Source organism: Zingiber officinale, chromosome 8A, assembly GCF_018446385.1.
Source record: "Zingiber officinale cultivar Zhangliang chromosome 8A, Zo_v1.1, whole genome shotgun sequence".
NCBI classification, from domain to species: Eukaryota; Viridiplantae; Streptophyta; class Magnoliopsida; order Zingiberales; family Zingiberaceae; genus Zingiber; species Zingiber officinale.
The window spans coordinates 125,387,079-125,459,167 of record NC_056000.1 but is presented as its reverse complement, the minus strand read 5'-3'; the positions used below and the strand labels follow the sequence as shown (position 1 = coordinate 125,459,167).

The following is a 72,089-nucleotide window of genomic DNA, read 5'->3' as shown; positions in this document are numbered from 1 at the left end:
ATATCGAAATCCAAACATCAAGACTCAAGCTTGAGCCAACTCAAACTCAGTCAACTTGGTCAAGCTTGGCCCGGGGATAATGCACCAACAATGATTACTATCAAAAGATAGTCTTCATCAAAGTTTTCCAAAAATATTTTAAAATAATTTTTAAACCAATTTCCAACCATGTTCTTTGAGCTATATGCACATGACTTGTACATTAACTTTCCCAATGATTGGATAACACATAACTATATATTTTGATGAATTCAAAACTAAAAAAAAATATACTAAATCAACATTTTGAGTCTTGTTTATCATCCTAGTATCTCACTTGTATTTAATGTGTACTAATACACATACCAGCCACCTTATTATCTTTCTGAGATGTAGACTTTGTTTTTACGCTAAAGTAAGGGATCATGCATATCTATTTAGACATTTTGAAGATTATGATCATTTACCTAAGATGTTACTTGTTGATAAGTTCCCTTACCACACTTGTTGGTAAATGTCATTGTCCTTAATTACAAAGAATTTAAAATAATGCATGATGACTTATGACATACATCAAAATAAGTAATTTTTGAAAGAAAAATATAATATAGCTACATGATGTATGTATGACATGACATAGTATTTTTGTTGTATCTTTCATAATAAAATGAATGTAAAATATGATGTCATGACATATGATGGGCAAACAATCATGGTAATTTAACATAAATAAATATACATAGATTATCTATCTAAGTATCTCTAGATCTTGGCTAACTTAAAATTAATCCTAGATTGCCGTCATTTTCCTAAGAAAAAAAATCAAAATCTCAACTTGGCATTTCTCGACTCTTTTCTATTTATGCCAATGTAAATTAACTCTAATTCCTCAAGTTTTGACATATTTTTTACTCTTTAAAATAGTAGGCATTTAATCTTTCTCATTTTCAAGGAGTATTACTACCTTAAAAATGGCCTGCAAGTGTCAACTGCTTCAAAGTTGGGTTAATTACCTTTCCAATTAGAGTTGGCACTCTCTAAACTCATCTAGGGTGTAGAGAACACACTCTTAGGAACCCAAAATTGATTGATGCTCCTTGGATGTGCTAGGTATTCAATAGGGATAACTTTCTTAGTTACCTTCCTCATGACCTTCCTAGGCTTCTTAGAAGCCTTGGTCATGCTAGAGTCCTCTAGGTCAACTCTAGGGATAACCTCCTTTGTGACCCCCTTAGTGACTTTCTTAGGTTTCTTTGAAACCTTAGTCACATTGGTCTTTTTAAAAATACTTCTAGGGATAACTTCCCTTGTATCTTTGACTTGACCCCTAGACCTAAAATTAGTTCCATAATTATATGGAACCCTATGGTACGAGATCACTTTCTTCTTAGCCTTAGGTTTGTATCCCAAACCTCTAAGGCCATAGAATGACTCTTGCATTCCTAGACCTAGGTTTTTATTCTTGGACCCTTGTTTTTCATTTGTAATTTTCCTAAGAGCCCTCTCTAATTTGTCAAGTCTTGATCTTAAGACTTGATTTTCTTTCCATAATTCCTCAAACTTAGAGTTTTCATTAAAACCTTGATTTTTCTTTTTCTTAGGAATGTATCTAAAATCCTTAGAGTTATTGCCTAAGTTGTTATCTACCTTTCTAGCCTTAGGTGAGGTGGCCTTAGCATGAAATGCTACATGTTTTTCCTTAATCCTATCATGCTTCCTATTTTCATGATAAATATCATTGAAATGATAAAAGTTAGAACTAGCATATTTTTTATCATGATTTAGAGCAATAGGTTCAATAAATGATACCCTGGATTTGCTCTTGAGAGCTCCCCCTTGACTTTAGCTTCCTCCTTTGATCTTTGTTGATTTCCTTCCCTTAGAACATTGACTTCGATAATGTCCTTTTTGATTGCACGAAACATATACGATGTGTTCCTTGCCTTTGCATACCACGGGGTCAACCTTTTTGGGCTTCTCCTTGTCCTTCGGTGCCAGTTGACTCTTCTTCTTGGTCAACTTAGGGCACTTACTCTTATAATGCTCTTTCTCTCTACACTCAAAGCAAATAATGTGATCTTTATTCTTACAAACTAAAATCTCTATACCTTTGCTTGTAGAGGTGGCACTTTCTCCATTTGATCCGGATGAAGAGACTTCTTCTTGATCCAGCATTGATACTCCAGCTCTCCCTCAATCCTAGAGGTGGAGGGCTCTTCATCTTCATCCTCTTGCACATGAAACAAAGAGTATGCTCCCTCTTTTTCTTTTTTGTTGCACTTCATTAAGGATGAAGCTTCTTGAATTTCTTCTTCTTTCAATGTTGAGCATCTCTCAATTTTGGAGTTCTCTACTTTTTCTTCTTGATCCAAAGAGTTGCCCTCTTTGGATTTCTCTTGATTTGGTGTAGTGGAGGCCTCTTCATAAGGTCTTGCCAATTTGCTCCAAAGCTCCTTGGTATCCTTGTAATCTCCAATTTGCCTCAAGATGTTGCTAGGCAATAAATTGACCAATAGCTTGGTCACTTTGTCATTTGCCTCACATCTTTAGATTTGCTCCTTGCTCCATTTGTCTTTCTTAATGAGCTTGCCTTTGCCATTTGTTGGAGCTTCAAAACCTTCCATTAGAGCAAACCATTGCTTTATCTCCATCATGAAGAAGTTTTTGATTCTTCATTTCTAAGAATTGAAGCTTGTCATTGTGAATGGTGGAGGCACCCTTGTGTCAAATCCGAGTGCATCTTGGAATTCCATCTTGAAGTTGAGCCTTTGATGAAGTCTTTGACCTAATGAAATTTGGGCTTCAACTTCTTCTTCCTATAGCTCATTGCCCTTCCGGTGATGAGTCCAGTAAAGAGTGGCCTCGCTCTTATACCACTTGTTGGGTCACTTCGAGAGCTAAGGGGGGTGAATAACTCATTTGCTTGCTTCATAGATGTTGGTTTGCAACAGATAGAATTGAAGTCAAGCTCTCCAATGCTAACACGTAGATTCACTTGGTATCCACCTCAAGAAGAGGTGACTAATCTAATGATCCATACACCGAGCACACCCTCCACTAAGAAAATAACTCATTCTTGAAACAACCGGAGGTGGAGAAACCTCGTACAACACTCACACAATAAGATATAACTTGAAGCAAGAAGTAAATATAGAAATATAAAAGAAAACCTCTTCTTGCTTGATCTTGCATAGCTTGAAGATGCCTCTTGACTCTTGGAAGTGAAGCAACACTTGCCCCCAAGATGCTTTAAGAACCGGAGGAAAAAATTGTAAGCTCGGTGGAGAATATCGAGAGAAGTCTACGAAGAAGAAAGCTCGCCAACTATTTTATACTCTGCTTTCCTAGGGATCCCAATTGATTGGGTATAATCCCAATCGATTGTTACATTAGATCCAAGCAATCCCAGTCATCCAAAGCTCGCATCCTGTGCAACGGTCATATCCCAATCGATCGGTTGATCAATTGGGGTGGCTTGAATTGATCGACCAATCAATTTGGAGTGCCTCTATGCTCTCACTCGAAATATCCTAAATCGATTGACCGATCGATTCAGGCTTCCTCACAACCTCGTGAGAAATCCAACTCCAATCGATCGGCTGATCGATTGGGAACCTCTTTGTGCTCACGAGAATATCTCTCAATCAATCGGTCGATCAATTGGGTCCCTTTTTCTCGCAGCACTCTCCCAATCGATCGACTGATCGATTGGGCTCTAGTTCAATCGATTGATTGATCGATTGACCAGCCCTAACTTGACTAACTCAAGTCTAGGGTCCCAAACCCAACATTCGGTTAACCATAACCTGTTGGAACTCTCTCATGCATAGCATCTGGTCAACCTTAACCTGCTAGAACTTTGTCACCAAGTGTCCGGTTGTTAGCAATTTCGAGCCACAAAAATCGCATTTTACGTTACGGAAACCCCGAAGCTAGCCACGGATCTGTGCGAAGATAAATAAAAATATTGGACGGTCAACCTAGGGTCAACGGCTTCTTCAAGCGCCTCCTTTTGACCGCCATGTGTTGACAGCACCCTCTTCGTAACTCCTTCTTGAGTGGACCTTCCACCGCTTCATTTTGTACATTACAAATATGAAACTCAAGTTACATTCGAGTCTAAAATCTATTTACAATAGGAACATAATAAGGGAGGCACGACGCGCAGGTCGCATATCATATACAACACGCACAATACAAAAATGGCGCGCAGGTCATATTATGAATTACAACACAATTTTAACCAATCACATTGGGGTTTTTGGGCCATGGCCATCACAATATCATACATAATTCTAAATTATGTATTTTACATAAATATCTATAATTTTACTACTATTTTATCAATTTTATGAGTCACAACTTCTCAGCGGTCCCATTTAGCGATTTTCAGGCGCGATCGTGAGACAATGCCCCCTGCGGGGTTAGGGGTAGCGCCCCTTCTCGCGAAATAAATATCATGAGTGTCCCAAATTGAACTAATAGCGCCTTAAGCCGCTGTCCCAAAAAAAATAATTTTATTTGGGCGAAACCTTGCTGTTTCGGAAGATTTTTCTTGGTATTTGAAGCCTACAAGTGTCCAAACACTTGTTGCTTTGCCTCTACAAGAAAAATACTCACAAAATCTATAAAAGTAGAAAGATTACAGAAACTTACAGATCTGAAATCTTTTCATAATAACAAATACAAACATGTACAAGCTTCGCACGTGGCTCTGATACCACTGTTAGTAATTTCGAGCCGCAAAAACCGCTTTTTGCGTTGCGAAAACCCCGAAGCTAGCCACGGATCCGTGCGAAGATAAATAAAAATATTCATGTACATGTTTGTCTACACTAGATCTACCTTAGATTTACATGAAAAAGTATTACCCTTGTAGCAATGCCCTTCGCTTATCCCGCTCGTCCAAATGGTTGCCGGATCTCGTAGAGTATCAAGTGTACACTCCTCTACACGTATCCACACGGACAAAAGGTGGAGAGAACCACTTAGAGTGTGCTAGCACTCTTGAGAGGTCTCGGCAATGGAGGAGAAGGAGAGAAAGATGAAGAGAGGAGGAAGTAGAAGAAGTCTTGAATGCACATCCAATATGGTCGGCCACTTAATGGAGCATCTTATACCTCCATGTAATACCAAGAGTCATGGCTCTTGGTCTTCCTCATGAGGTGGCACATAATGATGTAGCCTTGATGATGTGGAACATCATCATTGGCCGGCCCATGCCAAGTCACAATGAGGTGGCATTTAGTCAAGTCAAACTTGACCCTTCATCTTCCCTCTCAAGTCAAGTCAAACTTGACCTCTTATCTCCCATGGTTGATCAAATCTAACCTTTGATTCAAATCAATTTAATTTAATGAATCTCTATTCATTGATTTAAATTGACTCAATGAATCATAGTCTAAACTAGACTCATTCGACACATGAATCAAATTAAGTCCAACTCAATTAGTCTAATTTGGATTACTCTTAATCCAATTTGGTTCATCACATGAACCTAATCCTCTTGGTCCATCATATGAACCTAATCTCCATCTAACTGTCCTTTGTGTGTGACCCTATAGGTTATTGTAATGTTGGCAATGCTCCTAAACTCATTTAGAAACATAAGTTATGAGCGGTATCTAGCAACACATTATTACTACCCAAGTTATAAGAATGTTGAGATCCAACATCACCATTGTAACTACTAATTGTGGCTCTCACAATATGTGGCAATGTCCTTCTATTCTTGACATCTAAATTGATCAATTGAGGCATAGACCGTGTCATCCTCTAATCAATTTATGTCTTGAACTCTAAGTAGATTCACTCTAATCAAATGAGCTCAATATCTCATATTGACCTATTTGGGCATGGTCATGCACTTAGTGGTCTCACTCTATCAAGAATCATAATGTCACTCCAATCATATAGGAGGGATAGATTCCATCTACATCACTCACATCCCTCCGTATAATTTGTTACATACCCAGTAGTCGCCTTTATAGTCCACCCATTTACGAGTGACGTTTGACGAAGCCAAAGTATACAACTCCTTATGTAGGAAACCATGGTGACTTCAGGTCCAAAGACTGATAGTCATACTAATAGTCACATGAGAAAGTATATGACACTCATATAACGATCCATGATACTTTCTCATGACGGGTCATTCAGTATACATTCTCCAATGCATACCCATGTGTCAACTTGATATCTAATATCCATGACTTATGAGATCAAGTCATCGAGTTGACCTACATGCTAGTCTCATCGCATTAACATTGTCCCTGAATGTTAATAATTGATTATGAATGATTAAGAGTAGTGTTCTCTATATCATCTCATTATCAATTCAACTAATCGATTGATATAAATAAGAACCTTCTACTCAAGGACGCTATTATACTCAGTTATTTGGCACCAATACAAGTAAGTATAATAACCATATACAAATGTCTTTATAAATATATATAGGAATATGATACATCGAGTTCATACAACAATCATCACATGATCGACTCTAGGGCTCTCACTAACACGGGTCACCCTGGATCCACCTGGATTTTCACACGCCTGGCTTCACTTACCAGGACTTCTTTACTTCCTAACTTCACTCACCAGGGATTTCACCTGGCTTCACTCACCAAGATTTCCTTATTGTCTAGTTTCACTCATTAGGGCTTTCACCTAGCTTCACTCACCAGACTTTCCATTTGCCTAGCTTCACTCACTAGATCTTTCACCTGACTTCACTCACCAAGATTTCCCATCTTCCTACCTTCACTCACTAGGTCTTTCACCTGGCTTCACTCACTAGGATTTCCCACCAAGTGTCCGATCAACACTGACCCACTTGGATGTTCATCTTCTGCCAACATTCCCGTTGGACTTCCCCTGCCTAACCTCCAATTAAGACTTCCCAGTCAAGTATCTGGTCAATTTTGACCTACTTGACTCTTCTTAACATTAGACTGGCCACCCTTGATCAATTTCCCTAAACAGACGATTACTCTTACAATCTCCATACATTGTCAAAATAATCTTCATATATTGTCAAATATCAAAACTCACTCATTACGACTCAAGCTTGAGCTAATTCAAGTTTAGTTAACCTGGTCAACCTTGACCTAGGAAAATTGCACCAATACTATTTATTTAAATGGTTAATCTCAGTATTGACTATTTTTCGTTTTGCTCGCTTGGGTGATGCTCTAGTCTCTAGAGTTGAGCTCACCCGAACCCAACTCCAACATTTTTCTCGAGCAGACTTTCTTCTGGCTTCTCATCCCTTGAACAGCGCACCACATGCGTCCTTCTCGCTCTAACAGTGTATTCTTCCTACTCTATATGTCTTCTGCTCAACTTCTTGTGATCCTAAGTTCCTGGATACTTAGACATAAGACATCAAAATTTACAGGACCTAACTTAACTTGATTAATCAACATCAAAACTAATCCAAAATACTTACACTTAGTTCATTTTAGATTTAATTTAATTTAATTATCTTATCAAATAAGCTTAACATCATGACGCTTGGTTCTACCTATTTGAAATTGTATGATACTTCTTTACCAACATAAGGCAGTATGTTTATGATTAATATCCCGTTGATGCTATTTTTTTTTTAATAATTCATAGTGTTAGACCTTCCCACGGGTAGGGACCTAACCGAAGCTGGCCCGCCTATAGGGTTAACCTGTTGACCTAGGTTACGAGCATGAATCATAACTAGATCAACAAGTTAGTTATCCATTGACCTAGTTATGGTCTTGAACTGTAACCAGCCATGTCTCTTGTCGGGCAGATGATGATTAAGGGGTCCATTAACCTATCAAACTGTCGGTTTGAGTTCGACAATTTTTTTTATTTTTTTTAAAATATTTTTATTGATTTTTTTTCTTAGATGTTAAAAAGAAGTTGTTTGTGCTAAAACATGAACCTAGGTCTCCCAAATAAGCACTGAATATTCTAACCAATTAATTACCACTATTATATTTGTATAAGTTAGTTAATTATTTAATAATTAATCAATAGTTTGTTTTTGTTATATTATTATTTACAATAATTAGCAGAAGAGTAAAAGTCATTTATTTATTTGTTAGTTAATTATTTAATAATTAATTAATATTTTTACTATGATTATTGTGTGACAAATGATTTTATGAATTTATAATTTTTTAAAAATAATATAATAATCTTAAACCTTGACAAACTGTGAATCAAATTATGAATTGACAATTTCAAATCGTAAATTATAATTATCTTAGATGATTAAGATTAAAGATCGATTAAATCGATAATTTCAAATCGTGGAATCGTCAAATAGACGATTTTAAATCGTGATCTGGTAGCATTTTTGCTTTATTAATTTACCCTTTCTAGTGATTCTTAAGTTTAGTGGTTTGACCATTTTTTATGTTTATTTTATTATTTTAAAATCTTAGAAACAATTGTTGTATGCTCTTCCAAAAATATTTTAATTAATTTTGCATTGTAATAAAATTCTTGTTCCGAAAATTGTTGTATGTTGTTCCAAAAACAATATTAATGTTTCTTTTATCATTTTATTTAGATCGAACATATTAAACATCAATAAGATGTAATGAAATTATATTATTATTTTATATTGATTTGTGTATTGTGTTTTGTGTGTGTAACATTATTGTTGGTGAAGTAATTTTTTTAATCATTTTGAGTCACATTTTTTTGTGTTAGTAATATATTTTAAAGAGCAATGATATGCATGAAAAAAATTTTAAAGAAATATTTTGGGATAGATATATAAATTTATGATCCATTATATTTATTTTTTTAAAGGTCTATCATTTTATATGTCTATCCCTAAATGTTTTCTTAAAATTTTTTGTCCCGTGTATATTATTTTTCATATTATATTGTTATAACAATTTAACTCTTATAAACACTAATAATAATAACTATCACATATGATCATTCTATTTCTCATCAACATTGGTTAATACTAGTCAATATTATATTATAATAGTTATAAATTATAATCAATATTTTATTTTTAATTAACACAGTCAATATTATACTATTAGAAGCTATGTAGTTGTGAAAATTATAAAACCATAATTGCTATAAGTATATAGTAGTTTATTGGATCATAACTAATGGAATAGCTATGTTCTTGTAGCTACAGCAACGATAATAAAAATAAGGGTATTTTTGGAAAGTAAAATATACAGCGGCAAGATGAGACGTTAATAAATGAAAAGGAGACATCTTTTAATGATTCTAATAAAAAGAGAAGTATTTCTATATCTTGGCCACTGTATTAATGACTAATAGTCATATGTAATTTAACTCCTTCGTATTAGTTTTGAAACAAATTGATAGAGGCTGTAGAGACAAGCGAATCATCTTTTACCATGTAATAAAAAGGGGAGCTCTTTGATTTTTACCTCATCACTATTTTTTCATGCCATTGAGGTAAGGAATGATGGTTCTTGTAAAAACCTAAGTCGCATGAATTCTAGATAATCAAAATAAGAATTCGAATAAGAAAACCAAGAATATATGAGCATGGATCTTTGTTTCATCAAGAGCATGACATAAGAAAGTAAATACTGTAATTACAAAGAACTTGAATGCAGCAGAATTGTCATTGTTCTTCGTGTAGAGCTCGTCGATCTAACAATCCTGCGGAAGAAGAAGAAGGAGAAGAAGGTTGGCTTTCCGAAGGAGTTAGGGTTGACAGCGTCGAATCCTCTTCGTCAATGGGGAATAAAGAGACGTCTCAAAGAATATGCCCTAATCCTCTGGGAACCAACCCATTATATAGTGCACATCTATTATCAGCGCATAGATAATTATAGATGTGGGACTATAAGTCCATATATATACTGAACATCTATTATAGGCATATAAATGATAATAGATGCAGGACTAAAGGTTCTACATATACATGGTTTACATCCAATAACCGAACCCAATAAGCATAAGTTAAATCACTTTAAAGAGTCCAGATCGAATTCACATATGCAACTTACAAATAAGTCCACCTAATAGGGATAATTATATCCAACAATCTCCCACTTAGGCTATATGTGAGTTGTATGTGGAATACAAGTAAAACTTTAGTTGATATCAAATTTTATGGGTATAAGATACCCTTGCAAACAATCTGGTCCATTAACTTCATTAGTATAAGACTAAAGATGTCATAGCTGTTGGTGCAATCGACGTAGGTTTTGATCGGTACGATCATAGTTTTGATGTGTGTGTCAAAGAGTTTAAGTTAGGTTCATCCTTGTATTTGATATGTGTATTTAAGTTGTATAGGTTTGCAGGATACACATGCGACTCAAGTTGATAGCTTCAGGTCCGATGAAAGATGAAGCATCCGAGGGACCGTGGACAAGGCAGCGAGAACAAGGGCCGAGGGAAGCGACTTCGAGGCATACGCAAAGGATGGCATTGGGGATGAGCCGCGGGCTTGAATGCATCCGAGGGACGAGAGCCAAAGGAAGTAGGATTGAAGGCAAGAGGTTAAAGCTGCAAAGGAAGCGTCAAATGAGTCATAAGGGTGAGGGTACGAGTGCATGAGAAATTGTACTCGGAGTAAAATTCTAATTTTAGGGTTTTACTGTAATAGTACTGTAGTGTTACTGTAACAGTACTGTAGCAGTCGACTGGTGCAGTCGACCGCGTAGTCGACTGGGTGCGAACAGAATGGTTCTGTTCGTTCGGTCGGTGTGGTTCAGTCGACTGCATGTTTTAGCAGTCGACTGGTAAATGACCGTTGGCATATTATTGGTGTTGCGAAGTAGCCGTTGGCTACCTCCAACGGTAACACCAGTCGATTGATGATTTTGCCAGTCGATTGGTACCGAGATAAGTTGATATGATGATCAACTCTCTCCTATTATTTATAGGAAGCTTTGGGGCTTGAAGGAGGCTACTCATGTTTGTTGAATAACTCCTTAGCAATTGTCCAAAGCTTCCAAGACATTCTCCTCCTCATAATATAAGTCTTCATCTTGTAAGAGGAAGAGAGCTTTGTGAGAGGTTGTACTCCACCGAGAAGGAGTAAGAGCTAGCCGGAGATTGCCGAGAATTGATCCGCCGAAGGATCAAGGGCTCGTCCACCTTAAGGACACGCCGTGGAGTAGAAGCAAGCAATCTCTGAACCACGTAAAGGATTTGTGTTAGCGTTTGTGCTTTCTTGCTTGTTCTTATTGTTTTTGTTTAGTATATTCCGCTACGCACTAACACCTTGTAGAGAAGAAAGTAAATTAGGGGTGACCTAGCTATCTAACCCTCCTTCTAGCCGGCCACCGATCCCTAACAAGTGGTATCATAGCCAGGTTGCCCTTCAATGGACTAATCGCCGAGAAGAGCACTTCATCAAAATGGTCGGCTCAAACATTTATCCACCCAAATTCGAAGGGGACTTCTCTTGGTGGAAGAAGAGAATGTAGGCATTTTTCGAAACCGATTTTAACATAATGCTAATCATGGAAAATGGTTTTGAAGTGCCTAGGGATCAAGACAATAAGATACTTGAGAAAACAAGGTGGAGCAAGAAGCAAAGGGAAGAACATTTAGTAAATTCTAAATCCATACATCATCTACACAATGTTCTTCCCCAACAAGAAATAACAAGGGTTGGAACCTACTCAAGCGCCAAGGAGTTATGGGAAAAACTAGTGGAGTTTCATGAAGGGACATCGGAAGTGAAATTGGCAAGAAGAGACCTCCTTCGAACTCAACTCAATAATATCAAGCTTAAGAAAGGAGAAAATGTATCAATTTTACATTCTAGAATTAAGAAAATTATTAATGGACTAATAAGTGTAGATGAGACACTTTCAAATCAAGACATGATGATGAAAGCCCTAAATGCTTTCCCAAGAACCACAACTTAGAGCTCCATTGTAGATTCATACTACATATCAAAGGACCTAGAGAAATCCTCTCTAGATGAACTTTTCTCAACAATGGAGCTTCACAAAACAAGAGTTGAAGGGTTAGATAGAGAAGCTCATAGATCAAGAGTAGCCCTTGTGGCAAACAAGGGAAAGGAAAAGAAGAAGAAATCTTCATCTCCACCATCCTCCGACTCCGAAGAATCAAGCGTCTCAATGGATAGCAATCAAGAGGTGTATATGGTAAGGAAAATGAGAAGGGCATTTAAAAAGTTTTCAACTAACAAATCTCATGCTAGGAAAAGCTCAAGAAGCAAAAGTAGAACAAGAAGGGTCATTTGCTATAACTGTCAAGGAGAAGGACACATAAGAGATGATTGTCCTCTCTTGAAGAAGAAGGAAGGGAAGAAGAAGGAGGAGAAGAAGACAAAAGAAAAAGGAAAGAAGGCTCAAAACCTAAAAGCAACATGGGATGATCCATCATCGGAGGAGGAAGAAGAGCACCATGTAGTCAATTTTGCTCTAATGGGAATTGATGATGTAGCCTCCACCTCATCCGAAAATGAAGAGGGAAAGAGCTCAAGTGAAGACGAAGAAGGGAGCTCAAGTGAAGGGGGAGGTCAAACATCGGATTCGGACGTCTCGGTAAGTGAGGTACATAATCTTCCTCCTCATGTCTTAATTAAAATTATTTCAAGCACAAATGATGATTTGTTTAAAGCAAAAAAGAAAGAACAAATCCTTGAAAAATGATATTTGCATGCTTAAGAAAAAATTAGAATACATGACTATTAAGGATAATGATATGCATGCTTCTTCTACAAATTCAAATTATTCATGTTTAGAAGAAAAAAATAAGCCTTTAAGGGAAAAGGTAGAATACCTTACCAATGCCCTTAGAAAATTTGAAATTGGCTCTAAAACCCTAAACATGATTATTGGGAGCCAAAGGGCAAGTTTTAAGAAAAATAGGTTAGGATACAAGGAACCCAACAATGAAAAGACCTACCATTGTTACTTGCTAGGGGCCAATCAAAAACCAAGACTATAGATAGAAAATGGATCCCCAAGAAATATTTGGTTAACCCAATTAGAAAGAATTTCTATTGGGTGTCAAAATCAATCTTCAAGGGTTAAAGGATTTTAGGTTAGTCAACCATTAAAATCATAGTTCAAATCCTTGAAAAATGGTTGACTTGAGACCTTAAGGGGGAGCACTTAACCATGATAAAAATTCATGATAAGGGGGCTAAGTAGAAGTTATCTTCATCTCACAATGATTTGCATTATTTTCTAACCTTAAATGTGAGATGATAGGATGATACAAATAATTCACTTATGCTTATGGCATCTTGATGAGTTATGAAATGAATCAAGTTTTAGTGATCATAGGTCAACTATGGGGAAAGCAAATGTTTAATTAATGGACATCTTACCAATAGATCATAATTGGATATTTTAAATGTTTTGAAAATATTTTTATGTTTTATTTACTGCGGTTTAGCTATTTTGAAACATATGATTGCAAAACAAGGTTTCAAATTGATACCACCTTGAGTGATTTTCAAAGTGTTTGAGTTTTTATCAAAACTTCAAAAATATGATGAATTTTCATGAAAACATTTTTTTTTTCTTGGTAAAGAACATTATAAGAAATGTGTGTTCAAAATTTCATGATTTTTTGAATTTTCTATGCATTTCTGAAGTTGGCTTTAATGGACATCTCTAAACTTTTTCCTGAGATTTTTTCATTGTGTATATCATTACTCTTTTGTCAATGAATCTTTAGAGTTGTGAAGATCAAGTAGGGGTGCAAACGAATCGAGCCAATTCGTGAATTTTTGAGTCGGCTTAAAAAATATTCGATTCATATTTGAAATTATTGAATTCAAGCCGAACTCGAACATGCTTAAATATTTTTTTTGAATCAAATTCGAACTTATACTATTAGGTTCTATTGTTCATGAGCTAATCGTGAGCCGAAATCAAATTAAATTCTAATTATTTTTATACAATCTGAACTTGAATATATATTCAAATTAAGTTCAAATAATTCAAACTGAATTCAATTTCAAATCATTTCAAATTATAGCTGGAATCAAAATACAAACAATTCGAATCGAACTTAAGTTCAAACTATTTATATTTTCAAATTTCGAATATTATATATTTTTCTTTTAACTCAAACTCAAATTTTAATATTTTTATATTATTCTACTCGATTTGAGTCGTTTCATGTGCACCCATGAGACCAAGTGACACTGGAACCACCTATGTGATCGTTTGGATTCATGCAATTCGACCGAATGGAATTTCTAAGTGAATGGATGTTTATTATTAAAATTCAACAATAATACATTATCATCTCATTTTAATAAACATTTAACGGTGGCAAAAAATAATTTGTTCACCCCAAGACCTATGTCACTCCGTTTCTAGACCAACATGGAAGAAATAAATCATGAGTAATTATTAATGTTTAAAAGATGAATAACGCATAAAAGACAGACACCCGACTATTAATCAAAATTTAATCTCCAAATCTTATGATGACAACATATCATACGTTAATCAACTGTCCATCCTTTAATAAACCCTTAATGTTTATATACAGGAAAATTATTGCTCCCTCTTCCCTTCCAAGTCCATCGCATTCAGTCTCTCATCACTGTCTAAGAACCTCAGTAGCCTCTCAAGTCTGCCCCTATACACTCATTCACTCATTTCAAATTTATAAGAATTTATCCTCTAAAAAGAACATAGCTAAATGATACTGGACTTCTTAGCCACCCACCACTAGTACTTCCTAATTTATCCTGATGATTAATAAAAAAATTTCGAACCGATCACTTTAGGATTAATCAATAAAATTAACTGAATTTATCATATATTTTTTTCTCTTTCTTACGTTGCTATCTTTCTCATCTCGCCCTTTCAAAAATAAAAAAAAAAATAATTAATCAAATAATATCAAAGTTGAAAAGATCAATCCAGCCCCCACAAAATAGTCTCTCTCTCTCATCTTTCCCATCTCACCCTTTTAAAATAAATAAATAAATAAAATAACTAGTCAAATAATATAAACTTGAAAAAATAAATTCAATTCTACAAAAAAATTTCACCAACCACTAGATAAATCAAAACACATTCACAACAGAAACCCAAAAATCCAAATCCCATTTTAAAAAAAAAAATCCCTATAAATAGATCATAACTAAAAATCAAACTATAAATATTTAAATGGCAACCCTGCCACCCTCACATTCTCTCTCATTGCTATCTTTCCCCGTCTCACACTTCATCTCATAGCACACATTAACTTATTCTTAGTATTCTTCCCAATATCACTCTTACCTTCCTTCAATATTTTCAAATATGATTTCTTAAGAATCTAAAAAGGTAAATTAAACCTATTATAACCCAAATAATCATAATAAATTCAAAAACTTTCCTACCAAAGATTGAGAGCTACGAATCAATATAACGATATTACCCCCGAATGTTAAAATACACACCCCCCGGTCAAGAATAAAAAAACATTGGTATAAATTATGAGATAAATACATATCAAGTTCATCACTTGAAAAATGATTTTTAAAAAATGCAGATATATGCATGATAGAAACTTTTCAAAAAAAAACTACACAGTTGCACGAATGATTAAAATCAATTCAATAATGTTAGATTTCTCATGATTATAAATTCAAGGTTAATGAACATATTACAGGGAATCACCAAGATAAGTTATACCACCAGATGGAAATGATTGAAAGGAGAGAAATATAGCAGCGTCCCTATACTCCAAAAAGAAACCCATTGCGAAAAAAGGAAGGGAAAAAAAAACTACAAATCAACCGTCACTGGTTCCAACTACGATGGACAGAGCATAAATCCACTTGATATTTGGCCTTGGAAAATGTCACGTTGTAGGTGAAGACTGAAGACTAACATAATTAGTCTTGCCTACCTTGCTATAGGTGGGGTTGACCCACAGCACTTCAGAAGAACGATCCAACTTTCAAGTGCTTCCGGAGCACATGCAAATCATGAAAACATAGAGTAGGAAAAAATACCTTTGGACTAAATTATAGACCAATCAACTATATCAAGCGTGCCTGCTAGCTATTTCACCAGAGGAATATGTGATGCAAACCTTTATCTTATGCAAGTTATGTAGCTGCTACTGGAGCAGTTTCTGGGAAGCATCCAGAAAACCAAATCCTTCTGTTAGGCATCATCAGATAAGAATGTCAAGGCAAACAAAATAAGTGATGAAATAAACAATTCTGTATTTAGCTGGGTTTTAGGTCTACAATACAAATTTACCATCCAGAACACTAATATAACAGGTATAGCATTAGTTCCTGAACGAACCAAACTCCGTTTAAGCAACACAGTCCTTAAATCATTAATGAGCCAAATTTGTGGTCAGGTGTACAACCAATTCATAAAAATGAAGAATGCAGCTTCACTCAGTTGAATCTCAGATAGAACGATCAGAATTTGCTAGAGCCTTAGAAAGAATGTTACTTCAACATTGTTGCAAAACTCTAATTATCTTAAGACAAAACAAAGGATTCATCATGACTAATAACTAAGATAAATCAATCGTAGATTTTAGATTAATGACACAGTAAATTTACACAGAAGGTGATTGGACTAATGAGCATGTAGCTGATAAAATTTCATTTATTGCATCAAGTTCACGAGGAACTACAAATTGTTTCTTAGTTTTGGAATAGACAAGTAGTATCATTTATGCAATAAATTTAGAAAAGAGCTAGTAGTTAGCTTACAGCTAGTGTGTTTAAAGATGATATAGAAGCAATCAAATAGGAGGATGAGAAGAAAAATTTCTTACCATAGGAACTCATTAAAAAGGAGCCTCAAGTGATTCATCCCAAATGTCCCCACTTCCATTTGAAACATCTTCACAATCTTCTTCCATGGACAACCTAATATATTCTCTATGTGCAAACCTATCCCACTCTGTCAAGGATGGATTTTCACGTTCCTGAATAATACAAAAAGAACGTGTTGAATTCAGCATATCAACACAGAAGAATTCTAAAAGAACTTGAAACTATTGCAAATGCACGGTAATGCACTAACCTGCCGAATTAGAAATGGATCACGAGTTTCAAATGCCATAAACTTATTCAGATTGAAAAGGATATTAAAAACATTTCCTGAAAGTTTGCTGCCTTTCAAGTCTTGAAGTGTAAAATAGCTCTCATTCTGTAAAGAAGAAATTATAGATTTTGAATGGTTCAGAAGTCATCCTAATACAAAACATAAGGAAAGCAGATTACCTCAGGTCCAATCATATCAATCATCTGACATAGAATGTCCTCAAAGAGTACAGGTTCTTGTGCCATACATTCCATACGGTGCAACTGTTCCTCATAGAAGAATTGCATCTCATTTGAGGTAATGATTCCATTACCATCAAAGTCTATACACTTGAACCTGCAAAACAAATTCTCACTAAATATTATAATGTTATAGAAACGAAACCTCAAGCTGCAAAGTAATTTACTATTCCCATGATTAAATCACAAATGAAAGAGAACTAATGCTAAAATACCGAATATGCTATATTGAATATTCTTCTATTTCATCACACATGAAGAAACAGTGGAGGCGGAGTAAAGTCAGAAACCCAAAGATTTCCTTTAATTCCAAATGCAAGTTAGTCCACGTAAATATTCTCTTGATATAAAACAAAAGTTCTTACTAAATATTGTAGTGATGTGGAAATTGAAGAGAAACCTCAAGCTACAAAAAAAATCTATTTCCTTGATTTAATCACAGATGAAAGGGTACTAAGTGCTAAAATGCCAATTATGCTATATTAAAAATTCTTTACTTCGTCGTACATGAAGAAACAACAGAGGCGGCACAAAGTCAGCTAAAGACCCAAAGATTTCCTTTGCTTCCAAATACAAGTTAATCCATGTATATATTCTCTTGATGACAAATAATTAGACATCATTAATGCTAACCATGGGTTTTAAGCATGGAAAAAAATTACCAATTTTTATTCACCAGAAAGCTATGTTAGTCTATATGCATCCCTCCATTAAACTTTTGAACTATTTGTAAGGTTATATTGCTAGTGATGTTCATATCTCTCATATATTATATAAACTCAGATTCACTTCATGAAGGTAGAGTTACACTGAACTATGTTAATTTCTTGTCCTCTTTGTTTGTTTGTACTATTCTATCAAAAAAAAAAAATGATAATTCCATAATGTGCACTTGCAGTATAGCATAATCTGCATTCTAGAGGCATTATTTTGGACCAATAAGTGTGTGGTTTAAGGGGACAAAGAGCTAGTAAGCGGTTCTATAGCATCCAGCCTATTACAGTGATAGAGGTATTTATGATCACAACAGTTGGAATTGTAACTCTCTTTTTTTTATCTGCAACAGTTTCATCAATTCTCAACATTGATTGCAACTATGAAAATACAGATCAAGTAGTTTATCTCTTCTAGTATCCTTTTTCTGCAGATGCCAGGATTTAATTCCTTTTTAAAAATATATTTGCCTTCTTTTCTCTAGAAGAAATATTGGACTCTGCTGATTCTCCCTCTTAATATCTTCTCATTTCATAGCAAAGTGATACTGGAACTCTAATTCATCTCACATTTGCAATTCCTTTTTTTCTCTTCATATTTGTAAAATTTTAATCCCTTCAATATATTCTGGTAAAAGAGCAGCTAAGGAAGAAGATTATATTCTTTAGAGTACCCTTATGAAACACAAATTAAGTTGTTGATTTCAGCATCACAGCTCTCCAAAAATACACCAGTTGACCAGCCTGCATGATCAATATCTAATTTCTTATCCATTTTTTATCACCCACTGCACTTTTTTTTCTATTTTGAATAACAAGTGAACATCTATTGGTATCTATGCTCCATCTTGGAAAATTTTCTCAACTAGGTGCTAACATCTTTGTATGTGAGTGTATATATTCTATTTTTTTGCATTATTTTAAGTATACACCCAGTATGTTGAAAGAGGACGTACTGTAAAGAAAAAGTCAGGGAGAAAGTTGTAGTTTTAGAGCACTCTTAAGAAACACAAATCCATGTCATCAATTTCTGCATCAATAGCTCTTAAAATTGCATCAGTTCTAAATCTTCTCAAGCATGCATGATCTACAATTTCTTTTTTATATGACTCACAGAACTTATTTTTCTATTGTGTAACAGGTTGGACATCTATTAATATCCTTGCTCCATCTTAGAGAATTTCTCTACTAGGTGCCAAGATCCGAGTATATGAGCATATTACTTTATGTGCATTTTTTAACAACATACCCAGCATATTACAAGAGGAACTACACCAACATACCAGTACTCGAGGCTAGGCTCAGATGACTTGTCTTCCTCTGCTAGTATAAAATACACAAAATCTTCATAGCACATTTTACCATCAACTTTGCTTTTGAATTTCCTGGGAACCTAGATGAGGAAACACAAAGTATTAAAAAGAAAAATGAATACAAGTTTGTGATATCTTGTATATCTTAATAAGAATAAACAAAAATGCAAACCTGTGAGAAGATCCGTTCAACAATTCTGTAAGTCAGTGCACGGTTTCCATATCTGATAAGGTTTTCTTTGTCAATCAAGAAATCATGATCTGTGTCAAGCTCCCAAAACTTGCAGTAGATCACATAAAAGTGCTCATACGAAAAGTACCTGCAGGAATAGGAATAGGAAATAGGAGTCACTGTTTCTGTTCATTGTAAAATTAATTCTTATTATTAAGTGTAAAGTAGAAAAGAAAGAAGGAAAAGATAAGTTCTTGCTATAGCAAATCATGAGTTTATTTAGGACTTCCATGGGGAAAAGAAGGTAAGAGAGAGAAAGGTTGTACAAATTTTTTTACTACTTTTTTCATTACCAATTCAAGCAGAAGAGGAAATAGAATATGAAGGATGGCCCCAAGTCGATCAGAAAATTTTCAACAGATTATGAATTGTTTAAGTAATTTTCTCAATCTCTTTCCTTCCTTCAAAAGAAACAAGATCAAGAAATCATTCTTCTCCCCCTACTTTCCACATTCATATTCATCCATTCACGATCCTACTCTACTTTCCATCCCTCCAAAAGTAAACATAGAATTAAAGTCATCATAGTTGGCAAGTACAAAAAAGGTTGAGAAGACAGGCCAGACCAAGGTTTTGGGAAAGACTTTTGGATTCATTTGACCAACTCCAAAAGATCAGACTCAACTATTTATGCTGCAGCATGAATTGTTTCATCTAGAAGTCCCAAAATTTTCATAATAAGGAAGCAAACTCCAGATGAATCCCAATAAACAAAATAAGAGAAATTTGTCTAGATTATCATGGTTTCTTATTGCTATTTACTTTTATGTTCCTTAATCCACCTAATCCTTAATATAGAAAATCATTAAATAATAATTCTTAGTAAGATTACTCAATAATGTGTTGATGCCCCTGTACCACAAACAAGTTCTTAGTTGACATTATAAGAAACAAAAAACAACAGCACAGACATTCTATCTGACCCTTTCTAAATCATGTGTTAGTTCCACATCTCACCCCAAGATTGTTTCACGATCCAACATGAAAAATATTCAGTACCAAAAAGAGAGAGAATTGGCATGCAATAATCAGGCAATCTAGATAATCCTATCCAACTTTGCACAAGCACACTGACACTAGCAGTAACCTCATGCATGGGTCAAATTCTATGACCCAATTGAACAGACATTTTTTCTTTAGTTTTTTTCACTGTAATTAAGACTATAGAAATGCAGCTTAGGAGCATTCCATCTGTTTTAAGATTTATTGTGGTACGTGTGATATCTGATGAGACTTAATATGATATAGAAGCAGGATGACTAAATGATAGATATGGTGATATGGCATGATGACTAGAGAAAGATGTTGAATGGCTATCAACAGTGGATCTTTTGGACATTTTCAAGGAGATAGGGAGCCACGACAAGACAGCCCACTATCGCCCTATCTATTTGGTATATGTATTGAGATCTTTGGCATGCAGCAGTGCACATCCCAGATGGGTTTTGACTATCATCCACAGTGTGCCCACCTCATATTAGACTTGCTACTTTTTAGCTGAGGAGATATTGCATCCGTTGGGACCTGACCACATGCTTGAAGGACTTTGGGGAGACTGTTGGACTTCATGTTAATCGGCTGAAGTCAAGCATCTATCTAGCGGCAGTTGATGACACGATGTGCCAAAGGCTTCTCTCCATCACTAGCTTTCTGTAGGGAACAATGCCTTTTCGATATATGGGGATTCCGCTAGCTGCAGCACATCTTCGGATGTCATATTACACCCCCTGCTAGACTCCTTGATCCATCGGATCAACGCCCTGGCCACGGAAGATGTTGTCTTACGTTGGCAAGGTGCAACTTACCACATTAGTACTTCAAGGCGTTGAATGCTTCTGGTTATCCATTTTGCCTTTACCTCAGACATCATTGATCGCATTTATAGTATATGCAGGTTTTTCATGTGGGCGTCCAAGCATCCTCCTATATTATGGGCAGATATATGCAACTGAAGGATGAAAGTGAATTGGGGTTTTGGGACTTGAGAACCTGGAATCTAACTCTCTTAGCAAAGGTATTATGACGCATACAAAAGAAGGAGAATGCACTCTAGATCAAGTAGGTACATCATACCTACTTTTCGGCATGGCAAACAGCTAATTCGGATCCCCCTCTTATCAAGAGACTTTTCGGATACGAGATCTCATATCAGTGGGGGTCACCGGAGGTTGCTCGTCGGTGACTAGCAAATTAGTTTGTACAGGATGATAGGGTGGTCCGGGCTTACGAAGCAGCCTAGTCCTAAGAAGGTGTGGGCTAAGACAGTGCGGAGAGCTTACTTACAGCTCAATCATGCAGTCACTTTCTGGATGCTGGCATAGAGTCGACTCCCCACTAGAAATTGACAAGATTATCAAGAAGACAGGTAATGCACTTTTTGTGATCAGGTGATGGAAACACAGAAGCACCTATTCTTCAGGTGCCTCCCTATCACAAAAATATGGCAGAGGATCAGAAATTGACTTCACATGCATCAGGAGATGTCCACCTACGGCGCAGGCGATGCGAGTCTTTGGGCAGTATTACCGTGGGTGTAGGACTTTGACAAAGGTATGCCATCTTGCCATGTCATCTATGATCCATTATGTATAGAGGGACCATAATTATAGTTTCTTTGGTGAGGGACATTTAGATGTTGAGAGGATATACAAGGGTGTGCAAATCCATGTATACAAGTCTTTATGTGTCTATTCAAATGAAATACTTCATCAGACGTGAATAGTTCCTAAAGCCTCATTTTGATACATGTTATACACTTTTTACTTATCCAGAGATGTTGAAGCTAAAGTGTCAAATGTGTCAATTTGTTGAAATTTGAAAACAAAGATGTAAGGGAGTCAAAGTTTGTCTATTCCCTAATATCTGTTGTTACAGATAAGTAATCACCCAACAAAATATAACAACTACAAATGTAGTATAAACAAATAAAAAATGTTAACATATAAACTCAATTTAACTCAAAACATATAAAACCATTTAAATTTTTAAATATTTCACTAAATATATTTCTAGCTACAAAATATAAAACCAAATAAAAATGCATACATCCTAACCCGACAGCTTTAACAATACTATATCTGAACAAGGACTTCCTTGAAGGCATGCTGGTTTAGCATAAAGTGAGAAAAGTTTTAGGCCTCACATCCACCAAGAAGGCAGAGATGCTCTGCATAATCATAATCATAATCAAATAAACACCACATTAGAGGTAACAGGTTAATAAAGTTATTGGTGTTCACACACACAAGCGCTAATAGTCAATCTTGTTAGACGTATTAGGTATAGAGTCATCAGTATTGTCAATTTAGTCTCGGATCAAAAGTTAGATTTAGGTACACACAGACACACATCCTTTTAGATGAAGGCGATAGATTATCAGAACAAGGATTGTCCTTGAAATAATGCTGGTTTAGCAGAGAGAAAAGTGTTAAGCCTCACATGCAACAAAAAAGACAGATACACTGATACACAGGCACACACAGATGAAAGGCCATAGATTATTGTCTTTCCTTCCAACTTAACAAACCTTTTATTCTCTCACTCCAGAAACAACAAAAATCATATCTTAAACTAAGTGACAAGCCCTAAGAAGAATAAACATAACAAATCACCCACTAGTAAAAGATAGCATAATGATTAGGGCAGAACAGAAATTAAACAATAGCAACATTTCAAGTAAAAAAATATACAAGAAGTCACCTCAAAACTTTATTAATATCTTCCTCTTCATCAGCATGCTGCATTGCAGCAATTAAATTTCCCCGTTTCAATTCTCTTAGGGTAAGTTGGCCATCGCCAGATCTATTCATATAGTAGAAAATTCTGTATATGACAGTTTCAGCTGGAAAAAAGATTCAAGATCAAAAATAGGGGGGAAAAAGTCAAATTTTAAAGAATAGCATGGCTTTCTAAAAGTTATAATCAAATATGTTGCTAAAAACACCCGTTAAGTTCTTGATATTGAAGATACAACAGAGACAAGCATAAATTTAAAACTACGAGCAACAACCTACAATCAACCATTACATGACAGTCATCAGAAATTAAATAGGATGAGTTTTGACCTTCAAACCAATCCCTTAATATAAATGACAAAATACAAAATATCCTTCAAAATTCAAAAAATTTCAATGTCTTTATGTATATGGGCATTAAGAATAAGCATCTTCTTCATTCTCCAATGGTTTAAATAAATTAAGGGTAAATTAGAAAATCATGAATTCAGAAATTAAATAGGATGAGTTTTGACCTTCAAACCAATCCCTTAATATAAATGATAAAATACAAAATATCCTTCAAAATTCAAAAAATTTCAAGGTTTTTATGTATATGGGCATTAAGAATAAGCATCTTCTTGATTCTCCAATGGTTTAAAAAACTTAAGGGTAAATTAGAAAATCATGGATTCTAATGAGCAACAATTTTATCTTCAAATTTGAATATCATAATTTCTTCACAAATTTAGACGTTAACAATTTTCCTCCAAGGTTAAGTATTTGCTAAATGAATTGACGAGGTACCAACTACCTAGGTGGAAGTCTCACATGTGATCTTACATACTGGTCAGCCTACTAAGCCACTAAGTAATATTGAAAAAATCAGGGAAAAAACTCATACTCTAGTGCATGTTTGAATTCAATGCATACTAATATGACCTTGGCACTTCGCTACAGTTAGAATTCAAAAAATTCATGCAAACCTGTAGGAATGTGAAACTGCAACCTCAACAATTTATCCTGTATTTAATAAATGTTGTTTTTTAAGATAAAAATGTTATTATTGTTGAAATTCCTGCATAAAATTGTTACAATTGACAACTGAGACTAGATCAAGTAACCATGGTTTCAAAAGGCAGATACCTAAGGATCAGCTTGCGGATTGTATGCATATAGCATTAGTGATCTCCATATTGTTAGCTTCAATATGCATGACGAGCAGACCTAGGGGGCAGCATATGCAGACATCCAACAAGTTGAAATTGTCATTCACCTGAACCAATATGGTCAAACCAAAAAATAGAAATCTTAATGACTATTTTCCCTAATCCCTTTTCAGATTATAAGGGTTTTTATGATTTTTTTTTCCTTTTGAGAGAGAGAGAGATGATACCCTACGGACCTTACACCGCACCCCCTTGAGCACCTAAATTTTTTTTTCTATTTGAAATTTTGTTTTTATACTTAATACTATAACCCAACCCCCTGAACCTTAAATGGCATACCCGCAAGCCAAAAAAAAATAAACAAAAATTTAAAAAAAAAAAAAAACTGAAATGAACAGTCACGGACGGCAGTCCACAGAACGCCGTCCGCAGCATAATTTCACTGTATATATATATATATATATATATATATTTGCACGTAAATTGCTCCCTTAGCATACTGCTAATAGTTTGTTAGCTGTTTGCTATTAGGGTGTGTATTATTCTGTGATGTCCCTGATTCTTCATTCTAATCGATACAAATAGATAAAATTACATGGAATGTTTTTCTGGAGTCCCATTAAGAATTGCATCAAATTGATATGGCCAAATGAGTTTTCTAAACCATTCTAACAGACTTTTAGAAGAGGACTTGTATTGCAAGGCACTATTGAGCTCCCCAAACAAGAAAGAAGTTACAGATGTAGGCAAATAGTCACCCTAACATAATTTAACAGCGTTGCTTTCAGAGTTAACTTTAAGAGTTTGTTCTTTCATTTCCATCCCTAATTTAATTCCAAATCAATATAAGGAGAACAAAATTCATTTTGAAGCTTCCAAATTAATGAAGAGGGCGTGGTGAATGTGTGTTTTAAGCTAAAGAACTTCTGTCACCAACAATATTGATAATATTTAAAATTCTCTAATAAAAAATAATCTATTAAAATTCAATAGAAATAAATTTTAATCAAGAATGTCATATACCATTCAGTTTCACCAATATGAGAGGTATCATTTAAACTTCTTATAAAGAGTATAGGTCATAAATCAAAAGGACGTCCTTTATTTCATTATTATTAAAAGGGTGCTTCATTTTGAAAAAATATCAAAAGGGTGCCCCATCATATTTTTCATCCCAAAAATCTCTTTATTCCAGTGTAGCTTTAGCCAAAAGTGCACCAAATGCTCAAGATTACTTAGTAATTATAGTCAAATAGTAATTAAAATTGCTCTAATTTGGTCAAAACTCGCCCAACTTGGTCAAAATCGGTCAAATATTATTGAAATAATTTTGATTCTAACAATTTTGATCAAATCTGCTACAACATGGACCAATTTCGATCAGAAATAATATAACATAGAGCAGCAATTCAAAATTGCTTGGAGTAGATACCAAAGTTGCTACAGCGACATTGGAATAAAGGCATTTCTGGGATGAAAAATATAATGGGGTGTCATTTTGATATTTTTTTTCAAAATGGGATGCCCTTTTGATGATAATGAAAATAAGACATGCCTTTTTTATTTTTGCCTAAGAGCATACCTTTATTCTTCGTTTAGAGTTTTTTATTTTAAGAAATTTACAAATTCATCGTTCATTTTTGTGAGAGTTTTGTTTAAACTTGTTTCAATTTGATGATTAGATTGCAAGTCCTTTTCTAAGAACCAAAATAAAACAACGAACACACACTTTGAGTTCTCTACTGATTTTTCACTATAAACGTGTTTTCCTATTAGCTACTTCTCAAGTCATATTGTCTGATTCAAATATTTTAATTTTACAATTTGATTTTTTTTAAAATGTTTTTAAATTAAATTTGACATCACTGTCCAATGTATAATGTACAGGTCCATGCCTTGTGTCTTCAATAAATCAAAATATTTTTTATTGTAACTAATTGTTAAATTGGTGTGGAGCCTATTCCATACTGTATTATATTTCATTAGTAAAAGGCAAAAGTTTATAGTTATTATATTTCCTTCAAATATGTGCCAGATGAATAAACATAATAATGCCCTCAAGTAGTAGGTTCTAGTTTACAGCATATCAATTGGTTGCATTAATAGTGAGAGACTGTAGATATATATAGGCATTACTCTTAACTATTCCTAATTAAGCATTAATATACAAGGGTAATATTAATGCATTGAGACTAGCATGTAAGTTAATTGATGACTTAATCTCACAAGTCATAGATATAAAATATCAAATTAACACATGAATATATATTAGAAAATATGTACTGAATTGATCCATCATGAGAATATTTCATACATCATTATATGAGTGTCATAAACATTCGTGACTATTTGTATGAATAGTCCTTCGACCTGAAGTCACTACAGTTCTCTACATAAGGAGTTGTGTACTCTGGTATCGACAAACGTCACCTGTAACAAGGTGGACTATAAAGTCGATCACTGGGTATGCAATAAATTATGTCAAGGGATGTGAATGATATAAATGGGATCTATCTCTTCCATATGACGGAAGTGATTTCTGTGAGCCCCTTCATTAAGTAGGACACAAGAATGCATGACCATGCTCAAATTAGTCAATATGAGATATTGAGCTTATTTGATTGAGTGTGTCTACTTAGGGATCAAGAAACACAAAGATTGATAAAAGGATGACACGGTCTATGCCTCGATCAATCTAAATATCAAGGATAGAAGGACTGAATCATATAAGATAACAGACACGTAAATGTTAGGTTGAATCTTGATATTTTCGTCACTTGGGTAGCAATGATGCATTGCTAGATGTCACTCATTGCTTATGTATCTAAAGTGGTTTAGATACATTGCCAATCTTACAAGAGTCTATTGGGTGACACAAAGAACATGTTGATTTAGAGATGGATTTATTTTAGTTTGACTAAAATGTGATAGATCATAAGATTATTGGATTGAGTTGAGTTAGACTCAACTAAATCCAATTATTGGATTGAGTTCAATGCGAGTTAGACTCATTGGGTAGGATGGAGTCTAATCTGAGTTAGCCTCATTGAGTGAGTCTCAATTGAATCCACTCATTAAAGAAGACAAAATGATGATTAATTTGGATTAATTATACATTGAAAGAGGAAGACTGTAGGGCAAAAACCCTTAGTATTCAATGGATAAATATAAAAGGATTTTTTGCAATGCATTTTGTGTAATGAGACCTTTAGTCTTCTTCTTCTTCTTCCTCCTCTTCTCTTGGCCGAAGCTTCCTTGCTTTGTTGCTAGCACAACAAAAGTTGTTTCTTCTCCAAGTCGTGAGTTCATGAGACGGAGAAAGTATCTGTGTAGATACTGTAGAAACACGAACACTTGATCGTGTTGAAATTTGCATCCAAAGACAAGTTGCTGCCGGAATTGCTTTGGGCGCGCAATAAAGGTAATCATTCTATCTGACAGAATAGGAAAACGTAATATACGGTATTCGCAAGGATAGAGAGATCCTTTTTTCACTGCGTTATGTGTTATTTTATGCATAAGATTCCTACAGGGACACCCTCTTATAGTACCGTGGACTATTACACTTGTCCATGTGAGACTATGGATGAAGAGCAATCTAACTTCAATACGTTGTCTCATGCCCATCATGGCTCAGTAGTATTAGATTTAGCTCTAATGACATGATGGATGTGATTCGTGGAGAGACATGCCAAAGCTAAAAAGTTTTACAATTCTCAACATGTTTCATGGCGTATATTAGATATATATTACGAGGATGTCTCCTTCCTCCTATTAAATACAATTACTTATGAGGGAGGTATCCTTTCAATATATGCACAACGTGGAGTACCCTGCTTATCCATGTAGAACTATAGACATAGGGCATCCAAGCTTCGACACTAATCATGAACTCTAAGCAATTTCTCAAACAAGTAATATTAGATTTTTGTTATTCAATAAGTGAGCATATAACAAAATCCATGGTATAATTGTAATCATGCTAGAACCAATTGGGTTTGGCAATGCATATAAAAGTGCATCCAAGATAATTTCTACTGTGTAAATCTATCTTGATATAGATGTTGCATGGCCGTCTTGTGCTTTACGAGAACCTTTATGTTGAGAAGATTGGTTCAGTAATTATAGGTAGATTATGTTTAGCTTCTAGTTCATTAGAAAAAACTCTAGTAAAACAGGATGAGGATGTGAACATCATATTATGTAAAAACTAAAGTATCATAGAGACTTTAAAATTCATTTGTTACCAAGCCATGTGACTGGTACATAACAGTCACTGGTACACAATCCATAGTATAATTTTTTTTCCTTGTTCTACCTGAATTTTTGTCTTCGCTCACTCCCTCACACTCTTCCTTTTTCTCCTCTCCCTCCCTCCACCTTCTCCCTGCTGGTACCATTCCATACCAACGCTCATGCATTAGTCCATATCAGTATAGTAAAAGTGCAACCACCTACAAATACTTGGCATAGACTGGTAATTTAGGAACCATGACACCAAAATCTAAGAAACTTCTGCTGAGAACTGGGAATACACTTTGAATATCACTTAAATGTAAATCAGTTGAATTTCACTCAGAAATATTTATTGCCAAATGATGGACACAAATGCAAGCATAGCACAATCAAGATGATCTATGACTAAGCTATATCTTGATACAAGGTGATAACTCTATACAACAGATACTTGTAAAGACAACTGCTTTAGCTTTCTGATCTCGTTAGTTGAAGTTAGAATATCAACATGAAAAGATGAGCAGAAATAAATCTTCAATGCACCAGTGGAACTATCACAAGGTGACCAAGCTTATGCAAACTTCTACAAGGAAAGCACAATTTGTGTATGGAAGTATATAGTTTGTAAACACAGGCACCATGATCATGAGTCAACCAACACATCCTAAAGCGTAAAAAAATGAGAATATAGTGCAGATATGATAATTACAAACCATATCTATCCTGAAATTCTGGAGTCCCCTGTAGGAACTCCAAACCTGGATGGGATGCCAAAAGCTCTCGCAGGACAGGTTTAAAATCATCCTACAATTCAGTCAGAATTCTACAATCAATTTTTGGATAAACAGACAACTACATTATTTAGTCAACCATTCTATAAAATAGTTTACATGTATTATGAAAACCAACAAGACAATAGAAGGACCTGAGTAAGGTAATTGTGGTCTGCTTGCTTCAGAATAGTAAAGATCTGAGTAGCCACATCTTTTGTCATCAAGTTGCTACTAATCCAGTATTCAATAAATGCATCCCTGGAAATTAAAAACCATCCAAGATAGTCAAAGGATATCATGAAGCACAATATTATAATAAGGATTATAAAAGAGCCCTAAAGAAGTAAGCATATTAAATAGCCCCCTCCAGGGTTGAAGAAAACTTATATCTATGGTGCCTAGAGCTAAATACTGTTACTTCTATTCCCCACAGAAAAAAGTATCACTGGTAAATCCTATTTGCTTTTCCTACATATCAGGTCCCATTTGCATCCTGCTAGATATGGATAATAATCCTAGATTTACAGTTAAAACACACCATATAAGTTAAAATAACACAAATTGTGAACTAGAAGACAAATAGTTTAATCCAAGAATTTAATATCATTGAAAATTTTCTGACAGCTGTTTACAGCAAATTTGCACAAGCAAGAACGACAGTTAGCCATCCGTAAGGTCAACTGTGATTCACCATCTGGACCACTAAGTCCATCAAGTAGGCTTCAGTAGTACATTACCTATCTGCTAATTTATGGGAGATCTGGTTATGAACATATAAGCCGATACAAACTGACACTGTGTTAGGTGCATTCACGAGGAAGAACCGTAGAATGAACAATGTATTATAAGATGAATGCACTATAGCAAATTAATTACCAGCCATCGGCACTAAGACATTTTAAAAATTTATAATGAACCTTGGAAAGAGGAAAAAGAGGGCTCAGACTGCAAAGCCAATAAACCCCACAGCTTCATAGAAAAGTGCAAAGAGCTCAATACAGACACACAATAGATGCATAAATAATACACACAATAAATTGTCACAATTAAATAGTAGAACAGCACAAATGCAGATAGTTTCTTGGTTTTGCATACCTTGTCACCATTCCAGTGCATTCAACATCAAATTTTCTGAAAAGGGAAGTGGAGAGAAATGATGGTAGCTTACATATTTCCTTTGTCACTGTTTTGAATTCTGAAAAGGAAAAGAATACTGTCTTAATGATTGCCTTGAAAAATAACAAACCACTATAAGTATGACCAAGTATTGGAAGCACTTTAACCTTGTAATTGTAGCCCATCCAAATTGCCAAAGAAAAGATGATCAATTCTAGATAAGCATTGTTCTTTCAATGCTTTTGGAGGTGGGCGACCATTTTGGAAGTAAAACTGTCATGGTATAAATCAGTTAGAAAAATTTTGACCATCTAGAGGAGACGGTCTAGTCTGCATAGCAAAAAAAAGATCAAAAGACAGTACCTGAGGTATAACTTCTCTGACAGGTTCACTGACTAATTTTAGTGGAGAACCAAAGGGTGAAGGTCCGACACTTGGGTTACGCTTCAAAAAACGGGGAGACCCAGATGTGCTCCTAGGTGAGAGAGGAGGCACACTGCCAGCAGGAAACATGGAAGGTGGGGAATTGCTTCCTATAGAATTTGAACTGCTTGAACTGCCTGGAACGTTAAGTGGAGAACTCCCTTTTGCATCTTCAATCAATGACTTTACCTGGAATCAGCAACACAGATGAGAAGTTCATGTGAAACAAGAGTTCCATAATTGTTAGGCACTTAAAATAAGATCATATGACTGTAGGCAAGGATACCATGTGGTTTGTATCGTGAATAATTTTGGTGAATTTCCAAATCAAGAATCATACCAAATTGTAACGCTCAATTGAAACTCATTAGGAAAAAGTTCAAAAAGATTCTACCTCATTTGGAATAACTTTTATGTCCTACAATATATAAAAGAATGGAATATTCTTTATAATAACTTAATATGATTGATGGAGCACATTAATCGTGATACTACAAAAAATGTAGGTCCTTATTTTACCTTAAATAAAAATAAATATTAATTCATTTAAAATTGGAATTTAATGGACAACATGATATTTCACCACCAGCTCCTTTGGGTGCAGATATGACGGTCATGGGAAAACTCATTGAAACAACGAGGCAATGGTCAGGCATAGTTACTCTAGATTATATATATATATATCCGACATGAGGATTAAGGATTATATGCAATATGAAATCAACCTGACAAGGACATCTAGGCTCTAAAAGTCTACTGCACAGCACAAATCCGTTTAGCTAATGTTCTGTTTTAGTCTATAGATCATACAATTTGAAGTTCGGGGCACTACAACTACTTATCAAGCTAAATATAATTAGTGTGTTTAATGAGTCTAGCAGTTTTTTAACTATTTATCAAAATAATAATCATTACTTAAACAAAAATATCAAATAAATTTTTCATAATGAAAATCTAATGCATACTAGACTCCTGGAAGAACTTGAACTTAGAGAATCTTTTGAAGGTTGCAAATAAAAATAATTATCAATTTCATGTTCGCCTTTAAGATCTGCAATTATCAGAAAGTAACCATTTTACATTGAGATATATGCTTAATCTAATAATATCACTGATACAAGTTAACTCATTGGAGCCTCTGGTAACAACAAAAATGAGAACATAATCACCACTAATTAATTTAAGTTATAAATACTTGATGCATGTCCAAATAAAGTGTTCCAGATTTATATAATGCATTTTAGTTCACTGCAAATACACAAACTCTTTATCCTACTAAGAGAGTTTCTATGTAGCCAGTACAAAAGCTAGCTATTTCACATTTTCCAAACATTCATCACATAAGTACCACTTATCTAAGAGATATTTCCTCAACAAAAACAATTTTACTTAAGATATAAAAACACAATCAAGCTGAAAGGAACTTTAGGGTGGATTAGAAAATATAATTGTCCACTTCATCTCTTAAAAGGGTTCACAGAAATTTTTTTCTTCTATTGTACTCAGTTTTTAATGTGTTATTGTTCCTAACTATTCATAAATGGAAACCCTATCCGCCCCATGATTATAAGATAGATCCATATCAACTGAAGCTGTAAGTGATGAACAAATCCTTTTGTCCATTCAAGAAATGTAATGCCAGGTGTGACTTCAAAGAGAAAAGGACCAGATAAAATTGTTAGTTTTAATACATTCTCATGCAAGAACAAGCCAAATTTAGCATAACACAACAAATTCCAGAAACTATGACATAGGGATTCCAAAAAAAAAAGTGCATATGTATCCCAACTCTCCATATCATTTATTGTCTAAAGCTAATTTTTAATTATGCTATCCTATTCTGCAACAACCAAGTTATAACTCAAGTGACTGAAAATTGAAATAATCACAAAAGCTGTCTGCTACAACCAGAATCAAGGTTCTATGTTAAATTATCCACTATCCAGAAACTCATCAATTGTATCACTAGAAATATGGCACTCTTACACAAGTATAATTCACTCATTGTTTTAGAAAACCAGCGAAATAAGTCATTCATGTGGCAGCACAGACAATGCAATGTTTTTCAGTTGAATTGATATGTATTATTTTATATGTATACGAATGAATCATGATTGCATTTGCTGTGTCAACCCATTCAACTGTTCAACTGCTTTGACCAGTTGAGCCATTGATCCGATAGCCACACTAATTCAATCTCTTGTCCGGGTTGAAATCACAGGACAATATGACATAAGGTAAGTCAATTTTATCATTGCATCCTTATAAAAGGATGCAATCCTAGACTCCTAGTGCACAAGACTTCAACCAAGCTCGTATCTAGAATGAGCAAGATGCAAATGTATAGTTGCATAAAAATAAACCTTAATTTTCTAAAGCACCATAATAAGCAACCTTACCATTCACCAACACCTACGATCACTAAACTATTGTATTTTATTTTTTGTTTGGCTCATTGAATTGGCATAGAGAAACATTACATACTTACCCTCAAAAGGATATATTATATTGGCATTCAAACAATAAAGTTGGACAAATCATCTTGGTGCTATGATATTAATTCAACCAATTGATTTGATCCGGCAGATTAAGAAACTAGCAATATATCAGTATCACTTGACTCTAGAGTTTGTTGACGGAATCTAGATAGCATTACCTTGTTTCTTAAATAGATAGAAATAAATGCTCGTTCCAGAATTGCAAGGCATTATGTGCATTAATTTAAGAATCAAAACTAGTCTTCAATGACGAGACAATTAGGTTAACTTGATTAATGGCATACCAAGTCATACCTATTACCAACAAAAGCATTATGAATAAATAGTTCATGACTTCTACAAGAAGTCACATCAGAAAGAAAAATGAGCTCTTTACATCAACAATCACAGGAACGATAAGAGAGAAGACGAACCAATTTTCCTGTTTCGGTTAATGAAAGCCACTGACAGAACAGTTCCTCGGCTATCTTAGGTTTTTCCTTCAGAGCCACTTGAGATACCTCCGGGAGCTGCAGCAGCTCCGGGTCAAGCGACGCCATATCCCTCACAATATCGATATCCATTCCAACCAATCAAACCCCGCGAGAAGAACAATATAAGAAATCCTAGATCTCCGAGTTTTCCCCGTCGAAGGAATCCAAAAAATACCAAAATATTTGATTAGCAAATCACATAAGACGAACCCTAAGTGTCCCGACACGATCCTCTCGCTCCTTTCCTTTCTTCATCCATATCCGAGTGCCCAGACCTGCAATCCCAAACAAGAAGCGGTCGAATTGATAACAAGATTCCAGATTCGAAACCGAATAAGACAGATCCTCTCAACTCGTGAGATCGTCTTTCTACGCGACTCGGAGGCTTGAGCGAACGAAATCGAGCTAGAACGCCACTCGCCTGGGAGGCCGATACGGATCGGAATCGAAAGATTGATTCGCGCTCGCGGAGCTCGTCGAACTCGACGACGAAGGGGAGCGCGACGGAGTGCTGCCTCGTTGGACCTCTGAGCGCGAGAGAGAGAGAGAGAGAGGAAAGAGAAAACGGAAGTGGTGTGGTGATCGGTATCGCATATCAATACACGTACATATATACTACCGTTTGATTGATCGAGGGAGCTGATCTCACCCGTCTGATTTGGAATGGGATCTGGGGATCGTATGATAGGTGGCGATCCATTCCATGCCGAAACAGATGAAAAAATAGGCTTTTTTAAAATATATATATATATATATATATATATATATATATATATATATATATATATATATATTTATTAACAAATATGTTTCCAACAAAATAGGGGAGTCAAATAGAAAGAGGAAAATACCGGTACATTTAGCAGAGGAAGGATGTCGCGAAGGGCGATTGTTGATGCTCAGATCGCTTGCATTTTCGGTTCGTTTTCAATCTAGGTAAAACGAGTTGTTCTTGTCGGAGTTTCGATTGCGCGAAATGAAGAAGTTTTGATCTCGTGGGAAATTTTCAGATTCCGCCGCACTGCGACCTCGATTCCGGTGACGAAGTATGTCGTCGTCGCGAGGGGTTGAAGCGGCGGCGGATGAGGAGGCGTTCGAACGCACGCTGTTGGTGGTGCGTGACGCGTCAGTGTACCAGATCCCGCCGAGAAGCAGTAGCGGCGGGTACAAATGCGGCGAGTGGCTGCAGTCCGACAAGATCTTGTCCGGCCGGCGAGCTCTCCGCCGCCTGATTCGTGCTCCCTGACCAGCGCGAGAGCTCCGTAGAGCCCTCCCTCGACTCCTCCCGCTACTTCATTCTTAATATCGAGGACGGCCGGGAAAAGCACGCCTTCATCGGTCTCGGACTCAACGAGCGCACCGAGGCCTTCGATTTCAACGTCGCCCTTTCCGACCACGAGAAGGAGGAGGAGAGTGAGGTCGAAGATAGCCAGATTAGCATACATCCGGCAGTCAACCATCGACTAAAGGTGCTTGTTAGATACTTGATTCAATACGCATAGTTTCGATTCATCCTTTCAACTTCAGTGAACTGTTTGTTTAGTTTCCTATGATCCAGATTATTTTCCTTGAATATTTGTCATAATTCTCCTTCCAATCCTAAAAAGAGTCCTTTGGGCTTAAAGACAAAGCACTTTGGCAGTTGATGTAGCATCTGCACTTGGAATGATTATCAAACTGCAAATTTTTTCCTAGTTTCCAATCATTACTGATCATACAAGAATACAATGATTAACTGTTTATGCTGAAAATTATGCTCTTAAGTTATTCAATTAACCATTCTTTTGCATCTACAGACTCTTCTTTAGCCAAGGGATATCTTTCTTATTTTATTGATTATTAAATTAAATTAAATATATTCTCATCTAGTTAATGTAATCTATTTTGGAATTATTAAATTTAGATGTGGACTATTAAATTAGCTTGATGTAGATAAGTCAATTGAAATATTAGGCACTGTGTGAATGCAGTAAAGCAGTACATATACATGTGGTGATCTGGATTGATCTGACTTCTATACATTAGAATGAAGCCTTCGTGGCAATTATAATCATAACCTGTTGGGTTGTTAAAATTTTTAGTTTCCTTTTTAAAATATCATATGACTATTTTCTCATGTTGTACTCTGATAATCTGCATATTTTATGTTACATGATGATATAGTAGCTTTGTCACACAACATTATTGAAATTGCATTATGATTACTTTCATAGAGTGATATTTCGTTTTCTTGTTGTTGCACTCATCATCAGCAATTGAGAGTGGCACACTCTTGTGAAAAGAGAGAATTGAGGATGGGAACAAACATGGTCAATCAAGAGGAAATTCTATTCTATTCAGTGTAAGTTTGTTCTTGGATAAGGTTTCTTTTTTTGTTCTTAGATCATGACGATATCCCCACACTGAATAATATGAGTCATTAGTTGGGACAAAATGCATTGATGAGATCCACGATCAGTAAATAGTGACTTCTATTTCTGATTTTTTATCTCATCTTTGTTGCACTTGTTTCTTCTGTTCTACATCATACTACTTATGCTTTTTCAGATCATAATGTTGGATTGAAGGATCGTAAGGAATCTGCAGGCCGACCTATCGATCCTTTGTCCGATCTTTCGGCCATTGAGGTGAATTTCGCTTAAAGGTTGTTTGTTTTTATAGCAAATGTTGATTGTTATCCTCCATTACGCTTGCAGAGAAATCCACCTTCTACAACCATGGAAGGATCTCTTAAGGATATCGCATCTGGGCGGGCAGCGTTTTGAGACGAAAGGGAACACAGAGTATAGTGCACTTTTGGATGACTCACTCAGTCGAGGACTCGAGGTGAGTGTATATATATATATATATATATAAATTTTGGGTGGAAAGGCGTTAAAAATGTATAAATATTTTTTAAATATAAATTTCATAATGCAGATATGATTTTGAACTACAAACTTTCATAACAAAGACAACATTTGAGACAATATTAAGGAAATAATTAATCTACTAAAACTTATTTGGATATATATATATTAGTTCCTGCTCCTCTTCTGCTCAAACTGGCGGGCCCACACTTGTTTGCCGTTGATGGCGAACTTGTACACCTTTGTATCGTTGAGCACCAGCCCGGCGTAGCCGTCTCGTGTGAACACCACCTTCCCATACAGCGGTCCGACCGGCGACCCCGCCGCCGGCCTCTGCACCGCCACTTTCTCTACGCAATCCCCCCACTTCCTGTTAGTTAATCAAACAATTAGTATCGATCAATCATCGACTGATTATTAATAAAGTTATTAATCGATCGAGTTACTCTCTGAAGTATGCTTCGATCTCCTCCTTTGTTAACGGAAATCCTTTTGAAAAAGTGAGGAACAGGGAGCGCTGGTCCTCCGATGTCGTGGCCGTGGCGCCGAGCTCGTATGTCCTCGCCAGCTCCTCCGGCAGCGGCGCGGAGTTCCGCCGACAGGCCGCCTCGTACCGGAGGAAGGACGAGTAGAGAGTGTCGTCGAAGAAGACCCTGCCGGCGCCGTCCAGGACTCCGGCTATGCGCTTGGCGGCGTCGTGGCGGTTGAAGTAGAAGAAACCGAGGTCGATGGGCTGGTCGGAGAGAGAGGCGATGACGGGGATGGCGAGGGCGAAGTCCCGCGGAGGGGCGTCGCAGCGGAGGCAGTCGAGCACGGACTCTGCCTCGGCCACGAGGCGGAAGAAGGCGAAGGAGTTGCTGGCGTGGACGTCGAGGTAGGAGAGGACGTCGAGGCCGATGGTGTCGAGCCATATGAACAGGGCGACGACGTTGCGGGCGACGCCGGGCTCGGTGCCATGGGCGATCAGCTTGTCGTAGATGTTCCGGTCGACCTTGTGGAACTGGAAGACGTTGAAGATAGAGTTAATGGGCGAAGAAGAAGAAGCCATTGTTGCCGATGATCTTGATGTGTGTCGATGTATCTCGATGGGATTGTAAGTGTCGAGAAGCCATTCCCGGGGTGGGTCTCCGTTTATAGGGTCTGCAACGACGTGCGCCTCTTGGGAGGCGACGTCCGACGAGAGAAGACGTCCGTAGATGGCCGGAGCGGCGCCACAAATGGACGCTGCCACGGTGCGAATGGGCGGCGCGCGGGCGGGAAGGATTGACGGCCCAGATTATTCGGAACCTTGTAACGAAATTATAAACTCAGTGTATTTAAATCATCTATTAATTAGTTAAAGTTGGGACTGTCTAGAAAATTGAGAAAGTATGATACCACAGAACTGAATTTATATCTGTGACAGATGGGAAGTAGGTTAAAATAATGACTACGACATTCTTTGCTCTTATAATCAAATTCAAATGTATAATATTTTTTAATTTTAAAAATTCTGAGTATTGTATTCTTTGTTGTAGTTGAATAAATATAAAGAAATCAAGTTTTATTTGATTTTTAAATAAATTAATTTCTTCTAGATGATCATCAAAATAAATATATAACATTGCTACGCTGGAAGCCACGGTGGCACAGTGTAACAGATTTATTTTTATTTATTTATTTTTTAGATTTTCAGTTATGTCAATTAAATTTTATCTTTATTGAATTATAATATTAAGTAAAACAAAAAAATAAAAATATTTTTTTTACTCACGGTGCACAGTATGAAGACATAAAGACGTGGTATATTAAATTTTTATATATATATATAAATTAATATCCTGCACATCTTGTACACACCTAAATAAAAAAATCCTCGGATGATCTATAAAAAAAAAAATATATATATATATATATATATATATATGAGCGGTAAAACACACACGTCTCTCATACAATGAGGCGTCCACACGTACTGCTCATACTATCAGAATAATATGTATATTATATATATATATATGGTTTTGATATTCTGTGCGGCAATCATCTATGCAACTGTCCGCGATACCAGTCGGGACGCCTAGTTCAATTAAGCACCTGAAAACCTTAGTCAGGACGCTTGGATTCAATCTAAACTCCCCGATTATATTTTTTTAAAAAAACAATCAATATTTCCTCAAATATAAATCCCAAATATATTATTATACCCTTTAAATGCTTAATTTTTTTAAAAAAAATTATTTTTATTTTAACTTGAACCGCTGGAGAAAAAAGTTTTTAAAAAAATGTCAATCCAAGTACCTGGTTCAGGTGTCTCGAGTATCTATTTTTCCCGTAATTTAAACAAGAAACAATTTCCTCCTTCTATCCTCTTCTCCCAAATATACTAGACAAATACGCTATCTTTGTTTTTGTATTTTTTGAAATTTAAATTTTCTATCTTTCGTCCCTCTCTCGAGGAATATTTTAGCGATCAAAATTTTACTAGAATATTCCTTGATCACGAAGGGGCATAAAGTATAGTAAAAGATGATAATTCATATCAGGCTCTTTAGGACTATCCCTATGCAATCTAGAATGAAGATAAATTACTAGAATTTTAATCATACAAAGCCTATCTAATGTGAGATGCATTGTCTTTCATTATTTTTTTTTTCCTTCGAGAAGTCATTTCGTGGTTGAAATAATATGGCAAGGTGATAAACACGAGTAAACTAGCATCTAAACTAAGGTCAAGAAACTAAACATTAGATCAAATTACAAATATTCGAGTAGGTCCAGAGGTTGCAATTGTCAAACCTTCCTATCTAGGTGAGATTATTATCATGAAATTTAGCTTTCAATCAACATTAATCTTTGATGTTTTATCAATAAATTACTTAACATTTCAATGATAATGATATGCACTTAATATTAAGATTTTAATAAAGGCCTAGACAATATTCTTTTTTTAGTACTTAGTTTACAAATAAATAAATTTTAGCATGATAAAAATCATATTATCAAATTTTATATTGATTGTTTTTTTAAAAAAAATATGTGTTTCCTTTTTGAAAATATCCATTTATTTTTTCGGTAAAGTGGAGAAAAATTCCCAATCTCATTCTTAATTTTGCATACTGTCCCTCTATCCAAAAGACTTTGTTTCCACTCCCTACATGCAAAGTTTTCTTTGTTTCAATTCCTCTCATGTAAATATCATGACCTAATTGCCCTCAGATTTTTTAGGTATAAAAAGTCCAAGAATGAATATAATTCTTCTTAAAGTCAGCATTTTATACTAGAATCGAGTATATTTTCTATGAAAATTATTTCTCATATTTTTTAGATATAAAAAATCTAAAAACGAGTATAATTTATGTTAAATTCAGTATTTTACATTAGAATTAAGTATATTTTCTATTAAATTGAACATGATTTTTTACCTGCTTAATATAATTTCTCCTAAATTCAATATCATTTAAACAAAATTTAGTATATTTTCATCCAATTGAGTACCATTTAAAGAAAATTGTGTATATTTTCTATCAAAATTAACTCTCATATTTTTTTAGGTACAAATAGTCTAAAAACGAGTATAATTCATATTAAATTCAACACTTTAAACTAGAATCGAGTATATTTTCTATTAAATTGAGCACAATTTTTTTCTTAATATGATTCCTCCTAAATTCAGCATTATTTATCATTTAAAGAAAATCTAGTATATTTTTCATCAAATTGAGTATCATCTAAAGAAAATATAATATATTTTCGATACAATTAAGATGAAAAAAGAATCGTACTCAATTTGATAAAAAATATACTAGATTCTAAATTTAATGTACTGAATTTAAGATGAATTATACTGATTTTTGAACATTTTATACCTAAAAATATCATGGGTGATCCTGTTCGAACCAAGAGTCAACGAACGCTAGGGATGCGGCGCTCCCTGCTGGATCCTCGAGTGCTCCGGTGAACCTGCAGCAAAACCGAGCCGGGAGGGGTGTCCCGGCGACGGCCCTCCGACGCTCAAGTCAGGTAAGCTACGATGAACAAAGCGGCTTCCAAAATCTCAGAATACGTACCTCCCCGGCGAAACCTGAGGTTCTTTATATAGAGCTATGAAGGGTCTGGGCACGCGTATCTAGATACATACGTGTCTTCTGTCCTTTCCTAGGTATGTGGCTGTCAGAAAGCTTACCTGTCCTTTTCTAGGTATGTGGCTGTCAGAAAAACTTACCTGACCCATATCGCTACAGTCAAAGCATGCCCTCGATGGGACAGCAGAATCCCCTGTCACAAGATTTGGAGCATGACACACACGTGAAACCTACCGGTTGTCAGAGGAGAAATCCTCGGGTCTTTTTCCTTGCTCCAAACTTGTCGTCCGAGCGGACAGCTCCCTCAACATCCGACCGGACATACGCAGTGGTTTACTTGCGCTTTGTGGAGACTAATAAACAGGGGCGCTTTATGACTGTGGCCGGTCAAAAGGTCAGCTCGGTCCGTGACCTTTTTAACTGAGCGTCGGAACCCCGATTTGACAGGGTGTCCTCCAACCATAAGTGCGAGCCGGCCAGACCCATCCGGGTATTCGATACCATCGGCCGGCCGGCAGTCCGGTCGGGCCGGCCGTCTACGGTCATCCGTCCGGTCGGACCACACTCTCCTCGGATGGGCGGCTGCTCCGGTGACTTTCACTTGGCGTTGACTTTGCAAGAAAAGGGGGGGCCGCTCTTACTACCGGATCACTTGCCTCCCCTTCAAGTCTAGTCGAAGGAGGCGAATAGTCCGACTGACTGGACTGTGAGTCTAGCCGAGCGGCTCCTCAATGCTAATACTCTCCGCTCGGTCAGCCGTAGAAATATCCTTGAATGAATCAACGATGGCCTTCACCGGATCTCCTCGCGTTCTGCGCCAATCTTCGCCATCAAGGCCGATCATACCTTCATTAAATGCTCCGAATGATTGACTGCCACGTGGAGCAAGGCCACCAGAGTACGGAGGCGGTTGCATGATATTGTGATGTGATCGAAGCAATTCGAAATAAACGGCTAGATGTGTGCTTTGATTCCCGTGACCTGGATCCGACGGTGGAGGCCGCCCGGCCCTCACCCTATAAATTCTTCGTTTCCTTTTCACCTTCACACGCCTCCATTACCTCTACTGCTGCTCTCTGCGCTTTGGAGCTCCGGTGATCTTGTTGCTGCCCTCTGACGCTCTCCGGCGCCTCTCCTCGATCCATCTTCCTTCAGTAAGGTTTTAGAGCTTCTCTCCTTCCTTTCCGGTATCGAATTCGCCTTTCTTCCCCTAGCTCCAGTCTTTGAAATTCCATTTCTTCGTCTCTGGAACTTCCTTTTGTGATTTCTCCTATCCGGATCATGGCCAGTTCCTCTCATCCCGAAGAACAATCCCTAGGCCCATGGTATACTACCATGCGGTCCCGTTTCGAACAACGGGACTTTGATATTTTGGCTGACAATTTCGAAATACCCGAGGATATCGAAGTTCGTCTAGCTGGTCCCGCCGCTCGGCCACACAGACCGCCGCGCGGTGGTTTCTGTGTCTTCCGCGACCAATTTACCGCCGGTCTACGGTTTCCCGTGCATCCCTTTATAACAGACGTCTATAATTATTTTGGCGTGCCGCTCGGAAGTTTAGTACCAAATACCTTCCGTCTCCTCTGCGGCGTCGTCGTTTTGTTTAAGATTCACAACATTCCCCTCCGCCCGGAGGTCTTTTTTTATTTCTATTATCCTAAACAAGCCGAGCCGAGCACCTTTATGTTCCAAGCTCGGCCCGGTCTGGTCTTCTTCAATAAACTACCCACTTCCAATAAACATTGGAAGGACTATTATTTCTACATCCGCATGCCCAGTCAGCCAAACTTTCCGACCCAGTGGCAGGTCAGTCTACCTCCTCCTCCCGAGTTGAAGAAATTCAAGACCCGACCGGATTATCTCCACGCCGCAAATGTACTAGCCGGTCTGCGGCTTGACATCAACAAACTTCTTCACGAGGGAGTGATGTACATTTTTGGGCTGAGTCCTATACGGACCCCACTTCCGACCGGCTTCGGTAAGAATTTTGCTGGGGCACTTGCCTTAATTGCTAACTGATTTCTTCTTCTTTTCATGCAGCTGAAATCGTCATGGACTCGGTGATGGCCGGCGTTCTAAAGAGAAAGGCAGCGGCGCTGGAGGCTGCGGCGGCCAAGGAAATGGAGGCGCTAGGCATTCAGCCGGTCGGTTCTCACGAAGGAGAGAGCGGCACCCAGGCTGAATCGGCCGCTCCGACCTCTCAACGGCAGGCGGCCAGCGGAGCTGCCCCCTCCAGGGAACCAACGGCCACCGAGGAAGAATCCGTTCGGGAGGAGGAACAGCCACTGCAAAAGAGGCGCCGGGTGGAGACTCCGCTGCGCTCGGCTACCTCCGCGGTCCAACCCCCCGACTGGGCCGCTGCGACTACTAAAGGCAAGGCGCCAGTGCCCGAGACCATCTCGTCCGATCGGACGACTTCTGACTGGGACGAGCTGCCTACTCCGGTTGAGGCCACTCCAGTCGACACTCTCCCCCCTGCTCGCCGTTCAGTCCAACGCTCGACCATCCATTCGCGATTTTCTGCGCCAGCTTCTGATCCCGGTCGGGCGATCCCTGGTCACGGCCGCACAATACGAGTTACTCTTCAGAGCACACCATTACTTTGAAAGGGCCCCTCGCCGAGATGTGGGCCGACGCTCGGGCGCGAGTAGCAATGATCCCTCTCCAGAACTTAGCCAACAGCCATATGCAAGCGGCTACGGGGGTAAGTTTGTTGCTTTTTGAAGTTTTGTCTGGATATTTCCGCCCGGCTTTTAACAAATGCGTCTTGCTTCAGAGATGGGTGGAAGAGATAGCAGTTTCCAGCCGCCTGGCTATGGCGGACGAGGAGATAAGGCAACTGAGGGCGGCAGGCGGTCCGAGCGGCTCCCAAGGCCCTTCCTACTCCGAGCTGCAAAAAGAGCTGAAGAAAGCTCAAACTCTGCTGGCTGCTGAGCAGAAGAAAACAGCTGACCAGGCCCACGCCCTAGCCGAGTCCGAGCGACAAGTCAAGTCGCTTGACACGAAGATAACTCTGGCCACCACTCGGAAGAACACAGCCATCTCCGATCTGGAGAAGAAAAACGTGGAGGCCCGGGGCCTGGAGTTGAAGATAAAGGAGCTGACGGAGCAGCTCGACCGGGAGAAGGCAGGCCGCTCGGCCGATGCGGAGAAGATTGAAAGTCTGAATGAGGCCCTCACAAGCTCCCAGGCGACCTTCAAAGAATACCAGGATGCTGAGCCGAGCCGAGTCGCCGCTCTCCGACAAAGCCACATCCGATCGCCCGAGTTCTCGGAGAAAATTTGCGAGCGGATGTACTCGGCTTTTGACTTGGCCATTACGGCTACTATGACCTATCTGAAGTCGAAGGGCCTTCTTCCGGAGTCCACCAATATTCCGGCCGGCGATCAAGTGGAGCTCTTGAGCAACATTCCGAGGGACCTCTACGACTACATCGAGTAATTCTTGTAATTTCGCCGCTCGGCTGAACATGAATCTTTTTGTACTTAGGCCACTCGGCCTAAGGTTTTTAATTTTAATGAAATGCTTTCCTTTCGTGTACTCTATCTTATTGCACTGTCCACTTGCTAATACCTGTGCTGTCCGCTCGTCCGCTATCACCCCTTTGGCATTCGAGGTGCATTCTTTCAAGTGTTTTCCCCAGCCCTTCCGTGCGGCCGAATATCATTCTGTGTTGCTAGCAAGACTCGCTCGTTATAGGCCGACCAGAACCTTTTATACCTTGAGTCTGAGCGGAACTTAGCGTCGGTCTAACATTATCGGCTGCGGGTAATTGCCGTGTCGACGATATTGCTCTCGGATTATTTTTAGACGCCGACGCGTCTCTTGATGTTTAACATCGGAGCTCGTCGGCACGGATATTTATAGCCGGTCGGCGCGGCTCTCGATCTTTAACGACGGAGTTCATCGGTCTTCCGCTCGGAGGGTTTATAGACGCCGGCTCGTCTCTTGATCTTTAACGACGGAGCTCGTCGGCGCGGATATTTATATCCGGTCGGCGCGGCTCTCGATCTTTAACGACGGAGCTCGTCGATCTTCCGCTCGGAGGGTTTATAGACGCCGGCTCGTCTCTTGATCTTTGACGGAGCTCGTCGGTCTTCCGCTCGGAGGGTTTATAGACGCCGGCTCGTCTCTTGATCTTTAACGACGGAGCTCGTCGGCGCGGATATTTATAGCCGGTCGGCGCGACTCTCGATCTTTAACGACGGAGCTCGTCGATCTTCCGCTCGGAGGGTTTATAGACGCCGGCTCGTCTCTTGATCTTTAACGACGGAGCTCGTCGGCGCGGATATTTATAGCCGGTCGGCGCGGCTCTCGATCTTTAACGACGAAGCTCGTCGATCTTCCGCTCGGAGGGTTTATAGACGCCGGCTCGTCTCTTGATCTTTAACGACGGAGCTCGTCGGGCGTTTATAGCCGGTCGGCGTGGCTCTCGATCTTTAACGACGGAGCTCGCCGATCTTCCGCTCGGAGGGTTTATAGACGCGGCTCGTCTCTTGATCTTTAACGACGGAGCTCGTCGGTAGCGGATATTATAGCCGGTCGGCTCTCGATCTTTAACGACGGAGCTCGTCGATCTTCTGCTCGGAGGGTTTATAGACGCCGGCTCGTCTCTTGATCTTTAACGACGGAGCTCGTCGGTCTTCCGCTCGGAGGGTTTATAGACGCCGGCTCGTCTCTTGATCTTTAACGACGGAGCTCGTCGGCGCGGATATTTATAGCCGGTCGGCGCGGCTCTCGATCTTTAACGACGGAACTCGTCGATCTTCCGCTCGGAGGGTTTATAGACGCCGGCTCGTCTCTTGATCTTTAACGACGGAGCTCATCGGCGCGGATATTTATAGCCGGTCGGCGCGGCTCTCGATCTTTAACGACGGAGCTCGTCGATCGTCCGCTCGGAGGGTTTATAGACGCCGGCTCGTCTCTTGATCTTTAACGACGGAGCTCGTCAGCGCGGATATTTATAGCCGGTCGGCGCGGCTCTATGGTTTAACGTCTGGGCTAGACGGCTTTAAGGCTAACTCCTTGCCAGGTCGAGCGACCTTGGCCTTCCTTTCAGCAGAGAATACTCAATGTGCTTTCCTCTTTCTACTTCCTGCATCGCAAGTACATAGGCGACCAAAAAGTATATAAATTTGTATTTAGCGCACCTTTCGCCCGACTTGGAGAACGTACGCTTAGCCGAACGGCTCAAGATCTGCTTCGTCGAGCACTTTGGCTCGGCTAATTTCCCTCCGTCCAGACGGTACGGGGCCTTCGATACTCGCTCGCTCGGTTCGACCCTTCTACCTCCGGCCGAGCGGCGCGGGGCCTTCTTTCCTTGATGACGATGCCTTATATTCGTTCTTTTGACTTTTCATTTCTGCATTTCAAGTATTCAGTCGAAAGACGTACACAGGATGATTTACATAGGCACACCTTTCACCCCGCCCGGTAAGGCTGGAGGTGGTTTGCGCTCCACGGCCTATCTAGCTGCCGACCGTCCTCATCTTCCAAATAATACGCGCCCGAGCGGAGCTTTTCGATGATTTTGAAGGGACCCGCCCACGGAGCTTCAAGCTTGCCGACGTCGCCTACCGGCTTGACTTTCTTCCAGACAAGGTCGCCGACCTGGAATGATCGGGGAATGACGCGCCGGTTGTAGTTTTGCTTCATCCGTTGACGGTACGCCATCAGCCGAACGGATGCTTTGGCACGCTCTTCGTCAACCATATCCAGCTCCATATTCCTCCGCTCGGCGTTGACTTCATCATAACACTGGACCCGGACGGACTCTACGCCGACTTCAACTGGAATGACCGCTTCACCGCCGTACACCAGATGAAAAGGTGTAACGCCCGTTCCTTCCTTAGGAGTCGTCCGGATGGCCCATAAAACACCCGGCACTTCATCCGGCCAACTTCCTCCCACGCGGTCGAGCCGAGCGCGCAGAATACGGAGAATTTCCCGATTGGCTACTTCGGCTTGGCCGTTGCTTTGGGGGTGAAGTGTTGCTCGATGCCGTAGCTTTTGCACCAATCTTCCAGCACCTTCCCTGTGAATTGCCGCCCATTGTCGGAAACCAATCGGCGAGGGATACCGAACCTACAGATGATGTGTTGCCATATGAATTTTTTGACCATCTGTTCGGTGATCCTGGCTAGTGGCTCGGCTTCTACCCATTTGGAGAAATAATCGACCGCTACCAGCAAAAATTTCCTCTGCCCGGTCGCCATTGGAAATGGACCCACAATATCCATTCCCCATTGATCGAACGGACATGAAACGGTTGATGCTTTCATCTCCTCTGCCGGTCGGTGAGAGAAGTTGTGATACTTCTGGCATGAAAGGCACGTAGATACTGTCCGAGCGGAGTCAATTTGTAAGGTCGGCCAAAAGTATCCAGCTAGCAAAATCTTCTTGGCTAGTGATCGTCCGCCCGGATGTCCTCCGCACGATCCTTGATGTACCTCCTGGAGGATGTAAGCCGAATCTTCCGAGCTCACACATTTCAACAATGGGCGAGAGAAAGCCTTCTTGTAGAGCTGATCGCCGATAAGTGTGAACCGACCGGCCCTCCTCCTGAGCAGCTGGGCTTCATCCCGATCGGCCGGTGTGACTCCCGAGCGAAGGAACTCTATGATGGGTGTCCTCCAGTCGCTGGGAAACGTAAGGCATTCCATCCGGTCGACGTGCGCTACCAGCAGTACTTTTTCAATAGGTTGTTGAATGGTGACCAGCACTATAGAACTTGCTAGCTTGGCCAAGTCATCCGCTGCCTGGTTCTCCGTTTGGGGAATTTTTTGAATAAGGACCTCTCGGAAAGTGGCTTTGAGTTTTTCAAAGGCTTCAGCATAGAGCTTAAGCCGAGCGCTGTTAATTTCAAAGGTACCAGAAAGTTGCTGAGCGGCCAACTGTGAATCCGAATAGAGAGTCACCCGACCGGCACCCACATGCGGGGCTGCCTGCAATCCAGCTATGAGGGCCTCATATTCTGCTTCCTTGTTGGTAGCTTTGTAATCCAGCCGGACGGATAGGTGCATCTTCTCTTCTTGAGGTGAGAGCAGCAATATTCCAATCCCACTTCCGAGCCGAGTGGAGGACCCATCCACATATATTCTCCACATAGCTTCCGGCTCTTGCACTTCGGTCACAAAATCAGCCAAGGATTGGGCTTTGATCGCCGAGCGGGGCTGATACTGGATGTCAAATTCACTTAATTCTGTCGTCCACTTGATGAGCCGTCCGGACGCTTCTGGATTTAACAGTACTCTTCCGAGTGGACTCTTCGTCCGGACAATGATGGTGTGAGCCAAGAAATACGGTCGAAGGCGCCGAGCGGCTAGAACCAAAGCAAATGCCAACTTCTCGAGCCCGGTGTAACGAGATTCAGCATCTTTTAAAATGTGACTTAGAAAATACACCGGCTGCTCTTCGCCACTTGCCCTCACAAGTGCTGAGCCTACAGCATGCTCAGTTGACGACAAATAAATATAAAGTGACTCACCTCCGATCGGCTTGGCTAACACTGGCAGAGAATTAAGATATGTCTTCAATTCTCCGAACGCTCGATCACATTCTTCATCCCACTGGAACTTAGTAGCCTTGCGCAGAATCTTGAAGAATGGAAGGCTCCGGTCGGCGATTTTGGAGATGAATCTGGACAAAGCAGTTATCCGACCGGTCAACCTTTGCACTTCTCTTGTATTTCTTGGGGGCGGCATGTCTTGCAGAGCCTTCACCTTGCTGGGATTTGCTTCGATTCCCCGCTCGGTCACTATGTACCCCAAGAAACGCCCTCCTTTGGCTCCGAACAGACACTTCTGAGGATTTAGCTTGATTCCATATTTGCGTAGCGTTCGGAAGGTTTCTTCCATGTCCTTGAAGAGATTGGCCGCTCGGACGGATTTAATAAGAATGTCGTCCACATAACTTCCAGATTCCGCCCGATCTGCTCCCTGAACACTTTGTTCATCAAGCGTTGATAGGTGGCCCCAGCATTCTTCAATCCGAACGGCATCACATTGTAACAATACGTGCCGTCGGCAGTCACAAAGCTAACCTTTTCTTGATCTTCACGGGCGAGCGGCACCTGATGATAACCTTGGTATGCGTCGAGCATGCAAATCAATTCACAACCGGCCGTAGAGTCCACCAGCTGATCTATCCGGGGCAAGGGATAAAAATCTTTGGGGCATGCTTTGTTCAAATCCCGAAAGTCAATGCAAACTCTCCACTTGCCGCCCGGCTTGGAGACCAATACCACGTTGGCCAGCCAGCTCGGGAACTGCACCTCGCGTATGTGGCCGGCCTCCAGAAGTTTTTCTACTTCCGCCCGGATGATGGCATTCTGCTCGGCGCTGAAGTCCCTTTTTCTTTGCTTCACTGGCCGAGCGTCCGGTCGGACATGCAACTCATGCTGCGCTAGGCTCGGCGAAATTCCGGGCAACTCATGTGTCGACCAGACGAAAACATCATGATTTCGTTGGAGGCATTGGATCAGCTCCTCCTTCTGCTCCTCCTCCAGATCAGAAGCGATAAAAGTCGTGGCCTCCGATCGGGTCGGATGGATCTGAACTTCCTCCTTTTCATCGTAAATTAAAGCAGGAGATTTCTCGGCTATGGCGTGTACCTCGATTCGGGGCGCCTTCCGAGCGGAACAAGCTTCTGCTCGGACCATCTCTATATAGCACCGCCGAGCTGCTAGCTGATCTCCACGTACTTCTCCTACTTTGTCCTCCACGGGGAACTTTATCTTCTGGTGGAAGGTTGAGACAACCGCTCGGAATTCGCCGAGCGCCGGTCGTCCCAGAATGACGTTGTAGGACGAAGGAGAGTCGACCACCACGAAGTTTATTGTCCTGGTCCTCCTGAGCGGCTCCTCTCCCAGCGAGGTAGCCAGCCGGATCTGTCCGACCGGCTGAACTTCGTTGCCCGTAAACCCGTAGAGCGGGGTCGTCATGGGCAGCAGCTCGGCACGATCAATTTGCAGCTGATCGAACGCCTTCTTGAATATGATGTTTACCGAGCTCCCTGTGTCAACAAATATGCGGTGAATAGTATAATTTGCTATTACCGCTTTAATGAGCAGAGCGTCGTCGTGGGGCACTTCTACTCCTTCCAAGTCTCCGGGACCGAAAGTGATTTCCGGTCCACTTGCCCGCTCTTGGCTACAGCCAACTGCGTGGATCTGTAGCTGCCGAACGCCCGCCTTTCTGGCTCGGTTGGAGTCTCCTCCGGTCGGTCCTCCAGCAATAACGTTGATCTCGCCCCGGGAAGTATTGCTCCTGTTCTCCTCTTCCCGAGCGGACGGTCGCGACCGTTCTCTGGACGCCCGGCGATTCTCCTGTCTCGGAGATCGGTGCCGATCGGGTGTCTGTTGATGTCGCCTTTCGGTGCGGGTCCGGTCGGCTTCATGGGTCCTTTGTCTCCTGTCGATGGGAGGAGACCGTCGTTCGGCTTTCCTGGGAACGGGATTGACCACGAAGGGAAGACTTCGACAATCCCTCGTGTTGTGCGTATCCGTCTGGTGGAAGGTGCAGAACATAGGGGTCCACCTCTTCTTTGGCTTGGGCCGAGCGGCAGCCACTTCTTGTACGTGCGATCTGGCGTGGGGGGATCGAATTGCTTCGGCTCTCGGTCCTTTGGGTGGCTGTTGAACGGCGTGCTGTTTCCGCTCGGCATGAACAGGTGCACGCTCGGTTGGAGTTTCCATTTTCTGAGCGGCTTGTGCTTCTTCCACGTTTATGTATTCGTTGGCCCGATGCAGCATGTGATCATAATCTCGGGGCGGCTTTCGGATGAGCGATCGGAAGAAGTCGCCATCCACCAGGCCTTGTGTGAAGGCATTCATCATGGTCTCTGATGTGGCCGTTGGAATATCCATCGCCACTTGGTTGAATCGCTGGATGTAAGCACGAAGCGATTCTCTTGGCTCTTGCTTGATGGCGAACAAGCTGACACTTGTCTTCCGATAACGCCGACTGCTGGCGAAATGGTGGAGGAAGGCCGTTCGGAAGTCCTTGAAGCTAGTGATGGATCCGTCCGGCAACCTCCGAAACCACCGTTGAGCCGATCCCGAGAGGGTCGTAAGAAAGACTCGGCACTTTACTCCATCTGTATACTGATGGAGCGTAGCTGTGTTATCGAACTTACCCAGATGATCATCCGGGTCTGTTGTTCCATTGTACTCGCCGATCGTCGGAGCCACGTAGTGCTTGGGCAGAGGGTCTTGTAGAATAGCCTCCGAAAATTGGCGATTGATCCGCTCGGGGGAGGAGTCCGCTCGGGGAGCTTTCCCCTTCCTGTCATCCCGCCTTGGCATTTCATCTGAAGAAGATCCTCTATCTCTTCGGGCTGGTATGGCTTCAGGGGTGCGAAATAAGGCCCGGTGGAACGCGACGGTGGCCTGAGGTGCTCCCGCTCGGCCACCTGACGCAGATGTTGCTTGTTGCTCCGGCCGCTCGGCCGCGGCTTTCTGTTTTTGCTCCACAAGTTTGGCGGCCCTCATCTCGACCAGAGCGTCGAGTTCTTCTGTTGAAAGCGCCACCGTGTGTTGTCGTCCAGCCTCGTCCATTGTTCTTGTTCGAATGCAGGAGCGTTCCCACAGACGGCGCCAAATTGATCCTGTTCGAACCAAGAGTCAACGAACGCTGGGGATGCGGCGCTCCCTGCTGGATCCTCGAGTGCTCCGGTGAACCTGCAGCAAAACCGAGCCGGGAGGGGTGTCCCGGCGACGGCCCTCCGACGCTCAAGTCAGGTAAGCTACGATGAACAAAGTGGCTTCCAAAATCTCAGAATACGTACCTCCCCGGCGAAACCTGAGGTTCTTTATATAGAGCTATGAAGGGTCTGGGCACGCGTATCTAGGTGCATACGTGTCTTCTGTCCTTTCCTAGGTATGCGGCTGTCAGAAAGCTTACCTGTCCTTTCCTAGGTATGTGGCTGTCAGAAAAACTTACCTGACCCATATCGCTACAGTCAAAGCATGGGACAGCAGAATCCCCTGTCACAAGATTTGGAGCATGACACACACGTGAAACCTACCGGTTGTCAGAGGAGAAATCCTCGGGTCTTTTTCCTTGCTCCAAACTTGTCGTCCGAGCGGACAGCTCCCTCAACATCCGACCGGACATACGCAGTGGTTTACCTGCGCTTTGTGGAGACTAATAAACAGGGGCGCTTTATGACTGTGGCCGGTCAAAAGGTCAGCTCGGTCCGTGACCTTTTTAACTGAGCGTCGGAACCCCGATTTGACAGGGTGTCCTCCAACCATAAGTGCGAGCCGGCCAGACCCATCCGGGTATTCGATACCATCGGCCGGCCGGCAGTCCGGTCGGGCCGGCCGTCTACGGTCATCCGTCCGGTCGGACCACACTCTCCTCGGATGGGCGGCTGTTCCGGTGACTTTCACTTGGCGTTGACTTTGCAAGAAAAGGGGGGGCCCGCTCTTACTACCGGATCAATGGGTAATTAGGTAAATATGTTTGACTAGGGAGTGAAAATAAAAAATTTGGGAAGTAGGGACTGCATGCAAAGTTAGATTTACCAATGGGACTGCATGCAAATTTTCCCATATTTTTTTTTCCAGTTTTCCCATATTTTTTTTTTCCAGTTTACACCGAATTAAAAAATACAAAATAAATCAATAAAATATTTAAGTAAAAAGGAAAAAATAATAATAATAAATCGCCTTGAAAAAACAATAAAGCGAATTATTTTTATTTTTCCTTTAAATAAAAAAAAGAAAGCGTGATCTATACCCGGATTCGAGATCTATTCTCCTCTCTCCAAGCCTTACTTCTCCCGCCGCCGACCGAGCGCGGAAGGCGGATGGCCGACGGCCGCGACGGCGCTGCCTTATCCTCCTCCTCCTCCTCTTCCGTCGACAAGGCCACTGGGTCTCAAGGTAACCCTGCCACCTCTGCCGCGGTCCCGTCCCTTTTGGATGGTGCCTTCCTCCTCCATCTCCTCCAGAAGACGCCTCAACCCGCTCGAGCATCCGTCTCTACCCCCCAGCAACACTTCGACCCCGCCGTCGCAGTCCTAGGGCCTAGCCACCTGTTCCACCCCCACGAGACCCTTCGCCCTCCTCCGACGGGCTACCTATCCGAGTTCCCTTTCTCCCCTACCCCTGCTTTATTGTTGCCTCCAGGTAATTTTCCTCCGGGGTTCCTTCGCCCGCACGGTGGGGATGTTAGGGCTGCTGCGGGCTCCGGGAACCGCCAGTTCTTTCCTTTCGATCAACAGAGATTAGGTTTTTCTTCGGGAGGCGTCCAACCCCTTGTTGGTTCTCTTCAAAGAAACGATTTTACTCAAAATCATGGTCAGTTTCTGAGTGATACGATTTTTGCCGATCATACGGAGGCAGCGAGGCGGAAATCGGTTCTTCAGGGCCCAAATGGTAGCAGTTCCGTGCGTGCGCCACCGGGGTTCCAGAGGTTACAAGACAGAGGCGCCACTGACCTCGGTACTGGATCAGCCAACCGGAGTGTTATTGATGACAGGGCGACAAGAGACCATGGGAATGTGCAAGCAGAGAGATCAAACGGGTTTTCTCATAGGAACTACAGCTTGGGTACGACGCTCCAGAGGCCTACAATGAAGATGGGGCAAAGGAGGCAGACGGACCAGGCATACCAGCAACAGGGAGGCAAGCATTTTGACGCTCATATGGCAGAAATCCACGATCATGCATCTCATCCACTCATAGCAGATGCTCAAAGGAGAACTATATCATCTGGAAATTCTCAAGATTATATGCATTCCCTTGAGCGAAGTAAGCAGCAGAATCAGGCACTCTCCGAGCTTACTTTTGGTAGCTTTCCACCTAATTATGTAGAAAAGGATATTGAGGAACTTGATCAGGATTCAGAGCATGGAACTGTTGAAGAACTAACTAGCATGCAAAAGCTGGAGATTGAGGACAATTACTCTGAAAGAAAAACTCCAGGAGAAGAGGGATCATCGGTGTCTGCTGAAGTAAAAAAGATGATGGCACCTACTAGCATTTCAAGTTTGAAGGTAAATCATAATATTTGTTTGTACATGGTTTATTATGAATTTAAACTCTGCATATTGCTTTCATACTATCACAAACAGTAACTTCTTTAACTAACTGTGACAGTTTCTCATAGCATCTAATTATGTCTGTAGAGTATCTTGTGACAATTAGCCTCTACTCATTCCTTCATTGTTAGTTCAAATCTTTAATCTTCTAATGCTACATGTCCTTTAAATATTTTTCAATCTTTACCTAAAGTATCTAACCCTGTGAACATGAGTTTTAACCATTTTGTTGCAAAGCTAGGCTTCAGTTTTCTTCGTATGCTATGAGTGGGCTAAGATGACACCTAATTGATTATAGTATTCTTAGTGATAGCTTTGTATAGGATTCATTGGAGGGATAAAATCTATATAGCTGATCCAAAATAGATGGGCCTTGCATGGTTTGATAAGATGATGTTGAGGCAAATGCATATTTCTTACCTCTTTCAGATTATAATACCAACAGAAGATCGAGTTTTGCATACCATCTATGACTCTGTACAATTTTTTATTTGAGCAATTTTTCATTTCCTAAGTTGTCTAGAGGCTTTAAATGCAAACAAGATATACAGGCATCGCCTTCAAGAAAGGAATTTTCTTTTTATTTATCTAACTTGGTCATGGTGTGCATTTGTTACTAAGGCTGTCAGGTTTGAAATCCTACTGAGGAATGGCGAAGAGCTCATAGATGGGATGATGCAATCATAATATACTGATGCTTAATATTACCATGTTGATTCCACAAAGTACACAATTAGATATTGCTTTATTGTTATCTAGTTTCTTATTACATTACATTGTCGTATGATGGTGTACATTTGTTACTAAGTGTGTAAGGTTTGAAATCCTACTGAGGAATGGCGAGGAGCTCATAGATGGGATGATGCAATCATAATATACTGATGCTTAAAATTACCATGTTGATTCCACAAAGTACACAATTAAGATATTGCTTAATTGTAATCTAGTTTCTTATTACATTACATTGTTGTATCATGTATCAAATTTCACATCATTATTTTGTATTCGAGGACAGTTATATTATAAAATAGAAATACTTAAAATTAAGTATCTTTTTAAGTTTGAAACAGTTAAATGTAATTCGATCTCCATTCAACAAAATACATATTAACATAAGCTAATGTTCTGAAGTATTATTTTTTTAAAAAAAATATTGCTATGCATTTTGAGCCATCAGTTTTGTCCTATGATTATGAATGTTTAGGTTCAATCCATGAAAACTAAGTGAATAATTAATATATGAATTTTAATAATTTCCTTTTACCGTTTTTAGAAGCCAAATAGTGCATACTTATACGCCTATTTTAGGTTTCCTAATTTGGTATTCTTACTATATAAATATACCTAGTTCCAATGATGCCGCTTGTATTGGCATTTTAGAGTTTTGGTTGCTAAGTCATACATTGAGCCTTTTCCTTGTATTTGTTATGTCCCAAATTGCTGCATCACAGTTACCTTGTGATGGTGATATGCATCATTTATTTGTACTGACTTAAAATATTCAATTAACTTAATGTATTTCACAAAATTATTGAGATTCACAAAATGCATATATGGTGTGTGAGCTTTGATGCTTCTCTCAACCTAAGTTTAGCATATTGCAGTTATCCTTTGATCTTGACTGTACTTCAGTTGTCGTCACATTTTAGATTTTTTTTTTATTTCAGGATGTAAGGTTAGACTTGTACAGAGGAAATCATTTCTCAAGTCAGAGAATGAGGATTCAAAAAAGGGCAATTCAATGTTGCCCCAACATTGATTCAATGACTCCAAGTTTTCTTTCAATTTTTGAGTCTCTGGTACCGACAGAGGAAGAAAAGGCCAAACAGAAACAGTTATTCTTGTCTCTAGAGAATTTGGTGTACAAAGAATGGCCAGATGCTAAGCTGCATCTTTATGGATCATGTGCCAACACTTTTGGTGTCTCAAAAAGTGACATTGATGTTTGCCTTGCAATCAATGATTGGGGCTTAAACAAATCTGATATTGTGTTGAAGTTGGCTGAAATTCTAGAGTCCAGTAATTTTCAAAATGTCCAGGTAACCTGCATGTACTCTCATCGGACGACATTGTTTCCTTGAATGGTTATTTATTTTTATTATATTTCTCATGTTAATGATTTTTTTGCCATAGCAAGACCTCTGTGAGTCTATATTCTGTTGGCACGCCATCTTCCCATCTAATAATGTGATGTGTTTGACACCTACATACATCCGGTTCTCCGTACTCAAGTTTCAGTGATTTATTTAAAAAAAAAACTATCACATCATCATATTCTGAAACTGCATCTTTTGGAGAGCATTGTCAATGAGGTCCTATGATGGTTATAACCCTTATATTTGTGATTATGAGATTCACATCCTGATTGACCTGAATCGAATGGCACAGTTCCATCAGGCCTAAGTAGAATGTTTATAGATGATTCAACTCGTCCTTTCAAATAAAGCAATAACAAATTGCAGCCTCAACCAATTCACCTGATGAAAGAGGAAGAAAGAAACACCTTTACTAGTTTTGGTACTGCTACTTGCTTGTACGTCATATAGGCTGTAGCAAGGAAGCTAGTGAGGGAATGAAGGATTGTTGGTAGATTCTGTTTAGCGACATTGACTAAAAATTTAGGGAGACAATATTATAAAAAGAAAAGAAGGGGAGATCAAATATGCTAACAGAATTCTTCAGTTACTTAAATTTAGGTGCTGAGATCCATGCATGATATGCACCCTAGTTTGTGTAGTATGGCATCTAAAAAGGCATGCTTGCATGGATACCCAGTGATCATCCTATGAGAAATAGTCACAGTAGATATATGCTTTTGTATTCTAAAAATCTCTATTTATCCTCAAAATATCAATTTAATTAATATGCCTCTGGAGGATTTTAAAACTATGGCGGTGTAGGTTTGGGTGAAAAAAAAACATTTGGATTTGTTATGCAAAGGAGTCATCGACTAATCGTGTTATTGTTCGAAGATCATAGCTTAGCTTCTGTTATCTTATGTTGTTTTATTTGTCTCGAATGAATTGGCTTATTTGCTTGTTTTTCAAACAGGATATATGAATAGATCGTTGCCATAACAATTTTCTTAAAATTACATAATTTTGCAGGCACTAACTCGTGCTAGGGTTCCTATAGTGAAGTTGATGGATCCAGTTACTGGTCTTTCATGTGATATTTGTGTCAATAACCTTTTGGCAGTTGTTAACACCAAGCTCCTGAAAGATTACGCACAGATTGATGAAAGATTACGACAGTTGGCTTTTATTGTTAAACACTGGGCTAAATCTCGTCGTGTCAATGAAACGTATCAAGGGACACTTTCTAGCTACGCGTGAGTTACACTACTGATACACAATTATAAGCTTATAGCATCTACTGGCTGAATATAGGATGAAGATAATTGACTGCGATTTATTTCCAGATACGTGCTAATGTGCATCCACTTTCTGCAACTACGAAGACCTGCAATTCTTCCTTGTTTGCAGGTATGAAGCAATTTTGATCTCTTTGTATGTGTGTGTTAGCATATACGGTCCTCAGATATTTTTATACTCTTTCAAAAAGGGTTAATTCATATCCTATAAATCATAACTACTGAGCAGTGACCGATTTAATTTGAAATAAATGATTTACCGAAAGAGAAAAAAATGAAATTTCACCTTACCATGCTATTATCTTCTTTTGATTCCATCAGTTAGTCGACCTCTGTAGATTCTCTATGAATTTCACCAATACAAAATATATCTTTGGTATTTTAGTTACCTTCCTTGTTTGATTCCAGGGCATACAAATTGATATGAAATTCAGAATTCTAAAAACTGCTCTTACACTACTAAGCATTTTTGGATGTGCCTCATATTTGAGGAATAAATCAGTTGATCAGATTGAGTGACGAAATATCTAATCTACTTGATGTTGGCTTCTGATTGAGTAGTTTGGGTCAATTCTTTACTCAACTGATACTTTATTCACCAGATATGTTTTTCTAACTTTAGTTGGACACTGTTTGAGAAATCCTTAAAGAACCAACCTATTCGAGTTAATTGTGTTATCAGGTTAAGATTATGCTGCCCTGGACTACATCTACAACCTTTTTTTCTCATAAGATTAGCACTCTCCAGCAAAGGCTGCGTACAAGATACGACTTAAAAAAATCATTTTGTTATCTTTTATTATTTAAGAAATCATCATTGTTAACATGATCTTAAAGTCTTTTGGATGTAATTATTGCATAATTTTGTTTCACTAAAATCTTGATATTTATGTTTGTTACGTTGTGTGGTTGAAGATCGACTTTGATTGTTGTTGTAAGCATGTGGTTGAAGATGACTAAACTTGCACCCTTTTGAGTCTTAACAGGCAATGAATACAACTTACAGTGTCACTGTGGAGAATACCAAATGCACCTTCTTCGATCAAATGGAAATGCTCCGTGACTTTGGCATTGGGAACAAGGAAAGCATTGCAAGATTGCTATGGGCATTCTTCCATTACTGGGCATATCATCATGATTATACAAATGATGTTATATCTATTCGCACAGGGAGCATCATCAGGTAATGTCATTCTTATTTTCTCGACACTAGTTCTTTAGGCTTTTGCAATGACTCCTCGGCTGGAAATGTCTAGCTTAGTATTTCTTTTTATTGTTCTTTCTAACGCAGATCGAATTTGAAGTTTTCCTTGTCTACAGCATTCTTCATTTCTTGATTCTCCATTCAGCAGTATTGTTGTATGTTCGTGTTAGGGGATCGAGATCCTTTTCGTTTATACTTCTCGCTTCATTCAAACTTATCCATTTTGTTTTAACTTCCAGTAAGCAAGAAAAGGATTGGACGCGGCGAATTGGAAATGACCGTCACCTAATATGCATCGAGGACCCGTTCAACATCTCACACGACCTTGGTCGGGTAGTCGACAAGTACAGCATCAAAATCCTAAGGGAAGAGTTTGAGCGAGCTGCTGACATAATGCAATACGACCCAACTCCCACCGTCACCCTTTTCCAACCTTATGAACCAGGATCCCCGCAGAGACAGACCAGCAGGAGCTAGATGAATGCTAATCAATACGGAATGCTAAATTTGTATATTCCTCTCTGAGAAGCAGTGTTCTTTCAGCTCCTTTGTGTATAGATTGCACTATGTTATGGATGGTTCCTATTTTTGTAACTTATTTTCCTAGGTGAGTTGATTAGCGGTAAAGGATAAAATAAAATTATTATAGGTTGAAGAAGAGCCTTGATACCATAGTAAAATTATTGTCGTGTAATACTCGTTACTAACTTCGTTAAAAATATTTAAACTTCATCAAAATTACTTTAAGTTGATCAAATTTATTTTAAAATAGTAATAGCAACTATCTAAAAGTTAAATCATAAAAGTTAATTATAAAGATAGAGTCTTGGAGGGATTCACGTACTTAAAAGTTAATATATTATGTGTGTAATTTTATAAGCGAAGCATCATTTTATTGTTCATTTCTTATATCCTATTTAGCACATATGATTTTTTTTTCCCATCGTCACAGGGTAAAAATTCTTTTTCTTTATTCGCTTAATATGAAATTTAAAAAACAAAAAACGAATTTATATTTTTCTTATAACCATTCATATATCAACAATAAAATAAAAAAACACATATTTTGAATAATCGCCAAATACAGTTTGCGGATTGCTATCCATATACATCAACAACACAAATAAGTGGACTAAACACCAATGCCCCCACTGACAACATTGATCACAAACCCCAAATGACATTCCCATACGGTGCCATGTCAGCTTCATTTGTGAAGAACAGCTTTTTCATCTCCAAGAAGACTCTCGTGGTCAACAAACTATCAGACCCTGCCTCGTGCGCGCCACCAACTTCCCGAGTTATCGCCAGAGTCCTGGCAACCTTCTCTAATCCGCCGGACAATCCATCACAGTGGCTCATCAGATTCTTGACGTCCATAAAATTACCGAACAAGTAGGTCACTTGCAGTAAAAATTCATTCAGAGTATCTGGTAGTAGTTGATCCAAAGACGAAGCCTTTACAAGGTAACCGAAGTCGTATACGCTGCCGAAGGCGATCCAGTCTGCGGTGGTGGAGCAGCATGGACAATGACGTACGAGACCAGCACTGTGACAGCACGCAGCAAAGCGACCGGGGTCGATCCCCTTGAGAAATAGCATTCTGAAATCGATTCCATCCGAATTGTAATCGAATTTGTCTCGACAGACGTCAAAGTCGCAGAAATTGAACTCCCAGATGAAAGCCTCTCCAACGCCGCCGGGAAGATTGCCATCGGCGTCGAAGAGGGTGAGACCGAGTTGGGTCAATTTCGACCGTTCTACGTTGGCCTTCAAGAAAGCGTAGCGCTCGTCCGCCGAGAGAAGGTAGTGCGGCTTCTGCGGGAGGAGGGTGCATCTCGGGAACTCGGTGTCGAAAGACACCATGGGAAATCGAGGGAGCACTCGGGCGATGATGGAGAACTCAAGGTCCAAATTTGAAGCCCATACTCGCCGAACCCTGACCGGTCGCTGCTGCCGCTGAGGACGAAGAAAAGTCGCCAGCGGCTGCTGCTCCTGAGGATGAAGAAGATCGACCGGATGCAGCTGCTGAGAGGTTGCCATTGCTGATCGCAACGGCGCAGAAAACAACAAGAATCGCCGAATCGCCGAATCGCCAGGGCGCAGAAAAGAAAACAGAGGAAAGAGCGATAAATGGCCGGACTGACTGGGGGCATCCATATTTATACTAAATCGAAACCAAATGGGTTTAGGATTCGGAGGCGGTGCTCCGACTCCGGCCGGGTTTCCGGTCACCGCACTCTATTTTTATTTTATTTTATTTTTATTTTTATTTTTATTTTTATTTTATTCGTAGCGTTGAAAGCAAGCAATTCATTTGAAATGCTGCGGCGCTGCGACTCCGGCTAGGTTTTCTATCACCGCCGCTAATTACGATTTTTCAAGGAACCGACTGACTCCGGCTAGGTTTTCGATCACCGCCGCCAATTACAAGAGACCATGGGAAAGTGCAAGCAGAGAGATCAAACGGGTTTTCTCATAGGAACTGCAGCTTGGGTGCGACGCTCCAGAGGCCTACAATGAAGATGGGGCAAAGGATACCAGCAACAGGGAGGCACTCTCATATGGCAGAAATCCACGATCATGCATCTGATCCATTCATGGCAGATGCTCAAAGAAGAACTATATCATCTGGAAATTCTCAAGATTATATCCATTCCATTGAGCGAAGTAAACAGCAAAATCAGGCACTCTCTGAGCTTACTTTCAGTAGCTTTCCGTCTAATTATGTAGAAAAGGATATTGAGGAACTTGATCAGGATTCAGAGCATGAAACTGTTGAAGAACTAACTAGCATGCAGAAGCTGGAGATCGAGGACAATTACTCTGAACGAAAAACTCCAGGTGAAGAGGGATCATTGGTGTCTGCCGAAGTAAAAAAGATGGTGGCGCTTACTAGCATTTCAAGTTCGAAGGTAAATCATAAAATTTGTTTGTACATGGTTTATTATGAATTTAAACTCTGCATATTGCTTTCATACTATCACAAACAGTAACTTCTTTAAATAACTGACAGTTTTTCAATCATTACCTAAAATATCTAACCTTGTGAACATGAGTTTTAACCATTTTGTTGCAAAGCTAAGCTCCGGTTTCCTTCATATGCATCCAAAATAGATGGGTCTTGCATGGTTTGATAAGATGATGTTGAGGCAAATGCATACTTCTTACCTCTTTCAGATTATAATACCAACAGACGATCAAGTTTTGCATACCTTCTATGACTCTGTACAATTTTTTGTTTGAGCAATTTTTCATTTCCTAAGTTGTCTAGAGGCTTTAAATGCGAACAAGATAAGATATACAGGCATCACCTTCAGGAAAGGAAATTTCTTTTTATTTATCTAACTTGGTCATGGTGTTCATTTGTTACTAAGTCTGTCAGGTTTGAAATCCTACTGAGGAATTGCGAGGTGCATGCAATCATAATATACTGATGCTTAAAATTACCACGTTGATTCCACAAAGTACGCAATTGGGATATCTTTATTGTAATCTAGTTTCTTATTACATTACAATGTCGTATCATGGTGTACATTTGTTACTAAGTCTGTCAGGTTTGAACTCCTATTGAGGAATGGCGAGGAGCTCATAGATGGGATGATGCAATCATAATATACTGATGCTTAAAATTACCATGTTGATTCCACAAAGTACACAATTAGGATATTTCTTTATTGTGACCTACTTTCTTATTACATTACAATGTCGTATCATGTATCAAATTTCACATTGTTCTTTTGTATACAAGGACAGTTATGTTATAAAATAGAAATACTTAAAATTAAGTATATTTTTAAGTTTGAAAAAGTTAAATGTCTTCATTCAACAAAATAAATTTTAATATAAGCGAATGTTCTGAAGTTTAATTTTTTTAAAAAATATTGCTATGCATTTCGAGCCATCAGTTTTGTCCTATGATACGAATGTTTAGGTTCAATCCATGAAAACTAAGTGAACACTTAATAATTTCCTTTTACAGTTTTCAGAAGCTGAATAGTGCATATTTATACGCCTATTTTAGGTTTCCTAATTTGGTATTCTTACTATATAAATATACCTAGTTCCATTGATTCCACTTGTATTGGCATTTTAGAGTTTTAGTTGCTAAGCCATACATCGGGCCTTTTCCTTGTATTTGTTATGTCACAAATTGCTGCATCACAGTTTCTTGTGATGGTGATATGTAACATTTATTTGTACTGACTGAAAGTATTCGATTAACTTAATGTATTTCACAAAATTATTGAGATTCACAAAATGCATATATGGCATGTTTGATGCTTCTTTCAACCTAAGTTTATCATATCGCAGTTATCCTTTGATCTTGACTGTACTTCAATTGTCGTCACATTTTAGATTTTTTTTTTATTTTAGGATGTAAGGTTAGACTTGTACAGAGGAAATCATGTCTCAAGTCAGAGAATGAGGATTCAAAAAAGGGTAATTCAATGCCGCCCCAACATTGATTCAATGACTCCAAGTTTTATTTCAATTTTTGAGTCTCTGGTACCGACAGAGGAAGAAAAGGCCAAACAAAAACAGTTATTCCTGTCTCTAGAGAATTTGGTGTACAGAGAATGACCAGATGCTAAGCTTCATCTTTATGGATCATGCGCCAACACTTTTGGTGTCTCAAAAAGTGACATTGATGTTTGCCTTGCAATCAATGATTGAGGCTTGAACAAATCTGATATTGTGTTGAAGTTGGCTGAAATTCTACAGTCTGGTAATTTTCAAATTGTCCAGGTAACCGACATGTATTCTCTCATATAGATGCATGCTCTATCATCGGACGACATTGTTTTCTTGAATGGTTTTTATTTTTATTATATTTCTCATGTTAATGATTTTTTTTCCAAAACAAGACCCTGGTAAGTCTATATTGTGTCGGGCACGTCATCTTCCCATCTAATAATGTGATGTGTTTGACGCCTACATACATCAGGTTCTCCGTACTCAAGTTTCAGTGATTTATTTCCAAAAATCTATCACAACATCATATTCTGAAACTACATTTTTTGGAGAGCATTGTCAATGAGGTCCTATGATGGTTATGACCCTTATATTTGCGATTATGAGATTCACATCCTGATTGACCTGAATCGAATGGCCAGTTCAAACAGGCCCACGTGTAATGTTTATAGATGATTCAACTCGTCCTTTCAAATAAAGCAATAACAAATTGCAGCCTCAACCAATTCACCTGATGAAAGAGGAAGAAAGAAACACCTTTACTAGTTTTGGTACTGCTACTTGCTTGTACGTCCTATAGGCTGTAGCAAGGAAGTTAGTGAGGGAATGAAGGATTGTTGGTAGATTCTGTTTAGCGACATTGACTAAAAATTTAGGGAGACAATATTATAAAAAGAAAAGAAGGGGAGATCAAATATGCTAACAGAATTCTTCAGTTACTTAAATTTTGGTGCTGAGATCCATGCATGATATGCACCCTAGTTTGTGTAGTATGGCATCTAAAAAGGCATGCTTGCATGGATACCCAGTGATCATCCTATGAGAAATAGTCACAGTAGATATATGCTTTTGTATTCTAAAAATCTCTATTTATCCTCAAAATATCAATTTAATTAATATGCCTCTGGAGGATTTTAAAACTATGGCGGTGTAGGTTTGGGTGAAAAAAAAACATTTGGATTTGTTATGCAAAGGAGTCGTCGACTAATCGTGTTATTGTTCGAAGATCATAGCTTAGCTTCTGTTATCTTATGTTGTTTTATTTGTCTCGAATGAATTGGCTTATTTGCTTGTTTTTCAAACAGGATATATGAATAGATCGTTGCCATAACAATTTTCTTAAAATTACATAATTTTGCAGGCACTAACTCGTGCTAGGGTTCCTATAGTGAAGTTGATGGATCCAGTTACTGGTCTTTCATGTGATATTTGTGTCAATAACCTTTTGGCAGTTGTTAACACCAAACTCCTGAAAGATTACGCACAGATTGATGAAAGATTACGACAATTGGCTTTTATTGTTAAACACTGGGCTACATCTCGTCGTGTCAATGAAACATATCAAGGGACACTTTCTAGCTATGCGTGAGTTGCACTACTGATTTGGCGAGTGAGTTGCACTACTGATACACAATTGTAAGCTTATAGCATCTACGGGCTAAATATAGGATGAAGATAATTGACTGTGATTTATTTCCATATACGTGCTAATGTGCATCCACTTTCTGCAACTACGAAGACCTGCAATTCTTCCTTGTTTGCAGGTATGAAGCAATTTCATTCTCTTTGTGTGTGTGTGCGCGCGCGGGGTCCTGTGATGTATTTATACTCTTTCAAAAAGGGTTAATTCATATCCTATAAATCGGAACTACTGAGCAAGTGACTGGTTTTATTTGAAATAAATGATTTAGAGCAACTGCAACGCTTTAACGTTTGAACACGTTAATAGTTTTTTTTTATTATTTTTTTTTAAAACTGTAGACATTAACGTGTTCAGAACTTTGAACACGTTAATGCTACAGTGCAATAAAAAGATATCCATGTCAGCATTAACGTTCCAAGTTTAACAGCGTTGCGGTTGCTCTTACCGAAGGAGACAAAAAAAAGAAATTTCACCTTCACTGTAGACCATCTTCTTTTGATTTTCTAATATGTCATCAGTTAGTCGTACTCTGTAGATTTTCTAAGAATTTCACCAATACAAAATATATCTTTGGTTTTTAGTCACCTTCCTTGTTTGATTCCAGGGCATACAGGTCGATATGAACTAGTAGAATACTAGTAACTGCTCTTACACTACTAAGCATTTTTGGATGTGCCTCATATTTAAGGAATAAACCAGTTGGTAGATTGTGTGACGAAATATCTAATCTACTTGATGTTGGCTTCTGATTGAGTAGTTTGGGCTAATTCTTAATGCAACCGATACTTTATTCACTAGATATGGTTTTCCTAACTTTAGTTGGACACGGATGGAGAAATCCTTAAAGAGCCAACCTATTCGAATTAATTGTGTTATCAAGTTGAGATTATGCTGCCCTGGACTACATTTACAATTTTTTTTTCTCATAAGATTAGCACTCTCTCCAGCAAAGGCCGCGTACAAGATACGACTTACAAAAAAAAAAACATTTTATCTTTTATTATTTAAGAAAAATCATCATTGTTAACATGATCTTAAAGTCTTTTGGATGTAATTATCGCATAATTTTGTTTCACTGAAATCTTGATATTTATGTTTGTTAAGTTGTGTGATTGAACATCGACTTTGATTGTTCTTTCTGCGGAGAATACATAGCGCCCCCACCAATCCGTCCCTAGGCCAACACAGAGGAGGTAAATCACGGGTGACTACTAGCCATTAGTGCAAATGACTAAGACATGGGGGGAGATTATGCTCGGTCACGCCGAGTTTCGACCCCAAGACCTCATGTAGTAATTCCCCATGTTTTAATCATCGCACCGTCCAGAGGGGACATATCTATTCGCACAGGGAGCATCATCAGGTAATGTCATTCGTATTTTCTCGACACGAGTTCTTTAGACTTTTGCAGTTTGGTAATTACTCCTCGGCTGGAAATGTCTAGCTTAGTTTGGAAATGTATGTCTAGCTTCGTATTTCTTTCTAACGCAGATCGAATTTGAAGTTTTCCTTGTCTACAGCATCTTCATTTCTTGATTCTCCATTCAGCAGTATCGTTGTATTTGTTCGTATTAGGGGATCGAGATCCTTTTCGTTTATACTTCTCGCTTCATTCAAACTTATCCATTTTGTTTTAACTTCCAGGAAGCAAGAAAAGGACTGGACGCGGCGAATTGGAAATGACCGTTACCTAATATGCATCGAGGACCCGTTCAATATCTCGCACGACCTTGGTCGGGTAGTCGACAAGTACAGCATCAAAATCCTAAGGGAAGAGTTTGAACGAGCTGCCGACATAATGCAATACGAGCAACCCTGTTTCTCTGCTCAACTCCCCGAAGCAAAACAAAGGATCAATAAGCCATTTCTACAGACTTATCATGGATGCCAAGCTGAGCCCAAGTGATCACTTCCAGGAGCTCTTCCAGTGTTCCATATCCACCTTCAATCCAATTCAAAAAAAAGAAAAAAAAAAAACAATAACAACGTGAAAAATTAATTATTTTATTTTAGTCAAAATTATTATACATAAAATATTATTATATTAAAAATACTTTTTAATCAAAATTATTTAAATTTTATCAAAATCACTTTAAACAGATCAAAATTATTTTAAAATAATTGTAAGCGGATCAAAATTACTTTAAAATAGTTGTAAGCTAACTAAGTAACTAAATCATAAATCCTAAAATCTTAAATCTTGAATACTTTTATATCAAAATATTTTTTTACCAATTACTTAATCAAAATCATTTTAAATTAATTATAACAGTTACCTAAGTAGCTGTTACACAATAGCTATTACAATACTATAACATCTCGGCCTTCCTCGGGTGTATGCCCACCATTGCTCTCACCTCCCGAGTGGTGTCCCTGTTATTTGCCCATGCATCATTCCCGGTTCCATCAGGATGCGTGTTTACTACCAAGGAAAATAAAGAACTGGTAGTTGGTTGCATAATAATACTCGTACCTCATTGGGCATCAAAGTCCTCGGAATCACTCTGCAAATCACAGTATGAGGCATAGAGCATGAGAGATAAAAAAATAGAGAGATGGGGGGAGGGGGGAGTAAACCCAAAAAAAGGGCAATCACCATCATGAACAATTTTGAAAACGAGCCCTATTAGATTATATAATTTATTAAAATTATTTGTTTATAGTATTTAGGATAATTTAATCTTTTACATTTTTAATTTAGAATTTAAGTTTTTCTGGTAACTAATTATATAAAATTTTATACTCTTTATTTCTCAATCACTTTTTGGATTTTCAAATCAAGTCGGCTACTATTTTTCTTTGGCGTCAATTTCTACATAGTATCAGAACTTTCAACTCTATATCTTGGATAAGCTTCAAGTACCAGATGTTGCAGCTTCTAGAGTCGATTTGTCATTTTTTCGATTGAGTTGTTCTTCTTTTGATTTTTATTTGTGGCATACTCGTCTAGGTCATGTTTTAGCGTCTCGTTTACAATTTTTAGCTTCGTCTAGAGTATTAAGAACTTTAAAAAGTCATGATATTTCTGATTGTAGTGATTGTAAATTGACAAAACTTTTTACGCTACTTTTTAATTAAAGTCTATCTTTTTCGACTAATCCTTTTGATCTTGTTCATTCTGGTGTATGGGGGGGGAGGCTTCTTCTATTACTACAAAAGGGGATAAAGATATTATGTTTCTTTTATTAATGATTGCACTCGCTATACTTGGGTTTATCTTATCAAACACATACATGATTATCTTACCATCTTCAATGACTTTAAAGCTTTTGTCAAAACTTAATATTCGGTGATTATCAAGTGTTTTCGTTGTGATTTGGAGTGCAAGTACACTTTTAATATTTTTTTCTCATTTACTTGCATCAGAAGGTACTATACATGAAACCTCGTGTCGAGAAACACTTGAACAGAATGAGATTGCAAAGAGAAAGCATAGACATCTTGATGAGACAACCTATTCATTCTTATTGTCTGCAGATGTTCCTAGTATTTTTTTGGGAGAAGTAGTTCTTACTGCTACTCATGTAATTAATATTATTCCAACTTCTCACAATTTAGATTTGTCTCCTTTTCAAAAACTGTATAGTCATTCTCCTTATTATTCCTTTTTACATGTTTTTGGTTGTATCTGTTTTGTTCTCTGACCACACGTTGAGTGTGATAAGTTGTCTTCTAAGTCTGCTTTCTGTGTCTTTCTTAGTTATGGTGTTGGTCAAAAGGGATATCATTATTTTGATCCAGTTAATAAAAAATTATATGTCTCTCGTCATGTTATGTTTCTTGAGTATATTCCTTTTTTCTCCATACCTCTTCTACCATATGACATAACTCATGCAGATCTTATTCACATTAATCCCTTTAGTACAAACACCGATAAAGCCTCCCCCATGACTACTCTTCCACATGACAGCTTCACTGAATCTGGTATTCTCGAAACATCTGCTCCACCTTCACCTCCCCCTCACTGCTCTATCACCTCTACAAATTGCGGACAATCATATTCGTCGGTCTATACGTTCTCGTAAGTCCGCTAAAGTACCTGATTTTGCTTAATTCTTGTTATTCTACTTCCTTTGCTTCTTTTGCAGCCTCTATTCATCATCTTTCTGAGCTTTTGTTATATAAAAAAGTTGTTGGTAATCCTCTTTGGCAAAATGATATGGACAAGAAATTAACTATTCTGCATCATATTCATACTTGGATTTGGTACCTCTATCACCAAGGAAACGCGTCATTGGTTCTTGTTGGGTCTATAAGATCCAAACTAAATCTCATGGTTCTATTGAACGGTACAAAGTGTTGGTGTAATTTGTACTAATGATCTAACTCGAATTTTGATGAATGATAAGGAGATTAAAATTAAAGTATTTTGTGGCCTAATTACTTTACGAAGTGTGTAGGAGTTGATAGGTCTAGAGGACCTGACACCAGACTAAAATTTAGCTAGATCCATAGGACACGATAGCTGGTGGGAAGTCCAGATAGGTCTACGGGGCCCGATATCTGGTGGGAGTCCGGTTAGGTCTACGGGACCTGACAACTGGTGAAAGTCCAATTGGGTCTGCGGATCTAACAACTGGTGGGAAGACTTGGTGGGTCAAAAGACAAGTCAAACGACTGCAGTTGGTAAGTAAGAGGTAAGCAACAAGAGGAGAGATCCAGTGAGGATACGTTCCCGGTTGAGGGAACTGTAGGCGTTTGTCCAGCTTAGGTCCATTTGGAAAACCTAAACTAAGACAACTAGATTCTGATCTCGAAAAAATAGGATCTAATTACTACTCTTATCTTATTAATGTGTGTTAACTTTATTTTGTAGGATAAATATATTATTATTTGCCTGAACTAACTCCTTTTTACAAGAATTTAAAGGCAGAAAAGAGCGAGTCCGGGCGCCCGGGTGGGCCCCAGGCACCCGGGCGGTCTGAGCGCCCGGAGCTGGTCCAAGCGCCTGAACTAGAAAAAGTATCCCAAAGTTGAGTTGGAGTATGTCAATTGGTCGAGCCCACGTCAACTGTTTAAGCGCCTGGATGGGATCCAGGCACTCGGAAGTGGATAAACTTCGCGGATAAAGTTTTGACAAGAGATCACCATGCAAGCAACAATCCGAGCACCCGAAGGGGTTCCGGGGCCCGAAATGAGCCTATATAAGGGCCTTCGACCAATAGTTTCAAAACATTATCTGCTACAATTTTCATTCCTGCGCGGTGCTCCAAAAAAGCTTTTACGACGCTGTAAACCTCCTCTAACAACTGACAATCAAGATCTATTTATTTTCTCTGTTGTCGGTAACCTTTTTTTATAGTTCTTGTACTTAAATTCTGTAATCATTCGAACTATTAGTGGATTGTCCAACGAAAGTACTCAACGAGTCTGAGCCTTGAGTAGGAGTCGTCGAAGGTTCCAAACCAAGTAAAAAACTACATATGTTAGCGCTTGGTTTTTCTTTCTCCATATTCTTTATTCCGCTACATAACTCATTTTAATACGTAATTTTTGATGATTGCTATTCACCCCCCTCTCTAGCGACTTTACGATCCTACAATGCTCGTCTTGTTGCTAAAGGTTACTCTCAGGAGTATGACATGGATTATAAGAAACTTTTACCCCTGTTGTTAAAATGACTATTGTTTGTATGTTAATTATCGTTGCCTCTGTTTGTTAATGAAAAATATCTCAGATAAATATCAAGAATAATTTCTTGAATGATGATCTTCTAGAAGAAGTGTATATGATGCCTTCTCCTAGAGTACTCACTGATATGAAGAAGTTTGCAGGCTTCGCAAAGCTCTCTATGAACTCAAACAAGCACCATGTGCTTGGTTTGCAAAGTTCTCTATGGTGATTACCTCGCTTGACTTTCGTTCCAATAATCATGATTCATCTTTATTTGTCAAGTGTACACATGAGGTCGTATACTTTTATCTTTATATATGGATAACATGATAATTACTAGTAATGATTTTGATGAAATTCAGTCTTTGAAGTTTGAATTAGCTCGTTGTTTCGCTATGAAAGACTTGGATTTACTATGATATTTTCTGAGGATCGAGATCGCCTCTTCACCTAAAGGTTATCTCTTGTACAGTCAAAGTACATAGTTGATCTATTTGAACGTGCACGTCTTACTGACAACATGGTAGTTAATACTCCTCTTGAGACTAATGTTAGGTACTCTCCATCAGATGGTTATCCTTTGTCAGATCCTAACCTCTACTGTACAGTTGTGGAAAACTTGTCTTATCTCACTGTGACTCATCCTAATATTGCGTATGATGTACATGTGATTAGTCAGTTTATCACTGCACCGACCACAGTTCATTGAGTTGTTGTTCTTCGCATTCTTCAGTGTCTTCGGGGAACCCAGTTTCAGAGTATCTTATTCCCTTCTACTTCCTTATTAGAGCTCTGTGCGTACTCTAATACTGATTAAACGGACAACCTTACGAATCGTAAGTGGACCATCGACTTCTATATTTTTCTTAGAGATTCTCTTATTTCTTGGAAAAGCAAGAAGCAAGGTGTTATTTCCATGTCCTCTACAGAAGCTGATATCATGTCATGGCTATCACCACTTGTGAGATTGTTTAGCTACGTTGGTTGTTTGCATATATAAATTTTTTTCTTTAGAATTAAACTTACCGCTCTTCATTGTGATAATCAGAGTGTCATTCAGATTACGCGCAATATAGTTTTTCATAAGAGAACAAAGCATATTGAGAAAGATTATCATTTCACTCGTTATCATCTACAGCTTGACACTATCATACTACTTTTTATTACTTCCTCACTGCAAATAGCAAATATATTTACCAATGCTCATTCCACTTCATGCTTCCGGTTGTTGATTGACAAACTCTTAATACTTTTGATTATAGCATCATAAATTTTAGAGGAATATTAGATTATATAATTTATTAAAATTATTTATTTATATCCTTTAACGTAATTTAAACTTTTAGCTTTTCAATTTAGAATTTAAAATTTTCTTATAATTAATTATATAAGATTTTGTCAAAATTGCTATTTTCTTTTCTTTGGGCCAATTTCTAGGAGCCCTGCGTTTCCTCCTCCGTACACCAAGTCGATCTTCCTCTGCACCGGTTCTTGACCGAGCTGAGTCGCTGCGATCTGGTAGATTTCCTTCTTCCCGCGGCTGCTGCCACAGAACACGCACACCCTCCTGAACCTGGACTTGCAGGAGTGCGGCGGCGACGCCACCCTGTTCTCCTCTGTTTCCATCGAAACCGCCAGACTCCTCATCCACAGTAGTCAACTGCTTGCTTGCTTGCCTTTTATGCTCGCCTTCTTCGCCTCCTTCCTCCATTAATAAATATTAATTCCGCAATCTGGAAGCTTTTTGATGCTGCTGTTGCACGCAGAGCCTTGCAGGACGGCCATGGCATGGCCCGGCAATTAATTAACAGTAACAGTTGGTCTTAATCATGCTTAGGTTCGGTTTATTAATTTAAGCATTGTGATAATTAGATTTTTAAAAAATGATATCACTGTTGGAATTAAATAAAGAATAATCGAACTCTATTTATTTT

The 72,089-nt window shown here is 38.9% G+C and overlaps 4 protein-coding genes and 2 pseudogenes across 5 annotated transcripts; 3 read left to right on the top strand and 3 right to left on the bottom strand.

Annotated features, from left to right (window-relative positions):
- Nucleotides 1-15,515: 15,515 nt before the first annotated feature.
- Nucleotides 15,516-34,464, bottom strand: LOC122010139 (serine/threonine protein phosphatase 2A regulatory subunit B''beta-like). Of its 2 annotated transcripts, XR_006119793.1 has the most exons (15): nt 34,240-34,464; nt 33,827-34,161; nt 30,856-31,104; nt 30,660-30,765; nt 30,472-30,571; nt 29,529-29,634; nt 29,317-29,407; nt 23,185-23,326; nt 19,426-19,573; nt 19,224-19,333; nt 17,168-17,324; nt 16,968-17,093; nt 16,717-16,869; nt 16,009-16,079; nt 15,516-15,880 (listed from the first exon to the last, which is right to left on the bottom strand). XR_006119793.1 is itself a non-coding variant. In XM_042566568.1 (14 exons), exons 2-13 carry the CDS (start codon nt 33,974-33,976, stop codon nt 16,729-16,731), a joined length of 1,626 nt encoding a protein of 541 aa, XP_042422502.1. In that variant the 5' UTR covers nt 33,977-34,161; nt 34,240-34,464; the 3' UTR covers nt 15,516-16,079; nt 16,717-16,728. The 2 variants fall into 2 exon arrangements, 1 of the variants encoding a protein (XP_042422502.1); XM_042566568.1 differs by having other exon boundaries at nt 15,516-16,079.
- A 236-nt stretch (nt 34,465-34,700) lies between these two features.
- On the top strand, nt 34,701-37,104 carry LOC122012763 (annotated as a pseudogene).
- LOC122011221 lies at nt 36,904-37,783 on the bottom strand. Its single transcript, XM_042567621.1, has 2 exons — nt 37,182-37,783; nt 36,904-37,105 (listed from the first exon to the last, which is right to left on the bottom strand). Exons 1-2 carry the CDS (start codon nt 37,781-37,783, stop codon nt 36,904-36,906), a joined length of 804 nt encoding a protein of 267 aa, XP_042423555.1.
- A 14,744-nt stretch (nt 37,784-52,527) lies between these two features.
- LOC122010137 (UTP:RNA uridylyltransferase 1-like) lies at nt 52,528-59,043 on the top strand. The gene is made up of 6 exons (XM_042566567.1): nt 52,528-53,802; nt 55,515-55,886; nt 56,955-57,178; nt 57,269-57,332; nt 58,207-58,403; nt 58,664-59,043. The coding sequence occupies exons 1-6, from the start codon at nt 52,612-52,614 to the stop codon at nt 58,899-58,901; spliced, it is 2,286 nt and encodes a 761-aa protein (XP_042422501.1). The 5' UTR covers nt 52,528-52,611; the 3' UTR covers nt 58,902-59,043.
- Nucleotides 59,044-59,588: 545 nt separating this feature from the next.
- On the bottom strand, nt 59,589-60,584 carry LOC122011219 (probable CCR4-associated factor 1 homolog 9). The gene has a single exon (XM_042567620.1). It carries the CDS (start codon nt 60,582-60,584, stop codon nt 59,589-59,591), a length of 996 nt encoding a protein of 331 aa, XP_042423554.1.
- On the top strand, nt 59,853-66,448 carry LOC122011218 (annotated as a pseudogene).
- The last annotated feature ends 5,641 nt before the right edge of the window (nt 66,449-72,089 follow it).

Excerpts from the sequence above, each read along its gene's own strand:
- LOC122010137 (XM_042566567.1), top strand. The coding sequence starts at position 52,612 with ATGGCCGACGGCCGCGACGGCGCTGCCTTATCCTCCTCCTCCTCCTCT. Across the intron at positions 57,333-58,206 it reads CAATTCTTCCTTGTTTGCAG|GCAATGAATACAACTTACAG; the intron begins GTATGAAGCAAT and ends GAGTCTTAACAG. Across the intron at positions 58,404-58,663 it reads CGCACAGGGAGCATCATCAG|TAAGCAAGAAAAGGATTGGA; the intron begins GTAATGTCATTC and ends TTTAACTTCCAG.
- LOC122011221 (XM_042567621.1), bottom strand. The coding sequence starts at position 37,783 with ATGGCTTCTTCTTCTTCGCCCATTAACTCTATCTTCAACGTCTTCCAG. Across the intron at positions 37,106-37,181 it reads ATCGAAGCATACTTCAGAGA|GAAGTGGGGGGATTGCGTAG; the intron begins GTAACTCGATCG and ends ATTAACTAACAG.
- LOC122010139 (XM_042566568.1), bottom strand. The coding sequence starts at position 33,976 with ATGGATATCGATATTGTGAGGGATATGGCGTCGCTTGACCCGGAGCTG. Across the intron at positions 17,325-19,223 it reads GAGCCTAGCCTCGAGTACTG|GTTCAAGTGTATAGACTTTG; the intron begins GTATGTTGGTGT and ends TTTGTTTTGCAG. Across the intron at positions 17,094-17,167 it reads TTGATATGATTGGACCTGAG|AATGAGAGCTATTTTACACT; the intron begins GTAATCTGCTTT and ends TCTTCTTTACAG.
- LOC122011219 (XM_042567620.1), bottom strand. The coding sequence starts at position 60,584 with ATGGATGCCCCCAGTCAGTCCGGCCATTTATCGCTCTTTCCTCTGTTT.